Raw genomic sequence first — 61,476 nt, 5'->3', positions numbered from 1 at the left:
GTTTTACTATTGAATTATATTTAATTATAAAAATTGAACAAAAAGTTTCCGATTTTATTGAAATAATATTTAAAACTAGTAATGGTAATAAAATCGATCATTTATAATAGGAAAATGTCGGGGATGAGTTTCACTTCGAATCCAACCTTGGTGTCTAATTTGATCCTAGTTACTGAATTCGTTTATTGAATTATTACTGAATTCTCTTTATTTATTTTTTTGCCCTAATGTCTTAGTGACAAAACCTATAATTCCAAAGTAACCCATAATTCCTTAGTGGATTTAAGATTAGAATTAAGCTTTACAGTACAAGAGTTCTCTTTTCAAATTGCAACCTTTGCAATAAATTTAATTGGTTTCATGACCTCCATCTATCCCTAGACTACAATATCATGAATTTCTCATATCAAGCATTCGTAAAGTTCACTCTCGTTTCAAAATACGAATCGTAGAACCCTTTAAAGTTGATCTTACCCAACACACGTTTGTTGAGTTAGTTAAAGTGGTTGAGGTTGAAGATTGTGAGGAGTTAAATGAATACGGTTGTTACACTTATCCCTAACAAATAGGGTTTAGTTACTCATGATAGAGATAGAAAAGATAGGGATTAGAGAATAATTACAAGAAAGATTCATGAATGATTCTTGATAAAACTGCTCCAATGGTGTTAGAAATTGCCGTCTTTGAGTTTCTCTACTAAGACACAAGTCACCCAACTTTCCAATCATAAAAAGATCTCTAAAAAGTGATAAAAATGCGTTTTTATACATTCCGCCGTGTGCCACGCACACCAGGTTCGGAATTTGCACTTCAGGCACAAGTAGACAGAGTCAGGAAGGCCGAAATGCGCCCCAGACGCAAATTTTTGCGCTTCAGGTGCACAACCTTTGTTGTATGATGTATACTGCATTTTTCTCCTCTTTAGAGTCTCAATTTGGTTCCGGTTTCTTCATGAAAGTTGTACCTATGGATCGTAGTTTTCCTTTGCACTTGGTTTGACTCCAATGGGACATCTAAAACTCCCATATGGCTGAAATACTCCACATAGGTCATGTTGATTTCTCACCAAAATTCAGCACTACACTAAAACAAAGAAACAACGCAAAACTACGAATAATCTCTACTTAATAAAGGAAATAAGAACATAAACATTTTATTAAATCAAAGAACTAAATAAACAACATATGTCAAATAAATCCTTAAATTAACTAATGATTAAAGATAGATAAGACTAAAAATAATGAAAAGTATGCATATGATGAAGAGTCATCACGTTTGATATGGAATCAATTTGGAATCTCGAGTTTCCCACTCTCCTTTTGTCTGATGGATGACCAAAGATAAGTCTCCATATACCTCAAGGACTTTTACCTTCGATTCAATGGTTGCTTTAATGTCCAAGACACATGCCTTGTTGTGCAATCAAAACACAATCTAGCCGTAAATTGAGTGAACTGGTTCTTTGGGGAAATCAAAATGGCTCCAATTCCATGCCCCAATGCATTAGAAGCACCATCAAACACCAAAGTCCATTTTTATTTATTAGATGATTCAGTCTCTTCAAATAAAGTCATTATACCTTCATCGGGGAATTCACACGTCATTGATTGATAATCTTCTACATGTTGTTGGACCAAATACTCTGCTAGTACGCTTTCTTTGATAGCCTTCTGTGTAACATAGACCAAGTTGTATTCTAATAACAACATCTACCGATGGACAATCCTTCCAGTAAGATCAGGTTTCTCAAAGATATACTTAATTGTGTCCATTTTAGACATCAACCAAGTTGTATGACATAACATGTATTGCCTCAACCGACGAGCAACCCATGATAATGCGCAACATGTTCGCCACCACCGTCGCCGAAGCCGCCACCTCCTTAACTCCCTTCCCCCCTTCATCACGACCGTCACAACCCAAAACTCCCACCAATCTCCAACACCGACTCACCATCTCAACAAACGGAATCAAAACAGATCCCAAACAAGCACCAAGCGGCGGCGCAGAATAAGAAGAAACCGTCAACAATGTAACGGAGAAAATATTTCTTAAATTCACCCTCCAATTACAAAACGGTGCGTTAAGTGCTTCGGGGTTATGTTTATGTGTTTCGCAGAGCATGAGAAGGAGCAAAACTGCGTCGAGTTCACGCTCTGTTAAAGAGGTTGAGATTGGAGGTGGAAGCGGTTTAGGTGACGTGGCGTAGTTTGATTGGATGTGGCGAGTGAGGAGGTGGAGAGAGGAAAGAAGATGGCGGGAAATGAGGAGAGACTTTTGGGGGAGAGAGAGAGTGTGGAGGTGATGAAGGGTTAGTGAAAAGAGAGTTGGGGAAGAGAGGAGGAAAGTGAGACGGCGGTGGTGGCGGCGAGTTGACGAGAGAATTGAGTTAGTGAGATGTGTGAGGTGAGATGGAGTGAGGGTTGAAAGTGAAGCCATGATGGTTGCTGTTGTTTCTTCCATATTGCTTTTGAAGTGTGAGGGAGTGTTGTGTGATCATGAAAGAGGCTTTTTTATGTACTACATGTGTGTTGGTCATTAGTGTCATCATCATATATACTCTGCTACTTCCTTTTTGTATGATCCAATGTGTCCTTGATCCCTGTTCCTTTTATTTTCTACTCAAAGTTAATATCAAGTCGGTTATGATATTTTCTCATATTTTAGGAAGATTTTATATTGGATACTTGCACTACTTCACTTTTTTACTTTAATATTTCCTTTATTTTGACTCAATTCTACTTTTCCTTTTATACTACTTCCGATAAATTATTTTTGTAAAGAAAAAATGAGTCTCTTAATATAAGTCTATATTGAATAACTAGCTGTACTTTTTTTTAAAAATATATACCTTTATGTGATTCTTTTAAATATTTTGAGAAACATGTATATAAATTATTTATTTTCGTTGTTAGTTTAATTAATAAAGAGCTATATCTAAATATATCTATTAGAACCTCTTTAATGTATCTCGGTATTCTATTTGATTAGCCGTCATAATTCAACTCAATTTTTTTTAATATAAGAAAAGACTATTTATTTTTTATTTAATACATAAATTGTGAAAATGCTGAGATTATATATCAATACTCCTTTTATTGTTGAAATTTTTTGAAAAAATATTAAAGTAAATTTGTTTTATAGGAATTAATATAAATAAAATGTAGACAAATTAGTGTAACACACGAGTAATACATGTAATTAAAACAAATAAGAGACTCTAATTAGTTTCTAATTAATAAATGATTTACATTAATGTATTTAATGAGAAAAAGTGTTGAAAACTAATTTCATGATTATAAATAAGTTCTAAAACCAATTATATTATGTTGTAAAAAAAATTTGTTTTAAATAAGATTTAGAAAACTCTAAATTTTGTTTTCTTCACAAATTATAAGTTTTTATAATTTCAACCAAAACGTAATTAACAATGATACATGTATATCATAAATTTCCAAACATCAATTTAACACTATTTTTTATAAAACATTTTTCCATATAAATTATGAAAGCTTTTGTAGAAGAACTAAAGATGGTGTGATAATTGTGGAGATGAAACGATGAACAGTGAAGTTAATTGTCCATATGTTAATGTCCAGTTCAAGCACGATGTTTTAGTTAATGTCAACAAAAACAAGCAGAAGAGAAAACTCCATTTCCAACCATGGCCCATGTCCGTGGCTTGTTGCTCTTGTCGCTTATAAAATACTCCAACCAAAACAATAATGCCATTAGACATTTTCATGCATTCTACTCATCATGGATTTTCTCACCCTTTATTATTTACACGCACACATGCTATTTCATAATGCATCCAGATGAGATCTAGTGTTTTCTTACCATTGCAAAATACATTCATTGGCGTGCGTGAGTGTGAAAAGGAAAATGTACTTCTATAAGATGATGGGCATTCTAGACCAAAACATTATAATATCAGGACAACTAGTCATTCCTGTTGTGGGGAAGAACGACATTCGGTGGCAAACCAAGTTATGATTAAAGGATAATATACTCAACAGATATCGGATGATTTACTAGCAAGAAATGTTATCGAGACAGGAATAAATTATAGATGTAAAAAAGAAAGATGTAAAATTATTACTAATAAAAAAACATCAATATGTAATAATGAACATAGAAACTACGTATATAAATTTAATATGACATATGTGTATAGATATATTCTCAAAAGAAATAGATAGACACAATAGATACCTCACCAATAAAATACCAAGGGTTTGTTTGGCAAGACAAATAAACTAGTTTATAGCTTATAAGCTAGGAGACCTTTTGGTAACACTCATTTTACCACAAGCTGATAGCATTTTTTGACTCTTCAACTACATCTGGCTGTATCAAAATTAATGCACAATTTATTCCCACGTCTCATCTCACTAATTTGGTGATTTCTAGAAAAATATCCTATACGTGGAGCCATTCTCAACATAAATTGTCCCTATTTGTTCCAGCTTTTCACAAAATATTAGTCACCATCTCATCACACTGCATCAATCTCTATACCATAAAGTTGAAGGGGAAAAAAGAAAGAAAAAAAAGTCATCCTGAAATGCGGGGAAACTGGTTAACCACATCTATGAAACTGGTAGATCCGTCTATTACTATTAGATCAAATTAATCAATAGTCCAAAAAGTTATTAGTGCTAACCCTGTGCAACTTTTGTCTGCTGAATTGCAAAGTTGAGACAAACATGAACCAACACTAACTGATTTATCAATAATAAATCTTGACTGAACCAACAGTCCAATTTTTATGCTCTGAAACTGCAACACCATCGCAGTTGAGGCCGCATCGTAGTTCTAAATTGCGGTCTGCAATCACAGTTGCAGCTGCAATATAAAAGTTTCAGAGATCTCTACAACGACATCGCAATCGTAATTGTGATCATTGTAGCCACATTTGCCTGTATTTTTCCGTAATATTAAGGTTTGCACCATAACCACAATTTAGAGCTATAGGCCGCATATCGCAACCATGACTTTAAACCTTTGACAGGTGCTGCTTAATTTCTGCACCTCAGAAGTTGAGCGCCCTTCTCTGTTCTGGCCGTATACAAAGGACAGGAGATTTACTTCAATGGAAATGATCACATCTCATAATCCAACTCTTCCTGCAAGACATACCCTTCTTCCCTCATTAAACCAAGCAATCCTTCCAGCAATGCATAAATCTCATCGGACATTTCATTTGACATATCTTTGGCAATGAAGCTCTGTAATCTTCCACTCGTTTCAATCCAACTACTTCCCCGGATCTTCTGCAACCCAATTCCTTTCATCCTTTCCCTAATCTTAAGAGCTTCTTCCCATCTCCCAGCACGCGAATACAAATTTGCCATAATTATATAACTTCCAGTATTTTCAGGCTCAATCTCAAACAAATGATCACAAACAAACTTCCCCATTTCAACGTCGCCATAAACAGAAGCTCCATGCAGCAGAGCACCCCAAACTTTAGCAGTTGGCTCAATTGGCATCTCAGAAATCAATTTTGCCGCTTCCGAGAGCTTTCCAGCTCGACTAAGAACACCAATCATGCAAGCATAGTGCTCAACCACAGGTCGAATGCCACATTTCAAAGGCATAGCATTAAAAACATCCCAAGCTTCACGCACCAGCCCAGAATGAGCACAAGCTGTCAACACAGACGTTAATGTCACTGGATCAGGCCGAATTCCTCTATCTAACATTTGATCATAAAGCCCAAGTGCCAAACTAGCATCTCCATGAGCAGCATAAGCAGATATCATTGCAGTCCAAATTATCAAACTCCTACTCTGCAATCGATCAAAAACCCGCCTTGCCACATGAATAAACCCCAACTTTGCATACATATCAATAACTGCAGTCACCACATATATATTTTGGTCATAACTTCTTCTAACTGCATAACCATGCACCTCTTTCCCCCCTCGAAGATTTGAAAAATACGGAAACAAAGGAAGAATGCTGGCAAGTGTAACAGCATTTGGCTTCAATTTAAAACCAAACTCCTGCATTTCCCGAACCAAATCAAACACTCCTTCAAACTGGTCATTCTGAACCATACCAGAAATCACAGCATTCCATGTACTCAATCCAGGGTTTTCCATTCCCTTTAAAACATCCAAAGCCTTATCTACAAACCCATTAACCATATACCCAGAAATAATTGACCCATAACTAACTTCATCCTTCTCACTCATTTCATCAAACAACTTACGAGCGTAATCCAAACACCCACATTTTGCATACATAGCAATCACAGCATTACAAAGCGACACATCAATCTCAATCCCTTTCTCCTTCATGAAACAATGAACTTCGATTCCCAATATAAGATCCTTACTTTGTCCACACGCCTGCATCACACTAACAATCGTAACAGCATTTGGTACAATGCCTTCCACACCTAACATCTCCAAGTATAATCTCTTGCATTCTTCGTAGAACCCACTCTGAGAATAACCACCTATCATCGAGTTCCACGTCACAATATCTCTCTGCATCATTTTATCAAACACCTTCCTCGCCATTTCAATCCTACCGCACCTGCAATAACATGTGATCAACGCGTTGAGAGCGAAAACGTCTGAGTTGAATCCACGTTGAAGAACGTAACAGTGAATTGCCTTTGCTGATTCGAAGCACGAAGAAGAAGAAGAAGAAGAAGAAGAAGAAGAAGAAGAAGAAGAAGAAGCGAGCGCCTTCAAAATGCAGGTTACGGTGAAATTATCAGGAGATACTCCTGTGTCGGTGGAGGAAACGAACGACGAGAAGAGGTTAAGCGCGTCATGGAAGAGGCTCTTGGAGGAGTAGGCGATGAGCATAGCGTTAAAGGAGAAGGTGCTTTTGTGGGGAATTTTGTCGAACACGCTGCGTGCTTCTCGTGTGAGATTGGATTTTGCGTAGAAGGTGATGAGCTTTGAGGCGAGGAAATTATTGGGTGTGATGGAGAATAGGAAGAGGCGCGCGTGGAGCTGTTTGCCCTGACGAACGAGGCGGTGGTTGGTGCAGGGTTGAATGGTGGAGCCATAGGCGGAGATGTCGAGGCCCCCGCCGTGGGTTTTAAGGAGGTTTCTGTTGGCGGTGAATTGTGTTCGAAATTGAACGTTAAGCGCCAATGCATTCCCGATCCTCATTCCATCATTGCGTGCGTTTCACATGAGTAGGGATTTTCTAGTAAACCTCCAATTCTATGAGCCTGTCGTCACTTAAAGTCCCTTATTTAGTAAAAATTTAAACTAATAATTATATTATTTAAATAGGCCTTAAAAGGTATATCTTAATGTTGGAGATTACACTAAACACTCACGGTTTTATATTCAAGAACTATTATGAAAAATGAATAGGGACGAAGATATTGAGAAAATTAAGATGTTAGAATCAATATATATATATATATATATAAAAAGATAAATGAGATGCGGTTTACAACGAGAGAGTGAGATAATTAAATTTTAATCATACAATCATAAATGATTATGATAAGTTATGATCATTTGAAAAAGTTATATGATTTTTTCTTCTAATCTTAACATTTATCTATAGTTGTGTGATCAATATTTAACCATCTCATTATAAAACTCCTCTCATTTTATATATATCAAATTTTCTATATTTATAATTGATTGTGTTCTATTTATAGATAAGTTAATTAATTATCTAACTAAGTGGTAGTACAAACTAACTCAATTGTTTTAATGGAAACATAATACTAACACCAAAATTGGCTAATTCAACCATATTACAATACTAGTTTGAATTATTACACTTCAACGTGCCTCCTTAATTCGAACTATCGGAAGCTACTACATCAAGTTCCTTTGTCAGCTTCACAAACTAATCCCTCTTCACTGCTTTGGTGAAGATATCAGCTACCTGCTCATTTGTAGGACAATAATCCACTACTAACTTGCCCTTGTGCTGAGTTGTGTATGGAGTTGTGACTTCATGTATGATACCATGAGCTACACAAAAAAGCTTCAAACTCTTTAGAGGTGTACTCTCATCCTCCATCAGTCCATAAATTTTTTATCACTCTATTTTTCCACCATCACCTTAAACCTCTTGAACATATCTAAGACATCATTATTTTCCCTTATTAGCATCTGTTAGATAATGTTATTATATATTAGTAGTAACGGTATTTTAGACATTTCTATTCTTTTATATATATACATATTGTAACCCTATTAACTGAAGTTTGGTTCATTGTATGTTATGAAACCCTAGAGTGGTTGTCTCTCTTCTTCCTCTTTTCATTGTTAACATGGTATCAAAGAGCTTTGGTTGATTTTGGGATCTACGGTAAATAACAGAGAGATTATTTTGATAGGAAAGGCAACCACCAAAAGAGAAAAGAGAAGAGTAACCATGTTCCCGATTTTGTTAAATCAGTCTCACAAAAACATCGATTGCGCATTCGTTAACCGTTGGATCGGGCTGATTTTTGGACAGCAGGTTCGCAACATTCAGGTCTTCGTCTTCAACGGTCGGATCGGTGAAACGACGTCTGTAGGGGGGAAATAGGGCTCGCACAACACCAGATTATCCCTAATTTATTTTGTCTCAGTGATTGTGTTTTTCGTATTTTCCTGTCATTATTTGTTATGACTGGTGCTAAGGATGATTCTCTTCAAGTACATTGGAAAACACATTGTCCGAAATTGGGGAGAGCACATAAGAAGAATTTTAGGGGGTCATCGTCCAATGTTGTTGCTTCTGTTCCTTCTCCCATTGACTCTAGTCTGGTTCTGTATACTCATCTGAGATTGCTTCCCAAATATCTGATATTGCAGAACAACTTCAACAAAAAAAAAACTGCTTGTATATTATGACCAATATTAAGGAGTTGATTTTGTTTTGGTTTACATGCTTTCAATTGTTGTGGTTCTTTGCTGATTTGGTTGGTAATTTAATTGTTCGTCTCTCCTATCTCTTTGGTTGCTTTCTTATGTGTTGTCGCTCTCTCCGTTGCTTCTTCTGTTTGATTGCTCCTCTCTCTAGTGATTTGCTTTGTTTCTTCTCTCCATATTGATTGTTCTATTTGTTTGCTCTTCTCTCACGTGGTTCATCTATTTGGTTGCTTCTCTCTTTGTTTAGTTTGGTTTGGTGTAGTTTAGTTTGATTTGATTTAGTTTGGTTTGATATGATTTAGTTTTGTTTGGTTCTATTTGGTTTGGTTTGTTTTGATTTGGTTTCGTGGTGCTACTTCTTTGGTTGTTCCTATCTGTTGATTTTGATATGGTTGTTGCTCCTTTGTTTGATTGCTCCTTTTTCAGTTTGATTTTTTGTTGGCTTGGTTCTTCTCTTGATTGTGACTATTTGATATGATTTCTTGTTGGTTTGATTTCTCTATTTATTGTGATTGTTTGGTATAGCTAATGATCCTCTCTTTTGCTTATACTTCTTCTTTCGTTGCTTCTCTCTTTGTTGGTTCTTCTCTTTGATTGTTGCTTCTTCTTTGGTGACATCCCTCTTGTCCCCCCGATTGTTCAACCACCTCCTGCGATTGTTGATACTCCCCGTTACCCCTCTCGTCAACTTTGTCTGAGCCCTCTTTCCATAAAGAGGTTGTTCTTGATCCTCTTTGGCAACAGGCTATGGCAGAAGAACTATCTACATTGCACAAAACCAATACTTGGGAATTAGTACATCTTCCTCCTAGAAAATGTGCTATTGGATCTCGTTGGGTATACAAGATCAAAACTAAGTCTGATGGGTCATTTGAGCGCTACAAAGCACGTCTTGTTGCTAAGGGTTTCTCTCAACACTATGGTATGGATTATGAAGAAACTTTTGCTCTTGCAGCCAAAATGACCACTATTCGTACTCTTCTTCTTTACAGATTGTTGGTTTGTTTACAAAGATGCATTCCATTAAACATTTTCATTTTTTAGTTGACAAACTCTCGATGCTCCATGTTAATGCATTGTGAGTTTGAGGGGAGATGTTAGATAATGTTATTATATATTAGTAGTAACAGTATTTTAGACATTTCTATTCTTTTATATATATACTCATTGTAACCATATTAACTAAAGTTTGGTTCATTCTGTGTTATGAAACCCTAGAATGGTTGCATCTCTTCTTCATCATTCTTCAAAATTCATCTACAAAGGTGATGAAGTATTTATACCACCTAACTTAAGTATATCAAACAATCCACTAATGTCAGAATAAACCAAATTCAATGTTTTAGTAGCTCTAATGGGAACTTAGAATTAAAAGCTAATCTAGATTGTTTCCCAATCAAACATATAGTACAAGATTTTTCTGGCACCATTACTTTAGGCATACCTACCACCATTTGTTTAGACTTTAATTGACTTCAAATTTTAAAGTTTAAGTGAACATACCTTTTATGTCATAGTAAGATGTCATTATCAAACATTGTTGCTGCCAAACAATTTGCTTCTGCAACCTTGATACTTGTCTTGAAGGTTATATTTTTGGACAAAGTGGACTTCAAGATCAATCTTTTGGTTTTATCAAACAGCTTCAGTGTGTCATTCTCCATCAACACTGAAAAACCTTTTTCAACTAGCTGACCAACAATCATCATATTAAACTTTATGCCTGATACAAACAACACCTTATCAATGATAGCTTTCTTGACATCTTTTCTTTGAATTTCTACATTTCCCATGCCTTCTGCAACTAGAAAATTATTATCAACCAACCTCACTTTGATTCTTTTGCTTGCATCAAATCAGTCATCTATTCCTTATTTCCAATCATATGGTTGGAACAACCAGTATCAAGATACGTCACCTCAGTGTTTGATCCTTCATCACACGTAGTAACCATCAACATAATATGATCTGAGTCTAAATCCTCATAAGCCAAATTAGCTTCTTATTCCCTGGTATGCATATTCTTTGCATTTCCTGACCAACACTCATCAACATAGTGTTCATACTTCTCAAATTGAACCACTACACTTTCTTTTTGTCATATGGTTTCTTCTTTTTTTGATTCTTCATTGACCCACATCCCTTTCTTGAAAAGGATTTGGGTTTATCATCATTCTTGGCCTTCTTTGTATTATAATTCTTGTCTTTCTTCTTCCTCCATTTCTTCTTGTCAACCTCATTCTTCTTGAACTGAGCTAACAAAGCTTGCTCCCTTTTTTTTGACATTTCCTCTCTCAACCACCTTCATTCATGAGCCTCCATGGTTCCATGCAAATCTTCAATTCTTACTTCATCCAGCTCCTTTGTTTCATCAATTATCACCACTATGTGATCAAATTGAGAAGTTAGAGTTCTTAGCACCTATTCAAGCACAACTTGTTCAGTCACTGTTTCACCACAATTCTTCATTTGATTGGCGAGTATCACCAATCTTATGAAGTAATCAATTATGTTTTCATCACTTTTCGTTTGCATAATTTTTATATTGTATTCTCAAAGCTTACCTTCTTAACTTTTGCATCACCACCATAGCTTTTCACCAGATAATCCTAAACATTCTTTGAGGATGTGGCTTCAACAATCTTTTCAAAGACTTTTGCACAGTGATTGAATGAAAAAAAGAGTATTTTAATGTCTTTCTTCTTTGCCTCCTGGTGTGCATTCTTCTGAGTCTCAATTGGATTTGCAAGGAAAGCCTCCACACTTGTGGTCACTTGTTCATACACTTCTTGAACACCAAAAATTACTTTCATTTGAACAATCCATCTATCTCAATTCTTCTCATCAAGAAAAGGTATATTAGCATGGAAATTTCCATTACCCGCCATGGTTAGTTCTTCGCTTGAATTTGCATATCGAATAAAGCTCTAAGATACCAATTTCTTGGAGATTGCACTATAAGCTCATAGTTTTACCCTCAAGAACCAATGTGAACAATGAATAAGATATGCATATATTGAGATAACTAAAACGTTTGTATATTGAATGAAAGAATCTTTCTACATTTACAATTGATTGTGTTCTATTTATAAATGAGTCGTTTACCTTCCTAACTAACTTGCAGTACAAACTAACTCTATTGTTTTAATGAAAACTTTAAACTAACACCCAAATTGACTTATTCAACCATATTATAATACTAAGTTAAATTATTACACTTCAACATGCCTCCTTAATTAACTGATCTCTTCTCAGCTTCACAAACTGATCTCTTTTCATATAATTCAAGTTGAAATTTTTGAAGTGATTTAGCTTCAAGTAAAACTCATTGAAGTGCTTTAGCTTCAAGTGGAATATACTTTTTATGGAGGAGTATGATAATTATTTTGAACTATGATTGTCGGTGTAGACAATGAAAGTTGAAGATGCATCAATTTCAATAAAGGTGGAGATTGTTAGTTTTTGTTGAAATTAAGGATTTGAAAAAGTCTCACATTTCTTGGAATTGTAAAAGAAGAAGAAGTTCAAGGCTATATATATGGTTCTAGTTTGTCATTACAATTAGAAACATTTTAAGTTTGAATCTGATTCTTTTCTTTTATACTCTCGTGTTAAATTATTGTAAGATATAGTTCAAATGTTTGTTTTAGAGAGTGTGGTTGTACTGAGGGTCAAGGGCAGTATGAGAGTGTTGAGACAAAATCTCTCTAAATTGGTTTTAATGATAACAAAATTAATTAAAAGATTATGATTGAGTTTAATGACTAATATGTGTTTTTGAGTGTATTCATATAAGAAAACAGGTTATCATTCATTAAGGAAAAAGAAGAAAATTCTGAGTTAAATGATAAGTGTGGAAAATGCCGAGGATGGCCTCACGAGCTGGTGAAACTGCAGTTCTGCATCCTCGCAGATTTGAATTCATTAAACAAAGACATAATAGTATTAAAGAATGAATTATTTGAATTTATTCATCAAAGACAGAATAGTATTAAAGAATGAATTGTTTGATTCATTCAATAAAGGCAAAATACTATTAAAAATTGTTTAAAGAAATGCCTTTGAAGAAAAGTAGCAAGAATACAAGAGAAAGGTACGAGGAATGATGATCTTAGTATGTGCCTATAGTCAACGTCTTGAAAAGCATTTCAAGACTTTATGAAAGCAACTCATCATGTCATAGGCAAAAGGCTACATGTACCATTATGTGATTTAATAAGATTATAAAGTCAATCTTCAAAAAGGCAACATCAAACAAGTCTTAAATAAATGGATCACATATCTTAAGGCAAGGAAAGAAGAAAGAATGTCTTCACGTGAAGCCTTCACAAAGCCTTGAAGAAAGGAATGAAAAGGACATCACATGTTCTTACAAGGCATTAAATGGAGGAAAGAGAAAAAGCTCACATGTGAAGCTTTATGAAGGCATTGAAGAAAGAGAATGAAAAGGACTCCACACAATATTCAAACATTAAAGAAAGGAAAGAGAAAAGGACAACACATGTCCCCAAGTGTCAAGAAAACAGTACCTCGTACTTGAACATGGAATGCATATTTTCAAATGAGCTGAATGGCATTTTCGTAAATATAAAGAAAAACCTTGGCATTTCTCAAATGGATTTTCCAACGGTCATAAAAGACTTGACTCATGAAATGAACTTTAAGAGACCTCTATAAATTGCAGCAAGCTGATCTTCATCAATAACACAACACATTGCATTAAAAAAGATCAAAGATCTTAAAGCTTTCAAGAAGCAACATCCATTATATCTTCATACTTTCTACAAATCTTACATTAGATCTTTGTTAATCTTTTGAGAAAGTATTTAGAATCAATCACTCTCTTATCACACTATAATTTCCACGTGAGGTACACTTGAAAATATTTGAAATCTGATTGTAAGCTTGGTGAAGCTTGAGAATATACAAGGTGTAATCATCATCGGTCAGAGGTTGATCTGTTTGAACATTAGTGAAATCTCACAAGGGTGTGAGGACTGGAAGTAGCCATCTTTGGGTGAACCAGTATAAAAACAGTGTGTGTCAATCTTATATTTCTTCTTCACTCTTTAACTCGGTTTGAATTTGAAGGTTTTGAAAAACCCATCCTCGGGCTTCCCATCCTCAGCAAGAGGATAGTTTTTAAAACACTTGAAAACTATTTTTAAAACAGCAAAATCCATATTCAACCCCCCTTCTAGTGATATTTAGCTACATCAGAGAGAAGTCTACATATTGTAACAATTTTTACATTATGTTGCTCTTCGGTTGTCATTAGACAACAGCTGTGATTTTTTCTCCGATTTTGGAATTTCCACCTTAATTTTTTGTGTGCTTTGATTGTTATTTTAATTTCTCTGTTTATTTATTTTTCTAACACTTATCAGTCTCTTTGTAGGAAATGAAGTTTACAATGTTTAAACTATTTTTAGTGTTTAGGTAAAATTTTCCTTAAAAAAATTATATTTTATAGTGCAGCAAATCATAGGCTATGAAATCCAAATACTTCAAAATTGGTGATGTACCGGTGTCAAATACGTATTCAAGAAGTATCTGTATTCAAGAAGTATCTGAATTTTTATTTAAAAAAAATTATTTGATCAAATACTTTTGAAATACTTTACGGATATGTATCTTAAGAAAGACGAAGAGAATAAAAATAAAAAATAAAAGATTGAAATAAGTTTGTGAGATATTGTTGTATATGAGGTGTTGAATTGTCAAAAGTATCTCTTAATAATTAAATTTAAAAATAATATATTTTTTATTGGATGATTCTAATGACGGAAAAAAAACAATTACAAATATTTTTGAATTGTTAACTATTGGATATGGTAGATATTTATTTTACTTTATTTTAACGATGTTTTTGTTGATATCTTAACACGTTAAGATATTTTATGAATTTTTGATTTGTAGCTATATATTTATGAAAAATGATCGATAAATCTTTGTTTGCAATTATTTTACATGTATATAAATTTTAAATAATTTGTTTCAAGGTATCGTTTTCTAAATTTAATTTTTTTAACATATTCGCATATTCATATCGTGTCACACATGGACTACATATTCTAGCTTCAGAGATCATAACATAGACTCCTAATAGAATGGGAGGAAAGGTTTCCTACGATAATAATAAAATGTAGTTTCATATAGTAATTTAATTTAGATCATTGATTTGAAATGGAACGATTCAGATTACTTATTCACTAAATTAATTTTTAACAATCTTAATCAATAATTGTTTAGATTAAATGGTTGAGGTTAATAACTATGTCACACCATTTCTTTTGTTACCATGTTATTAGAGCAAGGTATTCTTCAATTTTACCGTGACTAATTTTTGTTAGAAAACCTAATTGCCCTTTTAGTGATTTCTTCCTCTCAACCATGTTGTCCACATTGGGTGAACCAAAATATTTCATTTGTGTGATTTATTTACCCTTGTCTTATATTATTAGGTTATTTCACTAAATCGTATTACTATCATCTTGAAATATAATTATGTTCTTGAACATTCTCAAAATACAAGTAGGTTTGTCATACTAATCTAACATTTTCAAATCATATTTTGAGAAAGAATTTTAAAGTGTAGAGTGTAAACAGTCACAATTCAATCTCATTTCTCGTGACAATTATATTCACTTCAATCGCAACCATTGTAATGAAAATTTAATAAATTTTAGGTCCCATTTATTTTGGAAAAATATTTTGTGTTTTCATTTTCTTAAATGTGTATTTATTTTATCTTGATAAGAGACTTTTGAAGTGAATTATTGTCATAGAGAGAAGATGAAATGATAGTTAATGAAAATCTATTTCTAGAAATGATAGTTAATGAAGATCTATTTCTAGAAATAATTATTATATATATATATATATATATATTTCATTGTTTCTAGAATTGCAGACAATTTTAACTTCCGTCAAAATATATTCTTCTTGCTCTTCTTCATCTATATATTAGAAGTGTGGTTTAAGGCCGTTTTTTTTTTTACCTGAAATCACCCATTCATTGTTATTCTTGTCTTTTTAATTGAATAAGTGTTTTTCACATATTTATTTTTTTCTGTCTTAGTGCGATGTTTGATTTCTCATATTGGTGCATGATTTGTTTGATTCAGATTGATAGATTAACTTTAATCAAGTGCAGATTCAGATTCAATCAAGTGATAGATTAACGATTTTTTTAAGAAAATTATTTTTTAATTTTACTCACAAAATTTTAAAAAAAAAATTTAAATTTTTTTGAGAAAAACATATTTTATTTTCTTGAGAAATTTCTTTTTGAGAAAAATAAATATTGAAAAAAATTTCAAAAAAAATATCTCAATTAACAAAACATTGGTCTATGAGTTCTCTGAGCCCCTCCCTTAAGCCCACTGAAATAATGGGTCGGAGCCTTAAAAACTTTATCTTAATAGAGACCTAATATTAGGAGTTTAGTATAAAATTTTAGATATGAAATTTGAGACTTTGAAATTTTATTGACAACTCTACATGGAGACATTGGAAAGAAAATTGGTTAAACATATGATAATAGTTATAAAAAAAAAAGTGAGGTTAAAATCTGTCAAAAGCAATATATTAACGATTAGAAGAGGGAAAAGCCGAACATGCGTTCACAAAAAAGAGAAGAGAAAAAAAATTGTATTAATCATGTTTGTGTAAGATTATTTGAAAAAATTTCAATAAAAGAGAGAAATGCAAAACCACTTTTTATAATTTTAAATAAACATATAATAGATTATATTTTTCTTTAAACTATAATAATAAAATCATCTCTAAATTATTTATATCAAATTCCCTTTTACATCAATCTATAACAAATGAGCCACTAATTAATCTTTGAATCATTATTTTGGTCAGAAAGTAAGACTTATAATTTTTATTTTAATATATATAAGGAGAGATAAAATTACATATAAAAAGAGTTACACTAAAAGTTACAACCATTCAATAACATTATGTCAAATAAATATTTTTTTAAACGATCCAATGATAAATTTACAGAAAAACTTGAATAACATCATCATTTTCATATATTGAACAATATCATACATGGATAGGTTTATATAACTTGGAAACCTGTTTACATGAAGAGGGAAAATCTAACAAACTTTCAACTAACTAATAACAATCCTACTGAAGTATATTTGACATCTCCACAAGCTGGAGCAAATATGCTAAGTAAACCCAACTTAGAAATAAGATTGTGAAAAGGTGTTGGATCCAATGACTTGGTGAAGACATATGCAAGTTGTTGGACAGAAGAAACAGGCACGATGTGGCAATCAAGAAAAACATGTTTGGTGTGTTCATGAAATGAGAAATTTGTTGCAATATGCCTTGCAGACTGGTTGTCACAATATAGCAAGGCAGGGGGAAATAAAATTTGTTTGGAGGTCCTGAAGAAGGTATGAAAGCCATTGAATTTCACATACAGCCAAAGTCATTTCCTGATATTATGCTTCAGATAAAGATCGAGAGATGGTTTTGTTTCTTCGATTTTCAAGAGACCAATGAATTCCCTAAGAAAACACAAAATCCACTAATTGACCTCAAGGCATCTTGCCCAGTCCGAGTTGCAAAAGGACTTAAGTTTTAAGGTTGAATCTGAGGGAAATAAAATGTCATGTGCTGGAGAGGTTTTGAGATACTTGAGAACATGGATGACAACATCATAATAAATATTGGTGGGAGAGTTCATGTTTTGGCTGAGTTGTTGCACCGAATATGAAATATTTGGTTTGGTATTGGTTAAGTAAATTAATTTGTCCACCAGTCTTCTATACACAGTTGGGTCAGCAAGCAAAGTTCCACAATATGTGAGAAGTTTTGTTCCTTTAGGTATAAGAATGGAGGTAGGTTTTGTTGTAAGAAGACCTGTAGACAATAATTCAAGAGTATACTTGTGTTGGCTAATGTAAATACCGCGACTAGAGCGAGCTACTTCAAGTCCCAAAAATACGTCAAAGTACCAAGATCTTTGATCTTAAAATTTGTGTTAAGAATACTTTTGATGGATGTGTTTTCGTCGATATTATTTTCATATCATATAGATCATATATATAAATTTTGACATTGATCTATAATCATTTATTTTGTCATTATATTATGATAAGATTAACATTATCGACAGTGTAATTGTTTATAACATTAATTTTGATACATCTTAATAATAAAATAAATTATTATAGATTAATGTCAAAATTAAATATAATTTATATAATAAATTTCAATTGAACGACAAATTAAAGAATATTTATCGAAAACGATATTATTATCTATTTAATAAGTGTAATTCTTAATATAATTTTATCCTCCTCGTATATATATATAATCAAGTAAACAAAATTGGTGCCTCCTAGTCCTAGAATAAGAGACTCTTTGTGACTGTGGGGACACACCACTCGCAGAGTGTCAAATCCGCCGTTATTGTTCCTTATATTGAAAATATTATTGTTAATAATCTGACATAAGTTTGTTTCTTTTAAATAAATAGAATATGTAATAATGAGTATGCAGGAATCATCAATTCGTAGTGTAATCAAAATTAATTCCTTCAATTTTATTTCTTAAACCTGAAAAACAAAATTCAACAACATTTTGACTATACATAGACAACTGGCATGTGGACACCCAAAAACCACGCTATTAGCTTATCTTTCTAGAATGCAGATGCAGTTAGGTGTCTGATATACCAAATTACACACAGAAACTAATCCTATTAATATACATCTATAAAGTTAAAAATAGAAACACGGAAGTGCAATATAGTAAAAATGCAAAAACAACAAAACAAAATATTTGTTAGATTTGTTGTTTTCAAAGAATAATTAACTATAACAAATATAAAAACCACAACCTTTTTCTCCACTTAATTCTAACCGGGGCTCTCGGAGAACAAGAGTCCCCAATATTCAAAAATATCATCCATTCAAACACATGCATCTCACAATGCATACCTTCCTTTTCTTCATCGTTCTTCTAATATTCCTCACAACCTCCACGATTGTCGGCTCTACAAACGAGCAACCACCATTGATGTCACCGGCTCCACCCCACAAGGGAGGCCACCACGGTCACCGCCGTCGCAACACAGCGAAATTCTTCGGTTACATTAGAAAAAACCAAACAGCGTATTTGCATAACCAAACAGAATTAGCAAACGAGTTCGTATACGCGCACAATTGGGTGAGAAACGAGTACAAACTGCCAGCATTGACGTGGGATGAGAGTCTGGCGAGTATCGCGCGAAAATATCTTATGGAACGGTACGAGGATTGTAAGTTGGTTCATTCTAACGAAAGTTACGGTGAGAATATGTTTTGGGGAAAGAAATTGCATTGGACACCTTGTGATGCGGTTTATTATTGGTACATGGAAAAAAATTATTATGATTTCAAAACCCTTAAGTGTGAGCCTCCACCAAAGTTTTGTGAACACTTTACGCAAATCGTGTGGAGGGACTCAACGCACGTTGGATGCGCTTTGCAACATTGCCACCTCCCTGAGTCTGGCATGCTCATCGCGTGCGAGTATGACCCACCGGGTAATTATATCAATGAGAATCCTCTCCTTCATTCAACCTAATTAACCAACCCAAAATGATTATCCATAACTGCCTTTATGAAATTCATTTACAATCATTTGATATATGACCCTTTCAAATTCCATCTACCTTTTTTAATATATTATATCACATGTGTGTATGTGCTCCTTTGTTACTTTTTTTTGTTTGTATTTCGGAGTTTCTTTCAACTCGTTAATTTGGTTGTACTCAGTTATGGTGGAAAATTGTACATAATTTGTATAATTGGTTTGGTGTTTTTGAGCAATACAAGTTAATTAGTGAACCATGTACATGATTATATATTTTCTTCTTTTACATCTATTTTTTTATTGTTGGAAAACAAAAGTCCAATGATATATATATATATACATGAACATATGTAATGAGAGGATATAAAATGTTTATTTGTGGTTAGATTTGTGAAAATATTAAAATACAGTCTAATGACAAAGGTTGGTGATGATGCATTTTTATAAATCAACATATCAGATTACATGTTTTTTCAGGAACAATTTATATATTATACCTATCAAAGTTTGGATATAATTAAATATAAAAAAAAATAAAAAAAATTAAATGTAGTTCCTTAACTATCAATCACAACTCAACAATAAAAAATATAAGTTTTTTGTGATGATTTGGTGTGAACTTTGGTAGGAAGACTTTGGATTGGGTTTTTGAAGTGCTTTCATGCTTACTGATTATTTCTTACAGTTAAAGAATAAATATATCTATTTATACATCCCTTTTATTGGTTGCTGTTGCCAAAGTATGGATCTACTATCCACTTCATTTCCTTTTGCTTCTTTTGAAAACCAGAAACTCCTGTGTGTTTACTGAATTTGCGCATAATATTTTGACACACTCACAAAAATGATAAAAAAAAAGTAGAAAGATAAAAGAATTAAATAATGTACATTTTCAAATAATTACATTATATGTATTTTTATACTGTGGCTAAATTGTGTTCAAAATTTTGTGACCATTCAAATATTTTCCTTTGAAAATCTATTTACATAATTAAATTTATATAAGTAAACAAGGCATTAGTAATCAAATTTATAAAAAAAATCACCATAAGGCAATATTATTAGTAATTACTAACACATATCAAAATTACAGATATTGTTTTTAATATTACAAACATTTCCACGAACATATTATATGTGCACATTACATACCGCGTAAAAAATCATGAATTAACTGGACAACCATGGCATATACGAAGGATAAGGAAAACTAGGAGAGTGTGAGGGAGAGAAAGATGTTCAATTTGTAGAATGCGAAATTGGTCATTAATTCGCTACAATGGACATAATGCATAAGATGTCTTCGATCCCTTCTTCTCTGTGAAGGACCACTAATTTTTTTATAGTTGATGGCTTAACTTTTGCATATTGAAAATAGAGGAGGAGGTTCATAGAGAAACGTTCATAAACAATGTTTATAGAGATAATGGAGTGATGGACATGTTGTTAGTGTAATTCAATGTAATTAGTTAAGTGTAGTCATAGTTAGTTTGGGTTGTGTTAGTGAGCCTATGAAACAATTGGATCAGTCATGTAAGCTCTGGTCTCAGGCTCATAAGCTCATAGTTCAGTAGCTTATGAACTCATATTCAGTTGATGGCTTGTAAGCTTGACTTGTATAAGTTCAGTTGTAATGACAGTTAGTTGAATAATAATCATCAAATCATCATTCTGTCTCTCTCCCTCTCTCACACACATACTCTTTCTCTGTGTGTGAGTGTATGCGGACGAAAAGCTTAATCATTTTTCTCATCAACAAAGTGATATCTTAAGCAAGGTTCTTTTTTTGGGCTAGGAAACACCAGTTGAGTGTGAAATTTAGTGAGGAATTTCAATAAGGAATCACATTGGTTCCTTGGGATTTGGGAAACACGAGTGTAAAGCGTAGAGATTGAATCATGACAGACTCGAATGACTTGGTGAAGATTTACCAATTTTTTATGGTAAGTATTGCAGATAAACAAACAGTTAATTGATCACTAATTATACCTTTAACCATATTGTTATTTAAATTATGTTTTTGAGTGATTTATTTAAAGATTACGCTAATTAGATTGCAGCAGTTGTTGTAAAATCGTCCTTATGTCGCCATTTTGAGCCTTCTAGTTATATAATAGAGAATGAAAAGAAAGATTAAGATAATTTCAGTTTTTCATATTTTTTGGAATGACCTTTTGAATTAGGAATGACAACGAGACGGGACATGTTTTGCCTCCTCCACTTCCGCACCTAACTAGTTGGAGAAAACTTACATCCGCCTCTGTGTTTATCAAGCTTATAATATTTAAGTCTTCATCTCTCTGCCTGAGACGGAATTCAAATTCAAATTTTCGCACACGCATCTATTCATATATATAAAATGATAAATTTAAAAGATATTTATTAGAATTAATATAATAAAATTAAAAATATTAAAATCATATTTTTTATAGAGAGAAAATTATAATTTTTAATATTGAAAAAATATTAAATATATACATGTATATTAAATTAAAAAATGAAAGTAATATTATTAACGGAACAAGTTCAAATGCGCATGTGTGATAAATACCAACAACCCAAATATGTCCACGCCTCCAAGTTTTAATTTTGAAAAAATCTACATTTACATCCGATCAAAGCTAATTTTATCGTCTAAATTAAAACGATGGATTTGAATTATACCTACAAGCGTAGATTGTGTCGTGGACCCTATTTTGAAAAGATGAGGAGTACTTTAATATTATATACTGGAAAAAAAAATTCAGGTAAGCGATAGATTCCGATGTTCATCTATGTTTGGGTGAGAGTATATAATATATATGAAGTCAATGGCAATGTTTGGCGGCTAAATGAGATGGCAACTTATTAAATCAGCAAACAAGTGCGTAATGCACACGTCGCGTAGACCAGACTCCGCACCATACCAACCAATCGCGGGAACGGCACTGCCACCGCGACCCGGTCAAGTCAAGTCTCCCAAGAACTTACACACAACGAAATACATCAACTGCCATTTTCTTTCACTTGTAATCCTTTCACCTCCACGTCATTGTTTTCATCATTTTCAACTTCATATAGAGAGTTAACTAACTAACTAATTCAACTAATTCAACTAATTCCAGTATCTCACACACTCCCACCATGTCTAGAGTTTCTCTGGCACTTTGCGTATTTTTTGCCTACTTTCCAGGTAACTAACCGATTCTCGCAACACAAAAAGTACTAGTAATACTATAATATAGTATATCTATGTGGAAAGTGTTTAATTTATTAATGTGTGTGTGAATTGCGTTTGCATTTGCAACAGGGTTGATGTTATGTGCAGTTGTGTCGCTGAATTCAATTGAGATCTTCCAAAAGCACATGTGGCTAAAAACGACTTCAACTGTGTATTTCCTTTGCAAAGGGGAGAACAAGGCGGTTTTTGAAGATGTCAAGAGACCTCGTGTCTCTTATGCTTTCAATGGTCAACAATCTTGGCAGGTTCTCAACTAAATGCTTTTATTTATTACTCTGTGGAAGGGTCTATTTACCTTACATCATTCATCTAATAGAATTAAAAAAGTACTGTTAAATTTGTTAATTATTGATATTATTTTTACGAGTTTGTTTTTCAATAGATAAAATTGGTTAATGTTTTCGCTGTAGTATTTATTGTTGGTTTTAGAAAATGATGTAAATTAATTTAAGGGATGTTAGTAAAAAGAATAATTAATATAGTTGAAAATTAAAAAAAAATCACATAAAAAGAGATATAGAAATTTCTCAAAAGAGGTTGAGTTTTATATATAAGGAGTATGGAGGTAGTAGTACACATGTTCTGCCTAATGTAAAATTAAAATAAAATTGGTTTTATTTCCATTCCGAGTTTGTTAATTAGAAATAAATCAATCAAGTAATACTCATGTTGTAGTTGTAGTGTTTGCACTCTAAAATTTGATTAACCGAGATATGGGTTGTGTCAAAATACTCTGTATATTTACATAATAAATGTATAATAAGTGAAAGTAATGTATATATTCATATTCAGCCATTTGAATAATGGACAATGAAACATTGACACTGACTCCAAACACACACCAATACGTTGTCATCGATAATAATTTGAAAAAATAGAAGTGATCGAATATAATCACATTTATCTTGTATTTGTCTTCAATGCAAAGTATGTGTATTACATAATTAACCGCTATCTTTCATGCTAAACTGTGAGTAGTTTGCTTAGGAATCTGACATTGAATTCCAAGTGTCTTCATTCAATCTTCATGTTTTGGTTGCATATTGCATGTTTTTACTGTATGAAGCAACTAGTGAGATTTTGGTTTATACTTCCAGCTTTTAAGCAACTTTTTGAGTACTAAATGCAAATGGTGTGGACTTTATGAGGAAAACAGCATTACTTCAGATGATGTTTTGGACGAGTGGGAGTTTTGTCCTTCTGATTTTACTGCACCCGATGGTGAATATACTAAGTTCAAGGAAAATCAATTCAATGCTACATTTTTGTGCCGAGATTGCTTATCTCTTGTTGGGGGTGAGTATCTTGCAACTTTTGTTTTGGAGATTCTTTATAAACATAAATCCACAATCATACTAGTTGATGCCATTGAATATTATTTATTAGTTAGTTCATGCTGTTTGATCATTGAATCCATCAACTAGTTGTTTCGGAAAGAAAAAAAGGTATCTTTTACCTAGTTGATGCCATTGCAAAAGTTCCGTAGTTATTAAAAAGTATGTAATTCCAATTTTGATGAATGTTCCTCCCAATGTCTAGTCCTATTACATTTATGTCGAAATGACCAAGCAACTTCAGTTCGCTTTTGTATTGGAGTTGCTCACCATGAATAACATGGCTATTAAAATTAAAATAGCATATGGGTTGCTTAAAATTCAATAGACTTTTGAGGTTCTAAAGAAAGAAAGAAAGAAAATGTTAAAGCAAATTACTCTGTCCATCTTTTAGTGTTTTCTCTGTAACCATCCCCTGTATTATGAAAAGATAAACAAAATGCTACAACTAAGTCATGATAAATTTGTTGTTAGGCCATTAGCTCATACATTTTTAGTCAAAAGTCATGCCTACCATTGTTCAGTACCATACCTTGAAAGAAAAAATACATCAACGCATTCATTTGGTTTATAGCTGATTTGAAAGTTCATCTTGGTACCCAACCATTTGAATTGAAGGTTTAGTTACACACTAGATTAATGCATTTTCCCTTGTGTTTCACATATAATTTGGTACGAGACTAAACAACTACAAGAATTGGTATATTATTTGACTACATTACATCCATTATCCTCTGAAGCGTACTGTTTATCAACAGCAATGTATTCAGAGGATAATAAAATATGAAATTTATAAATTTATAACCGTTGGTTGCAAAAATAGCGTATTGAACTATGATGTTATTAAAATCTACCTTGTTGAACCAACGTTTATAACTTAAACTGCATTGCTCATTTTAGAGAACTCAATTCCTATCTACTTATAACGCATCTAATGGTATTTTATATCAACAAAACTATCTGTATTCCTGCTCTGCAGTTTCTAGCTCTTCTGGTGAGCGCAGAAAGCACATAGCAGTTGTAGTTTTTCTTGGTGCTTTGGCCTCAATCATACTAATTCTTGGAGTGGTGCCTGCATATAACTTCTGGTTGAAGAAAAGAAAGGAAGAGGACCAGGTTCGGTTTTTAAAGTTACTGGAAGAAGGAGATGAAAATGAGGATGAGCTAGGCCTTGGTAGTGATATCATAATATGATGATAGTAAACAAAATACCTCTTGTACAGTGTAAGGTTAACCACAATTTTTTTTAGGCAAAAGGATGAAAGTAAATTTTCTGTTGGATATGTAACTATCCCTCTGTCCATAAGAAACATTTATGAAAACAGAAAGATAGGTGCCTTTTGTTCATTTGTAAATTGTATATACAAAATAGGGGCTATGCTGTACTTTTAAGATTTTTGCTCAACAATCTAATAGAAACAAATAAGCAAGATATATGTATAAAAGTCCGAGATGGCATCAACTTTATTGGCATTATGATTTAGAGCATATTATAGTCAGTGTTCCTCACAATCCGTGTTCAGACCTTGTTTCATGTTGGTACTCAAAAGAAAACACCAACACATACTGCAAAATGCAATCCGTAGCACATAACAATAATAATAAGAACAACAACATAGATATTAACATGAGTATTTCATTTAAATGCACGAGAAGTACAATTGTTGAAATATAGCATTCAAGATATATCAAACCTAGAGGAGGGTTTATTCAATAATAATTAGTATAATAATGGAATAAGCTCGTACATATATCAGTTCACAATTAATTTTTTAGCTGTCCATCTAAACTCATACTCTATCTAGTTTCAATTATAACCAAAAGAAAACAAAAACTCATAAGAGTTTTTGCTTTGTCGATCAATTATATACAGCACTCAAGGAGAAACGTGAGATAGTAATATCTAATTTTTGAATGGAAGTGACTGTTTTCCGATCTAAAATTACCACCAGAGTTGCTGTGTTTCAATAACAGCAGAAATTATATAGCCGCATGAAATTGTGCAGATAATCCATTCCATTAAATATCTAACCCAAATACAGTCAAGATATTGGTACCTAAAAGAATTTCAGAGAATAACTTCTGTTAGTATAGTCAACAAGTTGTGTAGATATAAGTTGTTTCCATGGACCCAGATTTTTTAAAGTGTAGAGATCACTTTGTAAAGTAAGGTTAAGCACAGGGATACAAAGAGATCAATTTGTTATAAACCACTCTAGGAACTCATAATTTTCTCACTAGTGTTCTCCACTTTCACTTACCTATGTAAAGTACTTTCAAGGACCCAAAGCCATGTGATCTACAAGCCTTTAACTATTTTGACAACAATTTCTTATTAGATGAACTCCAATCATCATTAAGTTGTTTTTTTGGGTACAGTAGTCCCTAATACTCCCTCTGTTCCTATTTATAAGCAAAAGTGAGTTAACAAAAGTCGATGTATTTAGACTAAAAGTGAGTTAACATTAAGTTGTAAATACATCGACTTTTGTTGACTCATTTTTGCTTATAAATAGAAACAGAGAGAGTAGTTGGTTTTACTAATAGGGATCCTTCATTTAGCTCAAAATAAGGCATAGGAAAACTAACTAGTTATATTTCCAATAATCAATAAATCCAAAAAGAAGAACATGCAATGATAAATTACTAATTGATTAGTCTATTACCTATCGACTATAATTATTTTCAAGTGTTGTTGGGTTCTACTTTCTAGATTCATGAACCAGTTATATCAGTAAGAAATCACACACACACATATATATATATATGTGTGTGTGTGGGTGTATTCAGAAAATATAAACATGTGAACTCTAACCAACATAATGATTAACAAAGGTAAAGATAAGAAAACAACCTTGAGCAATTAAGAATCCAAAACTCTAACTAGAAGAGCAGCTCCTGATTGACTTGTCAAAATTATAAAGCTCTTTTGAACTGGAACCATAAATCGCCTTAATTGTATCCCTGCAAAAACTACACAGAAAAAAAAAAGTGGATTGAATAAGAAACAAACATTTTGTGGGTCTTAGTTTCAAGGATAATGTTCTGCTCGTTTTGCAATAAATATGACACTTTTTGTGGATAAACAGATTAAAAGACAATGCGAAAAGTTAAAGAATAGTAACAAAATTCAAAACATGACTTCTGGTTTAGCAAAATTCTTAACGAAAGTGGGCTAGGCTTGGAACTTGACAGTAGTAGTATAAGCAATTCTTGTGTTGTAAGGTAAGGAGTCATGGTTGATATCTCAAAGGCTCAAATACCTCAGGGACATTCCAATTGAAGATGTGGCCTTAAGAAAACTGGTGGAAGATATAATGTTAAATGAACACCATACAGACATGCCATGTCATAATGAACCCAATAGTTAACAACTGTTTACTCTATTGTATCTTTCATATCAGTGACTTTGCATCCTAACATACAGATAACAACCCTCAAAACAAACTACAAAGTAAGCTTCTTAGAAAACCTTGACACATAGCTGCACCTAATGCAGCTTGAGTTAAAGAGATATAATCTCAAAATTGCCGACCCCTTAGCATGGCTTTAAATGCAGGTTCAGATAGAAAAACAAAAATTGTTCCAATTTCATGAAATACTTAAAAGATTGCTAACCTTCATTATACTGCCAATATTGGTCACTAGATTATTAGCATTACCACCAAACAAATCAATTTTCTTTCATTTAAATAAATATAAAATATACACATTTTCACTTAGTAAAATTTCTCTATTATGTGATTGTCAAATTCTATTGAATTTTAAGCAGGCCATTAAAAACAAAGGTGAACCTGCATGCCTCCTTGTTGAAATTCTTCTCTTTAACTCCAAACAAAGATTTAAACACTTCCGGCTCTGCACGGCAAAAATATGGACGCTCTGAAAAAGAAAAAAGAAACAGAAAAAGCACAAGTTAAACTCCAAAGCTAACATTGCAACAAAGAAATTAAAAAAATCATAAAATTAACAAATGAAAGTAATAGTGTAGCCATTTTACCAGAGTAAATGGAACATTTTCTAGTACTCTTTTCATAATGAATACACCATCCATCTTGTCCTATTAAGCTATTGTAAAGCTGAAATTCAATTCATCACCACATATCCAAAACAAAGAAAACAACATTAATAACAAATGTCAAACACAAACTAATCATCATTATAATACACACTAAATGGAATCTTCAATTCTCCATAGCTAATTTACAAGCAAAACTTTAAAACTTGAAGGATTATTTTTGGCGTGGGATAGTTTTGAAAGCAAAAAAGTGGAGGTAAGAAAACGGACCTCAACATCAGATGTGTTTGTAAAAATTTCTTCGGGAGATGGATAAGAAGGACCCTTTTGGAGCTTACAACAAGCCCCACAACCTTCAACACAATGCCACGATAATTCCTTATTTTTGCCGAAACTGATTTTGTTTTTCTGTTGGGTTGTGTCAGTTTTCAAGGTAGTTGTCCGCCGCGAACGACGTGCCGCCGAACACGTTAAAGGCGGTGCTGCCACGAGATTGGCGAAATTAAAAAAATCATAAAATTAACAAATGAAAGTAATAGTGTAGCCATTTTACCAGAGTAAATGGAACATTTTCTAGTACTCTTTTCATAATGAATACACCATCCATCTTGTCCTATTAAGCTATTGTAAAGCTGAAATTCAATTCATCACCACATATCCAAAACAAAGAAAACAACATTAATAACAAATGTCAAACACAAACTAATCATCATTATAATACACACTAAATGGAATCTTCAATTCTCCATAGCTAATTTACAAGCAAAACTTTAAAACTTGAAGGATTATTTTTGGCGTGGGATAGTTTTGAAAGCAAAAAAGTGGAGGTAAGAAAACGGACCTCAACATCAGATGTGTTTGTAAAAATTTCTTCGGGAGATGGATAAGAAGGACCCTTTTGGAGCTTACAACAAGCCCCACAACCTTCAACACAATGCCACGATAATTCCTTATTTTTGCCGAAACTGATTTTGTTTTTCTGTTGGGTTGTGTCAGTTTTCAAGGTAGTTGTCCGCCGCGAACGACGTGCCGCCGAACACGTTAGGGGGGGGCCTGCCACGAGATTGGCGGCGGGAATCATGATAAGGCAGCTGATAAAAATGGAAGAAGTTAAAATGATATTTGAAGAGGTGAGAAAGAGAGGTTTTGGGAAATATAGAAGTTAAAATTCAATTGTATAATGACAGTGGAAGTTTTACAAAGTAGGAAGAATTTGTCTGAATTGTGGCAGTTGATTATGAGAATTTGTCTGATTAATTTTTTCTGATGCACTGAATAAATTTGTTTTATAAAAAATATTAAGATGTCCAGATGGTGTCTTAATCTAACTAATAATTATTTTTCAACTTTGCTATCAACACCCCTCATATTACTACTCACACCCCCTCAAATTTATAAAATAACCAAAGTGTCCTTTGATATTTATAATATCATTTACGATTTTACTAACTCATAACTCACCTTCATCAACATTCATCACATCTCATGACTCACATATCAAAAAATCACTATACATCACTAAGCTTACCTCATAATTATTTAAAACTCACATAAGTCACTTATAACATACACCATCAGTTTCTTCATCACAGTTAAAGTGACCTAAAAATATATGTTTGTTGGTCTGTTTTTTAATTTGATTTTTTTTCTTTTAAATTTGAGGATTGTAAGTGAACATATTGCTACGTGAACTAAATTCACGTACGTTAAAAAAAGTAAAAATATCTGAATTTACGCAATCTTAATTCACGTACACGTTCGTGATTGCGTAATCAATGGAGTTTGAAAATTCAACATCTCAGCATGTACACGAAAATTCAACTGAGTTGACGTACATTTACTATAATTCAGTTTACGTAAACGTACGTGAACTTGAGTTCACGTAAATGTTACCAAAATTCTGAAGATGGTTAATGATAATTGATGATGATTAATGATGATGATTTATGAAGATGGTTAATGTTGAAGAAAATGAACAAGATGAAGAAGGTGTTGAATGAAGATGATGAAGATAGAATAAAGAAAAAGAAGATGGGTTAAGTTAACGAAGAGGAAAAAAGGAAGGATATTTTGGGAAATTTGATTTTTTTAAACATTTGAGAGGTGTGGGTAGTAAATTAGGGAGTGTTGGTAGCAAAATTGCTATTTTTTTTATATACTCTTAAAAAATAAACATAAATAATATATTTAGAAAGAAAACTTATCGATAATCACAAACATCCAACTATACAAAAGAGAAGGAAAAAAAATAGTGCATGTATTGATGATATGATAAAAAAATAAATATAAAAAAATAATATATTAAATAAATATATAAAAGTTATAACATAAATTATAATTGATTAACAAATTTAAGGGTCCATACAGTATACACGATAAAAAATTGATTACAAATATTTAATAAAAAAATATTATATTTAAAACAAATTCTTCATCATAGTTATTTCATAAAAATAATTTGATGAAATTTTATTTTTTTTATTAAACTAAAGTTATATAATATTATATATTAACATCAATATTATTGACCAAAATAATATAACATTCATAGTTGTAAAAGTTAGTGAAATATGATATAAACAATTTAATTCATACATTACAAAATTTACTAAATTATAATATAATTTAAAAAATAACGTTAATAATATCTAAATTAAACTAGAATGGTATTTAAAATGATTTAAAATGTAACAAATAAAAAAATAAAATAAAAAGTATTGGTATGTGATCCTATTTTTTTTAACTAATTTCTTTTAATTTGTTGACCTGATTTGTACTTGTCACTTAGATTTGAGTAAAAAATTCACATAAAATAACAAAGAACAAGAAGTAAAAACTATAACATGACAAAGTAAGAACCAAAAATCGTATTAACGATAAACAAAATATCCACAAATCGCAAATGCCAAATAAAAAAAATTCACATAAAATAGCAATAAAAAAGCAAAAATTCCCATGAAGAGTACATGAAATTGCACCTTAAAAAACGCGAGCAATAAAGAAATAATGCACATTCATCAAGGACAAAAAAGAAAAAACGTGAGAATAAAGAATAAAATACATTTTCTCAAACAAATGATAGAGATGACAGAAGTCACACATTACATATCGCATATCACTATAGAATCAAAGAGTTTCTATCTTAGACTTTGTGGTTTCTCTATACGAAATAAGGCTAGAGCTTATTTTTTTCCTAAACTGAGTGAATAGCTAAATATTTCCGGTTTATTTTTCTTAAGCATTAAAATGTGTTTTTAATTTTTTAAAAAATTTAATTGAATTTTTCAAAAATTTCTCAAAGACTAATTTAGTTCAGTTTATTTTAAAAAAAATTAAAAAAATATTTTTATTTTTTTCAAAGACTAAATTGAGTCTCTAAAATTTTCTTAATAGGCAAAATGAACTTTTACTCTAAAATAAAGCATAAATTAAATTTCATATAACTATACAAATTTAACTTAAACGGCTCCTTTATTTCTAGTACGAGTACGGGCAGGTAAGAAATGTTGAAGGTCATTTTGTGCAAGGGTTTTACAATAAAATTGGGTTCATCTATGCTATTTGGGCCAATAAAATTGGATTTTGTAGTCCAAAATTCAATTTATGTTTCCTATTTAAATTTTTTATTCCTTAACCTACTAAAATATCTTTAAGTTTTCAGTAAACATTAAAATAAATTCAAAAAAAGTAATTTTTTTTTCTTTAAAATTCTTTTATCGGAAGTTTCAAAAACGAAAATAAATTTTTTTGAGAGTTAATCTCATTTAAAAATTTAAAAGTTTGGTATTTTATTATTTTTTTTATCCAATAATTTGTTAGGATTTTTTTCAACCACAAATATTTTTTAAGTTAACCACAAATATATATTCTTATCGTAGTGAATTACATACCTCACTCTCAATTCACTATCTTACATTTTATATTAATGGTAATGTTGAATACACCAATATATAACACGAGTAATTTGATAAGTGTATTAATTCCTTATTTTATTTATACACTTATCCTAATCTTTATTAAATGATCAAATTATTTACTTGTTATAAGATGGAAGTAATATTATTTTCTGTATGATTTTGATAAGTTTGCATATTAAACTCCATCCAAATGTGATTAAATCTATTAAAAATCTTACTTATTTTTTATTTATGTTGTTTACATTAGATTCAAATAAATATTAATTGTCCTTCCATCTAGTTCCTATAAAATCAAATAAATATATTAATAATATTTTAAAAAGTAATATATCTTATTTATATTTTAAATCACATACATCAATTTTGTAATTATTATTTATATTTATATTTTAATTCGGATAAAATAGTAAGTTTACATATCAGAGAGATGAATTAGATTTGAAGAGGTAAGTGGCTCCACTCATTGATGTGGTCAGTGACCGTTTATGGAATTGGAGATTTGAACCTTTCGATTTTGATCAAACGGTCACGCAGTTACTGACTACATGAATATGTGCAGTCAGTGATTGCAGAGATTCCAGATCCGACAAAGATATTTGCGATCTTCTTGATAAACCCCAATTATATATATACTTGAGTACTTTATATATGACCGATTTGTTGGTGTCTTTGTTGTTTTGAATCTTCAACTACAAATATTGAATGCAAATTGAATATCATCTTATGAGAAAGTTGATTTTAAAAGATATCAAATTTTAGAATATTAACAATATTAATTTTAATTTTAATCCTCCAAATTTTAATTTCTTAATTTCAATCCTCTTTATTTTAAATTACGTACTTTTAATTTTTTATCAAATTGTCATCTAATTTTTAATGGTGATGATAACATTATTATCAATTCACTTCTGTTTGTAAATATAATAGTTGAAAAGATAACTCGCTATCCTTTTAGAAGGCTAGTAGAATGATCAACAAATAATAATTATTTTAAAAATAGTTGTATAAAATTTTGTAAAATCAAAAGGGTGACAAAGAGACTCTGCACTAACAGATGAAGTAAATGCCGACAAAAAAGTGGAGTAAAATAAAGAAACAAAATAGAAGAAGAAAAACAAAACACGATTATTCCACACAATCTTATGTAAAAACCCATTTTTAATATGCAAATTAAGCTGGCATTTACTTTAAGTCATGAAATTCTAGCGTGACACCACAAACTCACACATTCACTTAATGAGATTTACAAAAAAAAAGAAAAAAAAAAAAGTAGTCATTGCAAATCATCACACATGATTGCATAACCCCAAAAAAAGTCACTATAAATATATCTAATTATCCCCTCTCTTCCTTTCCAGCCACTTTTCTTGTAAACCAAGCCTTTTCTTTTCATCATCATCATTATTATTATTTATTTTCTTCAAAATATTTATTATTTGTTAATGAATTTCCTCTTTCAATTTATATCCCAAGTCCCAACCCCATATAAAGCTAAACCCACAAGTGAGAAACAAACAAACAAACAGAAAAACAGAGGATGAACTCTGTTTGCATATCAAACTGCGTCAACGACGCACGTGACCCACGCGTGCCGGTTCGCGCCTCGTATGTGAATCTCTACAAGTGGCCGGAATCCGATGCAGAGTTTGTGAAATCTGTGAGCTTAAACGGAAGAAGAGGATCGTCACACGTGTACGATCATCCAAGGGTGGTGGACAGTATCTCCTGCAGACAGATGTATCTTAGGAGCTATACATTTTCGAGAAAAGAAACGGTTCCGGAGAAAACACAGAAATGTTTTGGGAGGGTCAAAGACAAAGTGAAGAGACGAAATGAAGGTAGTAGGAGGAAGTGTTTGATTTTGAGGAAAATGAAGGAAGTTTCTTGCAATGCTTTGTTTCGGATTTTTCATAGGTTCTTGTCTTGCGGCGCGAGTGTTGACGTTGTTGTTGATGAAAAACAACCACATTGACCTTTTTTTTTTTTTAATAAATTTATGCTTTGAGACTTTGAGTATATATATTTTTTTGTTTTTTTTTTAATAACTCTTTTTTAAATTATTAATATACTCTCTTTTAAAAATTATATATCAAATTAATTTTTTTTTATTTAGTTAAAAATCGTCTAGTTTGTAATCGACTTAATTAAGGATTTATTTTAAAAAAAAATTATTTTAGTCGCATCAAATCGTCTCTTTTAGAATGATAATTATTCAAATATATATATCACCTTTCGAAATTGCGATTTTTAAAGAATTAAAAAGAACAGAAGAAAAATATTTAAATTACCGTTGCAAATTCGAAGTTTTTTAAAGAAATATTTACAAATTACAATTTTTAATTTAGTCAATAGAAAGAATAATTTGATATATAGTTTTTAAAAGAGAGTATATAGATAATTTTGTTTTTAAAAATTGCGTTATTAAAATAAATAAATAAACCCTTCTTTGGGTGTTATTATATTTTTTTGGAGTTGGGTTTAAGTTTATGGCTATGTCTCTATCTATTTGTATATTACTTTTCTTATAATCAATTAAGAGATTTGGCTAATTTTGCTTTTGGTTCTTTGTAATTTGTCTTTGTTTCCCCCACTTGAATATTCAGTTTGTGCCATTGAAAACGCGAAGGAATCTCGTTTGGCATGTTACGGCTTTTAGTTCATCATTTTCGTGCATGTCGTTCCATTTTGATTGTATATCTAATTGAACTAAAGCAGCATTCTCCATAGAGTTAAAAAAAAAAAAAAAAACCGTGAGTAATTTGTTCTATTATTTTTTTTTTATTTTTTTTTCTTACGTGTTAAAAATCATAGTTGAGTCTAAGAAATAGAGAAATAATTAAATAGAAAAATAAATTTTGAAATAATTATTTAAAAAATTGGTATATAATTAGAGTATGATGTACTTTTATATAATGCTATTAATATAACTAATCAAATAAATTTCACCTAATAAGTATCTTTTAACTATTTTTAATAGTCCTTCAAGTTGGAGGTATGTAACAACATTTGCAACCTGAGAAGAACAATACAAGAAAAAGAAAAATACAATGAAAGTAATGAAAGAAAATTACAAGAAAAAGAAAAATACAATGAAAGTAATGAAAGAAAATTACAAGAAAAAGAATACAAGTCGTAATCACATCGGCTAAACAATAAAATTTATGTAGAAAGTGGTTGCTGTCGAGGTGCTTAACTCTCGGCGAAATTTTTCGGCGTTTCTACGACACTCACTCTAATATAGAATCAAGAATTCCAATTTTGAATCTTCAAATGCCAAATTTGACCAACAAAGTTTAACCATGATGGAAACACAAAAAGAATGAGAAATATCTAATACCATAGGGTAAAAGAACAAATAAAATGATAATTGTTTTACTACCATATGGTAGAAGCACAAAGAGAAAGCCAACAATAGTTAAAGAGAATGAAATTATAGTAAAATATATCACTAAAGAATAATGATTAATCAACAAAGAAACTTTCAACGAATCGTATCATAAATCACAAAACATCTTCAATCTTGAGTCTACACATATTATACAACCAAATTGAGAAAGAATGAAGAATCACAAATGTGGATTATCGCTCTGATAATATGTTAAGAATCATGATTAATCCCAAGAAAGAGAGAAATAATTAAAAAATAAAATAAAAGTTGAAATGATTATTTGAAGAATTGTTACACAATTATAGTATGAAACACTTTTATATATAATGTAACTAATCAAACAAATTTCATCTAACCATAAGTATCTTTTAACTACCTCTAATACTAAGTGACTAGCAATAAACATGTGCGAGGCGAGTCGTTGATATTTAACGAATGTCTCATTTAAGAAATAAAAAAATTTATTTTATATATTAATGACGAATATTTATCATGTATTTTTATATAGTTATATTGATGATATATATTTATCGTGTATTTTTTTTTATGTCAACGAAAAATATTCATTTTATTGTTTTTTAATATTTATTAATATTAAATATTTGTCCTGAATTTTTTTATGTATCACTAAAAATTATTTGCTACATGATCTTTTATATAATTCACTTATAAATATTTGTCTCGTATTTTTTATGCATTATTTATAAATATTTATCTTGCATTTTTGTGATATTTATGAATAACAAATATTTATCTCATATTTTTTTATGTATCAGTTATAAATATTTCTCCCGTGATTTTCTAACAAATATTTGTGATTTTTTATATTTAATTTATCTGAAAAATATTTGTCCCCTATTTTTTTATGTAATAGTTATAAATATCTATCTCACATTTTTTTTTTACAAATATGTCTTTTGCATTTTTTTCTAAAGAAATTGTTGTTTCTCAATTCCTAATTTCTACAAACTAATTTATTTTCTCAATTCTCAACTTCTAAAAACCAACTCTTTTTCCTTAAACAAAATCAGCCAATTTCTTTTTGTTGTAAAAAAATCATTTTATTTAATGAATGAAATTATCATTTTTATCCTTCATATTAATGCAATGATTAAAATTGAGAAGGATAATATTGATTTTTTGATAGTATTTTATTTTCTTATATTGATAGTCGATTGATTTATTCTTTTAATCTTACAAATAAAGTACCGAAAATATATTTTTGTTTTTGAAGGATGAACAATATAATTATCAAGTAAATAAATTAGGATTTAATTTATATACAAGTGGAAATTTTTTTTATACTATAAATCAATCATAATCGTAAAATTATTAAAAATATAATTTTAATTGTAACTATTAATTCGACAAAATAACTCATATGGTTTTTTTAACTTAATTTCAAATAACGATTTTTTTTCTTTTAAATTTGATCATTTATTTAATTTTAAATAACAATTTAATTTTTGATATCTTAAAATGTTAACTATTATGATTTTTTTATACACAAATTTGGAAAATCATCACCATCTTTGAACAAAATCTAAAAAATTTATTATCATCTTCACCAAAAATTTAGAATTACCTCTTAACTCCTATTTCCTTCTTGAGTAGCTTTAACAGCATAAGGATTACCAAGGGCCTATTAATAAAACAGTGAAATGATCATCCTCTAGATGTTTCGATTGCAAGTTCAATGCCCTGAATTGGCAGCTAAAAGAGAAGGAACATTCATGATTCCATTGCCATAAAGAATAGGCATGAAGAAATAATTGACAAAAATATAATCATAACTACCACCATACGAAACCATATATATTGGCTTTAATGAAACTTGAGTTTTACTCATAGTTATTGTGCAGGTCTAATCACTATGCTTCCTTATACTCACTGTTCACTTAATTATGAAGCTAATGTATAACACTATAACATGATGGCCAGGGAAATTTATTTGAATTCATTTATTTATTGTCAAATCATTCATTGTGTTTATCAAGTTTTTAGCATTTAATTTATTCATTGTGTATAACATGTAACACGAGGGATTTTTTTTTGTTGTTAAATACAGTTTTGGTCGACAAGCGTAATAATATTGAATTTAATTTGTTAATTAGTTATATTGAATAGTTATTTAAATTAATTAGTTAAATATTTTATATTAGTTAATCAAATTAATTATATAAAATAACAATTAATTAGTATAAAATAGTCAATTTAAATAATTAACTAGTATAAAATAATTAACTAATTAATTTAATTAATCAATTAATTTAATCAAGTAAACAATTAAGATATCTAATAATTTCAGTAGCTAGCTTCGTAGTGATTGCTATTAATTAGCAGCTATTAATTACCAATCGGCAGAACAGTAATATCCTTTGTTAAGTAGTGTTAGACCTTAATCATAGCTAAATTTGTTTTTGTTCTCCTTCTATTATTGCTTGCATATAATTAGAGACGAGGATAAGTTAGACCGACCGACACCGATAAAACCTACGTCATAGCATACGTTAGGCTATCAAACTTTTTTCTTAGATAGATAAGGTAAAAGTTTTTAAAAAAGTATATTTAGTTAAAAATGTTAGATTATATACCACATAATAAATATTTTAGGCCAAACTATTTAAATAAATATAAATAATACTTTTTTATCACTATAATTATTATATTAAATTTTGATCTTTTGTTATATATTTAACTTTTAGTAATTTATGCATATTAACTTCATTTAGTTTTTTGACATATTTAAATGTAATATTATAAAATATAATTTAAGTATAATATATATAAAGTCATATTTTTTAAAATGTGATGTTAAATATCAAAATAGAACTTAATTTCATTGACATATTAATTCGTCAATCTATTTAAAAATATGTTTGATTACTAATTCAAAAATGTTAAAACGAAATAGACGTTTAAATAGGCTAATAGACTATACCAGAGACTCATGCCTAAAAAGTAAGCATATGACAAGCCACATGTCAGACTTAGGCCTTGAATTTTTTGACAGATCAAACTTAGGTCTAGCAAAACTTAGCTCGACTCAGTCTATTCTCACCCCTACAGATAAATGATACAAATGAAAGGGATCATAAACACTAACACAACATTTTTCGAGGTTTAAAACAAACTTTAAAAAAATATCTTAATAAAAAAACTAAAAGTCTTTTTAATATTAATTTTATTTAAATTTTACCTTTTCATTTTTTGAGAAGTAAAATATTGTAATTAAATGTTAATTGATGTATTTTTTTATATTTACGAAAACATTTACTTGTTGTACATAATTTTTAAATTTATTTTTTACCTAACTAGACTTATTGGGAGCCTAAAGCTTAACTTTTACTTGGTGTACATAATTTTTAATTTCTTCATTTATTAGTTTGAGCCTTAACTAACTTAACATGTACGATTTTTCTAGGTTTACAGGGAAATTGAATTTTCTATAGTCGGAGAAGTTCCCACATTCAATACATCGGTGTCCGTCTAATCTTGACGAAACAATCTAAAAATTATCGATTTTAATTTTAACTATATAATTTAAAATATTGAGTTTAAATTTGAACTATTTGATTTTAATTGAACAATTAACAATACTTCTCATGCGTAATCACCGTAATTACCGACGGCAAAGAAGCCAAATCCACTTTATAAGTCACAACTCATAGGCCATTTTGGTTTGGTCTATAAACTGAATATGAGTAGATGCGCCTATTTGGTGGTAGCATTTTCTAAACTTGTATTTTTTTAAAAATCATTTAGGAATAAAAATATGTTAAATTTCTAAATATAGAGCCACCAAAATATTTGTCCATTCAAATTCAACATATCAGTTGATGATGTAATTAGTTATTAGCTGGTTATTCACTTTCTCTCTATATACAATGTCATTTTATGGTTTGCATATATTTTATCTTTTCTATGACCTCTATCAAATTTTGTAACAAGTCCAATGTGCGTTGAAAATCCAATAGAGTCATACAAAAGCCTTGCATACTTGAAAGACTACTACTACTACTATTTCTCCTCAACTAGCATTGCGCATCCAATTGGAAAATTGTTTCACATGCCAATGTTTCATCTTCTACATAGTGTTTTCCTAGTTATTTGCAAATATACACATGAACTCTCCTCCAAGCCAACAAGTAATAGCATTAGAATGAAACCATCCAAGCTCAACTAAGAGCCCTTCAAGCCCACAAGACACGAATTTCAGAGTACCTCCCAACTAAAGTGATTAAAGAAGGCAAATGAAAGTATAGAGATAATGCACAATTCATGCTACAAGGGATATGGATTGATCAATTTATTCGTTTAGTTACTCTATGGATCATTCAACTATGAATGTATACGGGTTGGATCAATATGTTCAACCCAACCTCTTGTTTAATTGTGTTTTACTTTTTAGTTTTTAAGAACTATTTTATAAATAAATTTTAGAAAATTATTTTTAAAAGAAAAAAAAATTTAAAAAAATCTGTTTGGTAACTCCAATTTTTAAAATATTTTTTGATTAGAGAATAAAAAAATTGAAAAATGAAAAGTAAAACACCATTTATCTATTTTGCTTTTTTAGTTTTAAAAAGTATAATATAAAAAATAGTTTTACAAAACAGTTTTTAAAAACAAGTAATCCAAACAAATTTTTTAATTTTTTAATTTTAAAATACTAAAATAGAGTTTTTAGAATATAAATCAAACAAGCCATAAGTAACACTAATTTTTTTTAAGGGTTGTACTAATATGTATCTTTAAAACACATGTTAAGATATTAAAAGTACAAATATTTTATTAAAAAAAATATAAAAAAAAAAAAAAAAAAAAAACATAAGTAACACTAATTTTTTTTAAGGGTTGTACTAATATGTATCTTTAAAACACATGTTAAGATATTAAAAGTACAAATATTTTATTAAAAAAAATATAATGTTTGGACTTTTAAAAAGTTAAAGATACAAATTCCAAAGTAAATTTTATTTATTATCATTAAGACGTGTATTTAGGATATATATTTAAATTAAGTATTGAGTTAGATGATTTACAATTCAATCAACCTAATCTGACCAAGACATAATAGAAATTCATATACCCTAATTTTATTCACTCTTCATGTTTCTCAATTTTGCTTTTTATCTCTTGTATTGTATGTAGGGGTGGGCAAAGTTCAGTTATGAACTAGAACCATTTGAAAATTGAACCGAACTGGTTTTCTGTTTAGAAAACCGAACTGAACCGGTTTTCAGTTCAAAGAACCGAACCGAACCGGTTTATAAAAGTGGCGCACCGATTTATTATTTTGAACTGAACCGAACTGGTTTAAATTAATTTTTTTGTTCATATGGACCAAAATTTACATAATTACCCCTAATTACTTCTATACAAAATTCGGTTCAAATTTTTTGAACTAAAACCGGTTCAGTTTTTTTAACAAAAAACCGGTTCGGTTCGGTTTTTTGAATTGAAAAATTGGTTCAGTTCAGTTCTAGTTTTACAAAATCAGTTCGAAAACAGTTCGATTCTTAAACCAGTTCAGTTCAAAACTAGTTCGGTTCGGTTCAGTTCAGTTCGGCAGTTTGGTTCAGTTTTTGATTTTTTCAACACCCCTCCCTACTTGTATGGTTGTGTTTGCTTTTCCCTTGTGGTACCAGAAGTCGTCATCTAATTTTGTTCGTGTTGACATCATCAATGTACTTGTTTGATATGACGTACATATAAAGGGATTTCAAATTTGAAATAATTTTTTTCTTTTAATTTTATCATTTATTCAAATTATTTAATTATATATGTTTATCTGATTAACTGATTGATTTTTTTAATTTATATTAATTTTATGACAAATTTGTAGCCGGTAGAACAAGAAAAGCAGAATGGGTATACTAGTGTCGTCTCCACACTAATCATTTTAATATGGTAAAACGTAATCTCAACAACACATGGTCGATTTCTAATTCATTCACTTCCTGGGATTTTTACTGTTACTCCCCCTCCCACTCACACAATTTGACATAGTTATAATTTTCAACTTGATATTAATTATGTTTTTTTAGTTGTATTATCTAATTAATACCATATTTAATTAATACTATATGTGACTTTTTTATTTATATCCCTTTTTTAATTTTTTATTTCTAAAATGTCCTACTTTGAAATTTATTTACGCGAATGTCCTATTTTTTTTTTCTAAGTAGGAACTCGCTTCTCCAGAAAGCGACCAGCTGAAGAAACAAATTTACAAACCTAATAGGTGGTCGTTTCTTCCGACCTCTAACTGCCTTTTTTTATATATATTTTAACATTTGTTATTAATTTAATTATTTAAAAAATAAAATACTAATAATAAATTAAAATAAAATACATTAATAAATTATAAATAAATCTTATATTTTAATTATTATGACAATAAAGTAGAAATTAGCACTACATATATATGATAATTTAATTTTCTCATTTGTCCTTCTCAACGCTTTAAGAGATTCACACGGAAACATCATCTGAAATATTGTTCGAGCATGATCCATGAAAACAAGATAGTTTTTGCTCTTGAGAATGATTTTAAATATATATATATATATATATATATATATATATCTTCATAATACATCCTGCATTTTCCATTGCTATTGTTTACCATCACAAAGTTAGTCAAACATGTCCCGTATGTAATTTCTTTGATGAAAAATGTTGTTGGCATTGCTAATCATACCTCATGGATAATATAAGTTAGCCAAACATGTCACATATGATTTCCAACATTTAGAGTGTTACCTCCAAGGTCTAATAATTTTGTTTTAAGGCTCAACAACAGATCGCCATGATCAGTCTCATTCAGTTGTACATCCCCGAAAATATTAGACTTGTCAGACTCTACCTTATGATGATAAAATAATCTCCACTTAAAAAATTCTCAATATCTATTTTATCTCCTCGTTGGCATATGATACTCCATTAAGACCGACATCTCAAGCACAAATTGAAATCACCACTATTTCATCAACTATGGGGTTACTTCAATACTCTCGTCACAAATTCATAAGATCATTATCATTAATCATATCTCATCACATAAACTCATTACAATTTTATAGCATCACTATCATAATTCATACATCATCAGTTAGATTTATCACAAATTTAGAACATCACTATTATTAATCATACATCATCATCATCACATAAACTTATCACAATATTACAACAATAAAATTCATCTAATCATACATCATTATCAAATGCATCAATAAAATTCAAACATATACATTAATCATACTTATACATAAAATTCATTCGACACTCAATATTACAACAATATCAAATGTCACACATTTAACGAAATTAAATCAATCAACGCCTTATAAATATTTCTCTGCCACATTTTATTCTCACAATTTTCATATTTGCTAATTAATGTATCTCTCAAAGGGCTAATACCGTACGTAGTGAGCCTTAAATGAATCGTTAGGAAATACGACTTTCTTGTTCATCTCACAATATATTATACTCATGAATTCAAACACTCTCTCATTCTTACCTTATTTCGGCACTTTCACATGGGAATACAAGTCCACAAGAAAAAAGTCTTTGTTCTTTGACAATTTATGGGTAAACATCAAATATAAATTATGATAACAAACTCTAAAAGAGTCGATTTTGAAATTGAGTCAAATAAACTTACCCCAAATCGAAAAATAATCGGTGGATAATATATGCACTATTTACCTGGTTGTTTTGACTTTCGTTTCACTCAAATCAGACTTACGGTGAATAAAAATGATCCAAAATAAAGAATTACATAAACTGAGAAGTCGAGAAATTTTGAGAGAAAGTGAGATTATGAAAAATATGAGAAAGTGTATCTAATTGACTAACTAAATGAATAAAACATTATTCTGAAATTTGGACGAAAACAGATAAAGTTTTCTGGGTAAGTTATCGATGACTGATGCCAAACGATAGTTTAGTTTGTTGTGTTTCCTGATTTCCTCCTCTTTCCAAGCGGCTGCCATCACTTCATCTCTCTTTCTTATTTATTTTATTTTATTAACACTTAAATCCTTCACACACATCAGTCAAACTCATTAGTCTCCTTACTTATTTTATGTTTTACTTTTATTATTTTTATTTTATTAAAACGAAATTAATAATTATTCAATTGTTAGAGAATAGTCAAAATTATAAAATAAATAAATAAGTATTATATCAACACTATATATTAATTACTAAATCACAATATATATATATATATATATATATATAAAATCACCATACTCTAATAAGTATATAAAAATAAAAGAAATCAAACACAATATTACTACCATACCAGGATAATTATTTATAAAATATAATACTAAAATAGAATATACTTAGCAATAATTAATATATAAATACGTGCACACTTAACATTAGTCAAACATACAAAAAAACATCCCATTAACTACGAAAGCACACATACACGTAAAATCGCCTAAAATCTTATTTTTTGAAATATATACACTAAAATACTATTATTTTTAAAAAATTATATAGAATAATAAAATATAATATTTATTATTTATATCATTTGGACGAAAGGACAGAGTATGCAGAATATAAAAATGGAACAACACTCAATATTTAGATACAGTCTATTATGCAAAGTATAAAAATGATGGGTTTGAAGCTAAACTACAAAATCGAGTGAAATGGTTAGACCTGCATGACAATAATAATTCTATTAATATCTATAGTTTGACAATTTTAAGAAAAGATAAATAAAATAGTCAAAAAAACCAAGATAACAAAATATCGACTATTAAAAGAGATACATTTAGTTTCCAATTTTAAAAAAGATTTATAACATATATAAAACTTAGTTTCCAATTTTAAAAAAGAGTTATAACATATATAAAATATGGTTCAAATAGTGTAACAAAAATAAAATACACATTTAGTTAAAAAATTTAAATATAATAGATACACTTAATTTATTAACACACTTATATGAGTTTGCATCAAAATCGTTGTTCAACATTTATTAAATATTGATTATAAAGGTGTGACCGAACAAAAGAATGCAACCACGACTAAGGGAGGAATACACGGTCGAAGACCCACTACTTTCTCATTTCAAATATGCAGCATATATGCCGATACTGACCTTCTACCCTATATTAATTCAACCTCAACATACATTGGCAGACCATGGCATTCATATTTAACAACAATTTTCATGCAAATTCAATTTGATGATATGTTGATTTCTGAAAAATGGTTAGAATGAAACAACACTCAGTATTTGAATACGGTCTACTATGCAGAGTATAGAAATGATTATCCTGGAGCTAAAATACAAAATCGAGTAAAATGGTTTCACTTGCATGTATAGAACAATACTAGTGAGACTTCTAAATTCACAATTACTAACTTAATTGCATGGGACTAATAGTTTCCTTTGACAGTTATAACATTTAATACTAGATTTTGAAATACACTAATGGTTGCATGGGACTGATGGCAGAGAGACGAGTAAACACGGGTGCGTGCAAGCGACCACAACTAAGGAGTTGAGAGGGAGGACGACTAAAGGGCTTGAGAGGGACGACGATTGAGTAAGAAGAGAGGTAATTTTCTGTTGAACCTAATTAAAATCAAATTGATGTTCCTTTAGCTTATGTTTTTGTGATAGTTGATTATTATCAATAATAGTTGGAAACATAAGAAGAAGAATCAAAATTTAACAACTATGGTCAAATTTTGTGCTCATGAATACAATCTTTATTTTGAATAACAAGTTGGCTTTGCTTCAAAGTGTGTGGAATGGTTACCATTGAAAGAAAATATATTTGAGAATCTATGGTAAATGAGTTTCGTTTAATCTTAATTTTTTTAAACTATATTGATTAATTTTTATTTATTTATTTAAATCATCTAATTTTCTTATTTTTATTCTTTTGCATTGCAACAAAGGCATGCAATGACAAAAATAATTCTACTAATATTTGACAATTTTAAAAAAGATAAATAAAAAATCCAAAAAACCAAGATAATGAAATATAGAATATTAAAAGGGATACACATAGTTTCCAATTTTAAAAAGGATTTACAACATATATAAAATATGGTTCAAATAGTGTAACAAAAATAAAATACACATTTAATTAATAAAATTAAAATATAATAGATACACTTAGTTTATGAAAATCGTTCAAACTTTGTTAAATATCAGTTATGATGGCATGAGCGAACAAACTAACGCAATCACGACTTAGGGAGGAATACACGGTGGACGACCCATTGCTTTCTCATTTCAACTTTGCAGCATATCTGCAGATACTGACCTTCTATCTTATATTAATTCAACCTCAACATTCCTTGGCAGACCATGGCATTGGTATTTAACAACAATTTTCATGCAAATTTATTTTTAGTGAGATGTTAATTTCTGAAAAATGGTTAGAATGAAATAACACTAAATATTTGGATACGATCTACTAATGCTCTCGAGCTAAACTATAAAATCAAGTGAAATGGTTTGACTTGCATGTATAAAACGATACTAGTGAGAGTTCTAACTTCACAGTGTCTAACTTAAATGCATGAGACTATTGGTTGCCTTTGACAATTATACCATTTACCAGTAGATTTCGAAATAAACTAATAGTTGTATGGGACTGATGGTTGAGAGACGAGCAAACAAGCGTGCGTTCGTGCGTCCGAGGGGCCACGATTGAGGGGTTGAGAGGGATGACGACCGACAGGACTTGAGAGGGACTTGCGTAAGAAGAGAGATAATTTTCTGTTGAACCTAATTAAAATAGGATGTCATGTTCTTAAGCTTATGTTGTTGTGATAGTTGATTATTATAAATAATAGTTTGAAACATAGGCAGAAGAATCGAAATGTAACAACAACAATCGTCAAAGTGCACGGGAATACGATCTTTATTTTTAATAACAAGTTGGCTATTACTTCAAAGTGTGTGAAATGGTTACCATTGACAGAAAATATATTTCAGAACCTATGGTAAATGAATTTGGTTTAATCTTATTTTTTTTTTAAACTATATTGATTAATTTTTATTTATTTAATTAAATCAACTATTTTTGTTATTTTTATTCTGTTGCATTGCAACAAAAGTATCTCATGACAAAAATAATTCTATTAAGATTTGAAAATTTTAAAAAAGATGAATAAAACATCCAAAAAAGCAAGATAACAAAATATAGAATATTAAAAAGGATACACATAGTTTCCAAATTTAAAAAACATTTATAACATACATAAAATATGGTTCAAATAGTGTAACAAATAAAATACACATTTAATTAAAAATATTAAAATATAATATATACACGTAGCTTATTGATACACTTATATGATTTTGTCTCAAAAAATTTGTTCCAAATTTGTTAAATATTAGTTATAAAGGCATGACCGAACAAAAGAACGCAATCACGACTCAGGGAGGAATACACGGTGGATGACCCACTACTTTCTCAATTCAATTTTGCAGCATATATGCAGACCTTCTACCCTATATTAATTCAACCTCAACATTCCTTGGCAGACCTTGACATTCGTATTTAACAACAATTTTCATGCAAATTCATTTTTAGTGAGACGTTCATCGCTAAAGAATGGTTATAATGGAACAACACTCTATATTTGGATATGGTCTTCAACGCAGTGTATAAAAATGATGACCCTGGAGCTAAACTACAAAATCGAGTGAAATAGTTTGACTTTACATGTATAGAACAATATTAGTGAGACTTCTAATTTCACAGTGTCTAACTTAATTGCATGATACTAATGGTTTCCTTTGACAATTATACCATTTACTAGTAGATTTTGAAATACACTAATGATTGCATGAGACTAATGGCCGAGAGACGAGCAAACATGGATGAATACGTGCATGCGTGCTGATGTAGCTAAATATCACTAGAAGGGGAGTTGAATAGGGATTTTGCTGTTAAAAATAATTTTCAAGTGTTTTTAAAACTATCCTCTCGCAGAGGATGGCAAGCCAGAGGATGGTTTTTTTTTTTTTTTTTGCATCTTAGCTGAGAGAAAAATATGAGAATGACACACACAATTTTATATTGGTTCACCCAATGAAGGCTACGTCCAGTCCTCACACTCTTGTGAGATTTTACTATTGTTTAAACAGATCAACCTCTCACTGAGGATGATTACAAATTGTGTATTCTTTAGCTTCACCAAGCTTACAATCAAGTTTCAAATATTTCAAAGTGTATCTCACGTGGAAATTACAAAGTAATATGTGAGTGATTGATTCTAAATACTTTCTCAAAGTATTTACAAAGATCTAGTGTAGGATTAAAGAAAGTATGAAGTGATGATGGGTTTAGGGTTTAGGGTTTAAAGATCTAATGTAGGATTAAAGAAAGTATGAAGTGATGATTGCTCTTGATAGCTTTAAGATGTTTGATCTTTTTATGCAATTGTGTTGTGTGTTTGATGATGAAGAGCTTGCAGCCTTTTATAGAAGTCTAAGCTCTTTGATGACCGTTGTAATTCATTACAAAAGATCCAAAGTTTTTCATCATAATTACAGAACTGCCATCCATCTTGTTCTTAGACTGGCAGAGGCCATCCTCGCGCATGCATATCAGCTTCTTTGAAACTTGATCTTGAGATGTCCTTGTCAATTCTCTCTTATCCAAGAGTGCAAGGCTGTTTCTTTGACCATGTGAGCTACAACCTTTTCAAAAACTTTAAGGACTAGGTTGATTTTAACTTTTGAGGGTGATGTTGACAAGAGAGAGAGCTACCCTCTTACATAGGATTGTCATCCTCCAGTCCGAGGATCAGATCTTTCAACATGTGATCTTCCATTTTTGGCTTGTTTGTTGTTGCCTTTCTTTAACTTGACTTCTTCATGTATTCATTCGTGCAAGCACAATAAATGGTCTGTTTTTTGCCTTTGCACATGCTTGGTGGGTTGCTTTCAACTCTACTGAACCATCTTCAGCCTAGTTTGTCATCCTCTAGACTTAGATCTGGCCATTTTCGTCCTTTTCCTTTGGCCTTCTTATTTTTATTTCAAATGCTTTATTTATTCATTCTTTGATACTTTTGTGCATTTCTTTAATGAATAAAAACATTTGTTCTGGAGAGGACAAGTATTGTGCAGATTTGAGACTCCATCCTCTTCACGAGGCTATCCTCATGAATTTTAATCCTTCAGATTTGTATCAGATTTTTCTCCTTTTTGCCTTAATGATTAATAACTTGTTTTCTTATATAAATTCACTCAAAAGCACAGATTAGTTATTAACCATAATCATAATCTCTTAAGTAATTTTGTTATCATTAAAATCATTTGAGAGATTTTGTCTCGACAATCTCCCCCTTTTTATGATGACAAAATTCTTTAGATTATGATTTTAAATAAGACAAGTTCATAAGATAAAATGTTTATGCTCCCCCTCAATCATATGTGTAATAATTTTTAAAACTACAAAAAAATCACTCCCCCTGAATATATGCCAAAGTTTTGAGATAATAAAATTTTAACCATAAATAAAACTTCATAATAATAAGACAATATTCCAAAGATTTGTTCAACACAACATAAACATCAAATAGGATACATAGGCAACACAACAAATCAACTTAACAAACAGTTTAACACATAACAACTACTGGATAAGCATAACCGTTCTCCCCCTGAATTTGGCAGCATCAAAAAAGAAAGAACCACAGTTTTAGTCAGATAAGGATGGCTCGTCTGATGAGGATGAAGGAGATAGATTAGCAAAGGAAGGCTGGGCTGGTAGCTCGGGAGGATGATCTCTAGGAGCAATAGTAGGGGCCAAGTGTTTGGTAACCCATTCAAGAATGAGACCAAATTGAACAAAAGAGTTCTGAAAGTGAGTGAAGCTGTGAAGGATTTTCTTATGATCCTTCCTAATTAATTTGAGAAGTTTCATCTGCTTCTGATTCTTCCTTTCCTCAGTCCTCTTGCTAGGAATCGAGTCCTTAGGTTGATCATTAACATTGGAACTCTTATTTTGAGAGCTCTCTGCTTTGTCCTTAGAACAATGATGAGTAGTTGTAGTCAAAAAAAGAGTCAAGGGAACTTAACACACATGTGACCTCAGGGAGAGGTTGGGCAGGTTTTTCAAAGTTTGCAGCATGAGGAATGGAAGTTGGTTGCGAAAGATCTGGTGGTGGGAGCACATCTTCGTCCACTGGCACAGTTGGAGGAGAAACCATAGGCACATCCGTAGGAGAGGGAAGATAAGACAAATTGAGATCAAAATATAACTCCTCACCATCTTCCATATTTTGAAGAGGAGTTGGTGTGAAGGTATCCTCAGGAAGAGGATCGGCTTCATGAAGGGGAGTTAGTTTGTGGATCGGTGGTGTGTGGACAGAGGAGTCAGGAGAAGGAGTAGCATCAGTAGAGTTACGTAGTGGAGAGGTGGGTTCTGGAATGAGTGGTGATGGTGTATCTTCAGGTGGAGGTTGAGTGGTTTCTTCTTCAGATTTTTTAGAGGGAGAAGAGGAATAAAGAGTTTTTTCGTTTCTTAGAGGCAGGGCAATCATCATTTTGAATCTTCATCTGTTTGATATTCTTCATAGAAAAAGTGTTGTTGAAGTGAATGAATGGTTCATCCTCAAGTGGGATTTTGAAAAATTTGAAAATTTTAGTCAAAATCATCCCATAGGGAGCAGATCGTCCCATCACAACAGCATTCAACATGAAGCAAAAAATAACATGTCCTAAATGAAGAGGAGTACCAGTCATTAAATGATGAATGATCATGAGGTCAAGCTATGTGACCTTCTCAAAACCGCCAGCTTGGGGCGTGATGAAGTGAAAACAAATATTGTGGAGGATACAACACATAGGAACGAGGTTGGAGGCCATTAACGATTTTGGAGGTTTGATGAGAGTGTTTTGGAGTACAGAGGTCCTAGTGATGACACATTGTGAATACCACGTCTCCGATAAGCAGTAGGCTCCTTCATCGCGTATATCAAGGATTTGACATAGCGTAGTGGGATTTATTTCCATATGTACCCCTTTGAGCACCATACTGAATTTAGTGGTGCCTTTTGAACCCTTTGAAGCAGCATAGAAAACCCTTACAAGGCGAGGATATTGGGATTCATTGATTTTGAAAAAATAGGTCCATCCGAGTTGGTCAAACATTTCTTCCACATTGAATCCTCCTTGTTTGATATCAGCAAGGTCAATGATTTTACCATTGACCACATATTTGTTTTGCCATTTTGAGACATAGTTAGTTTCTAATTTGGCAAAATCAAACAGTGGAGTATTTTCAGAATTTTTTGTGGATGAGGATGGGGGTTTAGGTGAAGAAGGTTTGGCCTTTTAGGAGTTGGAGTTTTGGAGGTAGATTTCGCAAGAGGAGGCTGACGTGAAGATTCTGGAGGGATATTTGTCTCTGAATCATCAGAGTGGATGACATGAATCGTGTTGTCTTGAGGGGGCGCCCTTTTGGATGAAACAGCTCCAAATATAATCCTGGAGGAGCGCCTTATGGGAGCAGAGGAGGATGAGTTTTTTGAGACTTTTGGAGTAATATAAGGAGAATAAAAACTTTTGGATGGTTGAGAGGAATGAAGTGTTCAAGGAATTTCCTTTAGATTGGGTTTCCTCATGGTAATCTGATTCAGTGCTTGAGTAGACATCTTGATTCTCTTCTGGTTCTTGATAAGAGATTTTGTGTTTTGCAGTAACTTTGGTACGAGCCATTGAAAAAAAAAACGTAGAGTGGAAAACAACTGATGAGTAAAGAGAAGTTTTGAATAGAGGGTTGATGAGTGAAAAAGATGGAGGACGTGAAATACATAGATGAGGACGGAAGATGTACAGGAAGAATTGTGGGAGGAAACGTGTGAGAGAAAAGAAAGTTAATGCGTCGTTTACCTAAGAACCTAGCGTGATGATGGATGAGGCATGCTGGGGACACGTAGCCGTTAATGCATTAAATGCACGACGTGAAACATGGGCAGGCGCCACGCGTGCTGGCCAATGAGAGAGGAAGCGCATGCAGTTTTTCTCGTTTGCTGTGTCAAGGGAAGTTACACCAATAAGGACATTCCGTCCTCTGGTGGTTTTTGCTATCCTCGCAGGTTTAGACTAAAAATGTATATACATATTAAATAAAACAACATATATTTTTTGGATTTTTATTTAATGAAAAAAAATCATAATAAGATAAATATAATAAAGGAACATAAAAAGGATAAATCAATTAATTTTAGTGTCAATAAAAATCAGTTATAAATCCCCTTTTTGCACATGATCTCTTATAAAATGATGTTTAATTTCAATGTGCTTAGATCTAGAATGTTGAATGGGATTTTTAGACAGATTTATTGCACTTGTATTATCACAAAGGATGAGAATTTTTGCGTACCTCAATGAGTAATCCTCAAGTTGATTTTTTATCCAAAGTAATTGTGAGCAACATTGAGCGGCTAATACATATTATGCCTCAATAGTTGAAAGAGCAATGGTACTTTGTTTTTTGCATGACCAACTTATTAGGGATTTACCAAGAAATTGGCAAGCACCACTTGTGCTTTTTCTTTCAAATTTGTCTCCCGCATAGTCAGCATCACAATAAGCTATGAGGTCAAGATTGGAACATTTCTTGTACCAAATTCCCAAATTTATAGTGCCAACAAGATATCTAAAAATCCTTTTTACTGCAGTGAGATGGGATTCTTTAGGATAGGATTGAAATCTTGCACAAAGACCGACTGCAAAGACTATGTCCGCTCTGCTGGCTGTCAAATACAACAAGGATCTGATCTTCCCTATGTACTCCATTTCAGATATTGGAGTTCCTTCATCATCTTTGTGGAGTATGGAGGATGGATGCATAGGAGTTCCGATACTCTTGGTTGAACTCATGTTACATTTGTTGAGTAAATCTTTAGTGTATTTTTCTTGTGATATGAAAATGACATCCTCTCGTTGTTTGATTTGCAAACCAAGGAAGAATTTTAATTCCCCCGTCATACTTATCTCAAACTCACTTTACATGAAGACTACGTCCAGTCCTCACACTCTTGTGAGATTTTACTATTGTTTAAACAGATCAACCTCTCATTGAGGATGATTACAAATTGTGTATTCTTTAGCTTCACCAAGCTTACAATCAAGTTTCAAATATTTCCAAGTGTATCTCATGTGGAAATTACAAAGTAATATGAGAGTGATTGATTCTAAATACTTTTCAAATGATTTACAAAGATCTAGTGTAGGATTAAAAAAAGTATGAAGTGCGGATGGGTATTGCTCTTGATAGCTTTAATATGCTTGATCTTTTTATGCAATTGTGTTGTGTGTTTGATGATGAAGAGCTTGCTGCCTTTTATAGAAGTCCAAGCTCTTTGATGACCGTTGGAATTCATTACAAAAGATCCAAGGTTTTTCATCATAATTATAGAATTGTCATCCATCTTGTTCTTTGACTGGCAGAGACCATCCTCGTGCATGCAGGTCAGCTTCCTTGAAACTTGATCTTGAGATGTCCTTGTCTATTCTCTTTTATCTAAGAGTGCAAGGTTGTTTTTTTGACCATGTGAGCTACAACCTTTTCAAAAACTTTAAGGACTAGGTTGATTTCAACTTTTGAGGGTGATGTTGACAAGAGAGAGAGCTACCCTCTTACATAGGATTGTCATCCTCTAGTCCGAGAATCAGATCTTTCAACATGCGATCTTCCATTTTTGGCTTGTTTGTTGTTGCCTTTCTTTAACTTGACTTATTCATGTATTCATTCGTGCAAGCACAATAAATGGTCTGTTTTTTGCCTTTTCACATGCTTGATGGATTGCTTTCAACTTTACTGAACCATCCTCAGCCTAGTCTGTCATCCTCTAGACTTAGATCTGGCCATTTTCGTCCTTTTCCTTTGGCCTTCTTATTTTTATTTCAAATGCTTTATTTATTCATTCTTTGATACAGTTGTGCATTTCTTTAATGAATAAAAACATTTGTTCTGGAGAGGACAAGTATTGTGCAGATTTGAGACTCCATCCTCTTCATGATGATATCCTCAGGAATTTCAATCCTTCAGATTTGTATCAGATTTTTCTCCTTTTTGCCTTAATGATTAATAATTTTTTTTCTTATATAAATTCACTCAAAAGCACATATTAGTTATTAACCACAATCATAATCTCTTAAGTAATTTTGTTATCATTAAAATCATTTGAGAGATTTTGTCTCAACACGTGCGACCACGACTGAGGGGGTTTAGAGGGATGACGACTGAAGGGCTTGAGAGGAACGACAATTAAGTAAGAATAGAGGTAATTTTCTGTTGAACCTAATTAACATAGGAGCTGATGTTCCATTAGCTTATGTTGTTGTCATAGTTCATTATTATAAATAATAGTTGGAAACATAAGCAGAAAAATCAAAATGTAAGAACATCAATATATTTTGAAGAACAAATTGACTATTAATTACTTCAAAGTGTGTGGAATAGTTACGATTTAAATAATCTATTTTTGTTATTTTTATTCTTTTGCATTGCAACAAAGACATGCAATGCCAAAAATATTTCTATAAATATCTATAGTTTGAAAATTTTAAAAAAAGATAAATAAAACATTTTAAAAACCAATATAACAAAATATCGATTATTAAAAGAAATACACATAGTGTGCAATATTTATAAACATTTATAACATATTTAAAATATGGTTCAAATAGTATAAAAAAAAAATACACATTTAGTTAAAAAATTAAAATATAATAGAAACACTTATATGAGTTTGCATGAAATTTGTTCAAAATTTTGTTAAATATATTATAAAGGCAAGACCGAACAAAAGAAAGCAATCACGACTCAGGGAGGAATACATGGAAGACTCACTACTTTTTCATTTCAATTTTGCTGCATATCTACATATATTGACCTTCTACCCTATATTAATTCAACCTCAACATTCTTTGGCAGATCATGACATTCGTATTTTTCATTCAAATATATTTTTAGTGAGAGGTTGATTTTTGAAAATGGTTTGAATGTAACAACACTCAATATTTGGATACGGTCGACAATCCAGAGTATAAAAATGATGGCCTTGGAGCTAAACTACAAAATCGAGTGAAATAGTTTGACTTTGCATGTATATAACGATATTAGTGAGACTTCTAACTTCACATTGTCTAACTTTATTGCATGAGACTAATGGTTTCCTTTGACAATTATACCATTTACTAGTAGATTTTGAAATACACTAATGGTTGCATGGGACAAATGACCGAGAGACGAGCAAACATGGATGGATGCATGCGTGCGTGCGAGCGACCACGACTGAGGGGGTTTAGAGGAATGACAATTGAAGGGTTTGAGAGGGACGACAGTTGAGTAAGAAGAGAGGTAACTTTCTGTGGAACCTAATTAAAATAGGAGCTGATGTTCTTTTAGCTTATGTTGTTGTGATACTTGATTATTATAAATAATAGTTGGAAACATAGGCAGAAGAATCGAAATGTTGTGTACGTGAATACATCAAAGTGTTGGAATGGTTACCATTGGCAAAAAATATATTTGAGAACCTATGTTAAACGAGTTTCGTTTAATCTTAATTTTTTTTAACTATCTTGATTGATTTTTATTTATTTATTTAAATCATTTACTTTTATTATTTTTATTCTTTTGTATTGCCACAAAGGTATGCCATGGCAAAAATGATTCTATTAATATCTATAGTTTGACAATTAGATAGATAAATAAATAAATAAAATAAATAAAACATCCAAAAAAATCTAGATAACAAAATATCGACTATTAGATAGATACACATAGCTTTTAATTTAAAAAAAAATTAAAACATATATAAAATATGGTTCAAATAGTGTAACAAAAATAAAACACACATTTAGTTAAAAAATTAAAATATAATAAATCCACTTAGTTTATTCATACAATTATATGAGTTCGCATGAAAATCGTTTGTTCAAAATTTGTTAAAATTTGTTAAATAATGGTTTAAAAGGCATGACCGAACAAAAGAATGGAATCACAACTCATAGTGAAATACACGGTGGAAGACCAACTACTTTCTCATTTCAATTTTCCAGCATGTCTGCAGATACTAACCTTCTACCTTATATTAATAAAATCTCAATATTCCATGGCAAAACCATGACATTCATATTTAATAACATTTTTCATGCAAATTCATTTTTAGTGAGACGTTGATTTCTGAAGAATGGTTAGAATGGAACAACACAATATTTGAATACGGTCTACTATGCAGAGTATAAAAATGATGGTCCTGAAGCTAAACTACAAAATCAAGTGAAATAGTTTGACTTGCATGTATAGAACGATACTAGTGAGAGTTTTAACTTCAGAGTGTCTAACTTAAATACATGGGACTAACGGTTGCTTTTGACAGTTATACTATTTACTAGTAGATTTGAAAATAAACTAATGTTTCCATGGGACTGATGGCCGAGAGAAGAGAAAATATGTGTGCGTGCGTGCGAGCGACCATGACTGAGGGGTAAAGACGGACGACGACTAAAGGGCTAAATAGGGACGACGATTGAGTAAGAAAAGATGTAATTTTCTATTGAACCTAATTAAAATAGGAGTGAATGTTCTTTTAGCTTATGTTGTTGTGATAGTTGACTATTATAAATAATAGTTGGAAACATAGGTAGAAGAATCGAAATATAACAACAACAATCGTTAAATGATGTGCACGTGAATACGGCCTCTATTTTAAAGAACAAGTTAGTTATTACTTCAAAGTGTGTTGAATGGTTACCATTACCAGAAAATATATTTCAGAACCTAGGGTAAGTGAATTTGTTTTATTTTAATTTTTTTTAAACTATATTGATTAATTTTTATTTATTATTTAAATCATTAATTTTTGTTATTTTTATTTTTTTGCATTGCAACAAAGACAAATGATTCTATTAATATCTATAAATGTATGAACAAACAAAAGAACACAATAATGACTCAGAGAGGAATACACAGTAGAATACCCACTTCTTTCTCATTTCAATTTTGTAGGATATATGTTAGATACTACTAACCTTCTACCTTATATTAATTCAACATCAACATTCCTTGGCAGACCATGACATTCGTATTTATTAACAATTTTCTTGCAAATTCATTTTTAATGAGATGTTGATTTCTCAAGAATGGTTGGAATGGAACAACACTCAATATTTGGATACGGACTACTATGCAGAGTTTAAAAATGATGTCCCGGGAGCTAAACTACAAAATCGAGTGAAATAGTTTGACTTGCATGTATAAAACGATACTAGTGAGAGTTCTAACTTCACAGTGTCTAACTTCATTGCATGGGACTAATGGTTGCCTTTGACAGTTATACCATTTACTAGTAGATTTGGAAATAAAATAATGGTTGCATGGGGCAGATGGTCGAGAGACGAGCAAACGTGCGTGCATGCGAGCGACCACAACTGAAGGGGTTGTGATGGATGACGATTGAAGGTCTTGAAAGGGACGACGGTTGAGTAAGAAGAGACTTAATTTTATGTTAAACCTAATTAAAATAGGAGCTAGTGTTCCTTTAGCTTAGCTTGTTGTGATAGTTAATTATTATAAATAATATTTGGAAACATACGAAGAATCGAAAAGTAACAACAACAATCGTCAAATGTTGTGCACGTGAATACGGTATTTATTTTGAAGAACAAATTGACAATTACTTCAAAGTATGTTGAATGGTTACCATTGACAGAAAAATATATTTTAGAACCTATGGTATGTGAGTTTGGTTTAATATTAGTTTTTTTTATAAATATATTGATTATTTTTAATTTTTTTATTTACATCGTCTATTTTTGTTATTTTTATTCTTTTGAATTGCAACAAAGGCATGCAATGACAAAAATAATTATATTAATATCTATAGTTTGACAATTTTAAAAAAGATATATAAAACATACAAAAAAATCAAAATAACAAAATATCAACTATTAAAAAAGTTACAAATATTTCCAATTTTAAAAAAGGTTTATAACATATATAAAATATGGTTCAAATAGTGTAACAAAAATAAATTACACATTTAGTGAAAAAAATTAAAATATAATAGATATATTTAGTTTATTGCTACACTTTTATGTGTTTGCATGAAAATTGTTGTTCAAAATTTGTTAAACATTGGTTATAAAGGCATGATCGAACAAAAGAACACAATCACGACTTAAGGGAAGAATACACGGTGGAAGACCCACTGCTTTCTCATTTTAATTTTGCAGCATATCTGCAGATATTGACCTTCTATCCTATATTAATTCAACCTAAACATTCCTTGACATACCATGGTATTCGTATTTATCAAAAAAAATCATGCAAATTCATTTTTAGGGAGATGTTAATTTCTGAAGAATGGTTAGAACAAAACTGAAATAACAATGTTGATTTACAAGGAAGGGGGTTTGAATTGTAAATGTTCCCATTTAAAATTTCCTGTAAAAACTTAAGATTTTAACTCAAGATTGATCTTGGTTGTGAAAACTGAAAACGGAGAACGCTTTTGGTTTCTGACTAGAAACGGAGAACGTTCTTGGTTAGTTAAAATCAACAATTTAATTTATCTATTTAACTTGATAATCAAACATACTGAAAATAAATAGATAAGACACAAGGATATATCCGGGTTCACCCAACTCGGGCTACGTCCAGTCCTCACAATAGTGAGATTTTTACTAAATGTTCAAAATAAATAACAATCTTGTTTACACCACTTCTCCACATCAACGTTGATCTGTTACACAACAAGTTCTTTCCACCTAGAAAGACTTTCGAAACAATCTCCTATCAATCTCTAGATAGGAGTTTACACTTTACCTTTTAACCTTAAAAGGATTTCTTACGATCTACTCAAACTATACTCAACTCTTGTAGTTTGAGTTTTACACAATAATGATAAGATTGTTTTCATAGAATCTGACGTGTCTCAACTCTTAATTGAAATTAGATTCTTTATAAAAGATTCAATAAAAATATAACAAAAGATTGAAATATAATCAGAATGATTCTTCTTTTCTTCATTCATAGCAGTCTTCTCTTGAATTTTAATGATACTTATTTTATGCTAATTAAACGTGAGTTGTTAGACTTAATTATAGTTTTGATCCCTTATTTTAGTTAAATCGCAAAAGAAACCCCCCATTTTCCCATGGTTATTTCCTTTTAGGCATAATTGTAATTTTGATCCCTTTATTTTAGTTAAATCACAACAGAAACCCCTCAATTTTTTTTTTCTCTCTAGTTTTAGTCCCCAAATTTTATCACCAAAATTCTATTAGGAAAACCAAAACTAAAAAAAAAAAAAAATAGAAAGATTACTTTTGCAATTCAGCTAAAATAAGAGGAACAAAACTGCAATCAAACCTTTCTTTTATTAAAGAGTGAAAGGCAATGAATTTGTTCCCACCATACTTATCAAATTGTGATGTGGTGCTTTTTTATAGATATAACTCTCCTCTAATTGTTTATAAACTCGCGATGTGGGACTATTTTAACAAGTTAATCAATTTGAGCGCTTAGACTAGAGAGACTATAAGTTATATGTTGTCAAACACAATATTTTATTTGGGTCTTTTAACATTTCAATTTTTTTTTTGGCAATGACTATGTATATCCCACATATCCAATATTTTAAGAACCGCACCACATACGAATTGCGAACAAGGAGACTATGCTCTAGCTATTTCTGATCTAGCTCCTGCTTGTCACCGAAACTTCCCAAAATCAATCCCTTTTCAAAGGCCATAACAAATATGTCTTCGCTGGGCTTTGCTACCTTGAGAGTGGTTGCGTTAAAGTTGGGTAGGTAGCTCTTCGAAGGCTCGATCGACCTCTATTAGACGTCAAACAGGTCGGCCAACAAGAAGGGTTTCTCACTATTGCTTGTGAACTGAACAACAAAACAAGTAGCTAAGTCATCAAAGTTATTAATGGAACGGGTTCGCAATCCTATTGTCCATTTGTGAGCTATGTCCTTCAAAGTCCCATAAAAAATCTTGCAACTCAATGCATCATCTGCTCCGCTAATAAACATTTGGGGTTGGAAAGAGACATGTTGATGGTAGGCCCTATATCTCAGGGTTGAAATACCCTTGGAATCAAAGTGAGCAGCTTGTGTTCTAGTTACATTGTTACATAAAAGCCTTTTTGTTTAGATAACTAAACTCTAATTCTCAAGATAATGTAATCGAATTAACTAAGCCTTTTTGTTACATTCTTATTATAAAATAAAAAATTATTATTATTTTTAAGAATAGATCATTTGTTAGTTGTTAGTTACTAATGTGGGAATACCTCTGTAAATAGACTTGGTGTAATCACTTGGATTCACTTCTTTCGTTTGTGTTTTATCGTTTTAATGATACAACATATTTTATAACCTTTCTGTCTTCTCTTATCATTTATCATGGATTTCATGTTTTCTAACATTAGAAATAGGTGAAAATGGTTTGATGAACAAAACCGATCTTAATTGTGATCTCCAATGAACAAAACTCATCTTAATGTTGAGATTGTAATGGTAATTATAATTATTGGGTGCGTTGTTTCATATTTAAGAAAAATTCTATTTTTTTTTTTATTAAAAATTATTTTTGTTACTAAAAATTATTTTTCAGAATTTAAGGGTGTTTGTTTCATATTTTTTTAAAAGAGTAGTTTCTCTTGTTTGACTCTTACTATAGCTGAGAAAAAGATGACGCATAATTAAAAAACATTTAATTTAACTAGTTAACGAGTTATGGCTCTTCATCATATGCATATTGTCTCACTGTTTTAGTTTATTTATCTTCAATCATTAGTTAAATTAAGGATTTATTTGATATATTTTGTTGATTTTTGTTCTTTGAGTTAATAAAATGTTTTGTATTTTTTTTATTTCATTGATTAAGTAGGAATTTGTCGTAATTTTACATTGCGTTTTGTTTTAGTGCACGGCTGAATTTTGGCCAGAAATCAACATGACCTATGTAGAGTATTTCAGCCATATCTAGAGTTGTAGATGTCCAATTGGAGACAAACCAAGTGCAAATAAAAGCTAAGATCCATAGCTACAACTTTCATGAAGACACCAGAACCAAATTCAGACTCCAAATAGGAGAAAAATGCAATATACGCCGGACAACAGATGATGTGCGCTTGAAGCGCGCCAGACGCGCCTGAGGCGCGTTTCTAGCTGTTCAGCATTGTCCAGGCGCGCCTGAAGTCCGTTTTCTGCGCCTACGGCGCATTTCCGGACCAGTAACACTGTCCAGTCGCGCCTGGAGCGCGTTTCCTGCGCCTGGGGCGCGCGACGCGCATCAGCAACCATAAAAACGCAATTTTTCACTGTTTTAGGGATCTTTTTTACTCTTGGGAAGTTGGGAGACTTGTGCCCTAGCATAGAAACTCAAAGACGACCGTTTCTAACATCATTGGAGCAGTTTTATCATGACTCCTTCTTGTAATTCTTCTATAATCTCTATCTTTTTTATCTATGTCATGAGTAATTAAACCCTATTTGTTAGGGATGAGCGTAACAAGATGAAACCCTTATTTTTATGATTTGATTTCTAGTTATATGAATGAGTTTATTGAATTATTTTTCTCATCTCTGTGTTTAATGCTTTTTATTGTTTGATCAACATTAAAATGTTCTACGATTTGTATTTTGAAACAGAAGTGGACTTTACGAATGCTTGAGATGAGAAATTCATGAATTTGTAGTCTAGACATAGATGCAGATTATGAAACCAATTAAATTAGTTGCAAAGCAATAATTTACAAGAGAATTTATTTACGGTAATGATTAATTCTAATCTTAAACCTACTAAGGAATTAGGGGTTACTTTGAAATTAAAGGTTATGTCACTAAGACATTAGGACAAGAATAATAAAGAGAATTCGGTAATAATTCAATAAAGGAATTCAGTAACTAGGATCAAATTAGACACCAATGTTGGATTCAAAGTGAAACTTATCCCTGACATTTTTCTCATTATAAAGCATCAATTTTATTACTGTTGTTAATTTCAAATATTATTTCAATCAATTCGGAAATTTTTTGTTCAATTTCAGTAATTAAATATAATTCGATAGTAAAACGCAATCCTTGAGTTCG

At 31.1% G+C, this 61,476-nt stretch overlaps 6 protein-coding genes across 6 annotated transcripts; 3 read left to right on the top strand and 3 right to left on the bottom strand.

The window, feature by feature from the left end:
- Positions 1–1,773: 1,773 nt before the first annotated feature.
- On the bottom strand, positions 1,774–2,463 carry LOC101496426 (E3 ubiquitin-protein ligase SGR9, amyloplastic-like). Its single transcript, XM_004497428.3, has one exon. It carries the CDS (start codon positions 2,461–2,463, stop codon positions 1,774–1,776), a length of 690 nt encoding a protein of 229 aa, XP_004497485.1.
- A 1,666-nt stretch (positions 2,464–4,129) lies between these two features.
- LOC101508755 (pentatricopeptide repeat-containing protein At2g37310-like) lies at positions 4,130–7,198 on the bottom strand. Its single transcript, XM_004497379.4, has one exon. It carries the CDS (start codon positions 7,137–7,139, stop codon positions 5,106–5,108), a length of 2,034 nt encoding a protein of 677 aa, XP_004497436.1. The 5' UTR covers positions 7,140–7,198; the 3' UTR covers positions 4,130–5,105.
- An 11,620-nt stretch (positions 7,199–18,818) lies between these two features.
- LOC101508450 (pathogenesis-related protein 1C-like) lies at positions 18,819–19,454 on the top strand. The gene has a single exon (XM_004497378.4). It carries the CDS (start codon positions 18,819–18,821, stop codon positions 19,452–19,454), a length of 636 nt encoding a protein of 211 aa, XP_004497435.2.
- A 2,732-nt stretch (positions 19,455–22,186) lies between these two features.
- On the top strand, positions 22,187–25,502 carry LOC101508131 (uncharacterized). The gene is made up of 4 exons (XM_004497377.4): positions 22,187–22,635; positions 22,753–22,928; positions 23,781–23,979; positions 24,997–25,502. The coding sequence occupies exons 1-4, from the start codon at positions 22,587–22,589 to the stop codon at positions 25,209–25,211; spliced, it is 639 nt and encodes a 212-aa protein (XP_004497434.1). The 5' UTR covers positions 22,187–22,586; the 3' UTR covers positions 25,212–25,502.
- A 131-nt stretch (positions 25,503–25,633) lies between these two features.
- LOC101496098 (uncharacterized) lies at positions 25,634–28,536 on the bottom strand (the record flags this gene model as incomplete). Its single annotated transcript, XM_027333185.2, has 5 exons — positions 25,634–26,074; positions 26,872–26,990; positions 27,812–27,899; positions 28,018–28,096; positions 28,306–28,536. Coding segments are annotated over 4 exons (492 nt in total), but the record flags the coding sequence as incomplete, so codon positions are not given.
- Positions 28,537–33,341: 4,805 nt separating this feature from the next.
- LOC101507812 (uncharacterized) lies at positions 33,342–34,612 on the top strand. The gene has a single exon (XM_004497376.4). It carries the CDS (start codon positions 33,490–33,492, stop codon positions 33,922–33,924), a length of 435 nt encoding a protein of 144 aa, XP_004497433.1. The 5' UTR covers positions 33,342–33,489; the 3' UTR covers positions 33,925–34,612.
- Positions 34,613–61,476: the final 26,864 nt, after the last annotated feature.

This window comes from Cicer arietinum, chromosome 4 (assembly GCF_000331145.2).
Source record: "Cicer arietinum cultivar CDC Frontier isolate Library 1 chromosome 4, Cicar.CDCFrontier_v2.0, whole genome shotgun sequence".
Lineage (NCBI taxonomy): Eukaryota > Viridiplantae > Streptophyta > Magnoliopsida > Fabales > Fabaceae > Cicer > Cicer arietinum.
This window is presented reverse-complemented; position numbering and strand designations above follow the sequence as displayed.

Bases quoted from the DNA above. Each gene is read 5' to 3' on its own strand.
- LOC101496426 (XM_004497428.3), bottom strand. From the start codon at position 2,463: ATGGAAGAAACAACAGCAACCATCATGGCTTCACTTTCAACCCTCACT.
- LOC101508755 (XM_004497379.4), bottom strand. From the start codon at position 7,139: ATGAGGATCGGGAATGCATTGGCGCTTAACGTTCAATTTCGAACACAA.
- LOC101508450 (XM_004497378.4), top strand. From the start codon at position 18,819: ATGCATACCTTCCTTTTCTTCATCGTTCTTCTAATATTCCTCACAACC.
- LOC101508131 (XM_004497377.4), top strand. From the start codon at position 22,587: ATGTCTAGAGTTTCTCTGGCACTTTGCGTATTTTTTGCCTACTTTCCA. The intron at 22,636-22,752 runs GTAACTAACCGA...CATTTGCAACAG, and splicing joins ATTTTTTGCCTACTTTCCAG to GGTTGATGTTATGTGCAGTT. The intron at 22,929-23,780 runs GTTCTCAACTAA...TTATACTTCCAG, and splicing joins ATGGTCAACAATCTTGGCAG to CTTTTAAGCAACTTTTTGAG.
- LOC101507812 (XM_004497376.4), top strand. From the start codon at position 33,490: ATGAACTCTGTTTGCATATCAAACTGCGTCAACGACGCACGTGACCCA.